Genomic DNA, 71434 nt, shown 5'->3' with positions numbered 1-71434 from the left:
GTTGCCAAAGGGAAGTTCATGTTTAAAACTTGAAATTATTAGTTTGAATCTAATAATATTATATATTAATTACTTATTGTGACTTTCATTCACTAAGAGACTAATTACCACTCGTATTCACATGAATATGTATTTCAACATCAATTTATTGTTATTTTAAAACATTCATAGATTTGGATCGTTCGTGAATAAATTAAAGGATTCTTCCTAAGTGTCTGAATAAATGGAACAATTTTTTCGGTGAAGGAAATAATTGCTCTGACGTTTTAATTGAAAATTTTCTTTTGAGTATTTCGTCAAATTTCGAAGTAAGATGTTTATGAATTGTAAAATCAGTTAACCTAATTTACTTGATTTACAATTAGCTGGATTAGCTTTATACGCTATAAGATAGCTCGGTTCCTATCGGCCGTGGTCAACGAGAGCTTTCATTGAGAGAGCGGAAAGATGAAAAAGAGCAAAACATATTCGATGTTAACCAGAGAGATTACCAAAATTAACTAGAGGGGATTGGTGAGAGTTTGCAGTTCATTGTGCATTAGAGACTGAGGTAGTCTTCCTCTATAGAAGGAAAATGGAAAGCAAACAAGCAAAAAGGATGTCATTTAAGCAAGAGGAAGCATGCCTGAGCTAACACAAGGCAAGAGCAAATGAAGTTGACGTCTAAAAGGCAAATTTAAAGCAGGCAACTACTTACAAAGACCCAGAGGATTGAGGATGAACTCAGACATCTTGATGTATATCAAAAGTACAAAAATTTAATTCTTTGAGTCAAATTTTGTTTACCAACTTTAACAGTGTTAGTACGGTATTAACTTAAATATGACACGTGTCATGATTTTTAACATATTTCATGCACATCTGAGTTCGTAAGCTAATTTTGTATTTTTATTTTATTTTTTGAAATTTATTTTTGAGGGTATTGCAATATCATTCAATTGAGAATTTAAACCATAGTATAAATTTATGGTTTTATATATAAATAAATTTTAGTAAAATAACAAAAAAAAATCTGGACAAAGGCATTAAATAGTGTTCGTATAGATGAGATTGGCACATGGCAAAAGGTAAATGGTCCCAAGAACTCCCCGGTCAATGGTCATCGGCGGTGGGTCCCCGGAAAAGATGCTTGGTGATGCAGGGTCAAAGAAATTGACCGTGATAATGTGTGACCTGCCGCACACGCCATCACAGAAAACAATAAACAAAACTGTGTCGGTCGTTGTCATTAATTTTGTCCTGAACGGCAACGTCTCCTTCAACTTTCTTAATCCAGTCGACCATTACTGTCGCTATCGACGCTGTACCTGCTGCCACGCACTCTATAGTATAAACTTGACCGTTGATTTCTTCGGCCGCTGTAGCCCTCGGTGGTCGACACGAGAGTTTCCACGAGAATCACGCAGTCCCATTGTCTATTTATTGCATTATAATATTATTTTAATATTTTTTAAAGCTTAATATATAAAATATTTAATCGAAATAAAACGTTTACTTTTATAATATGTTAATTAAATGTATAATCGTATGAGTCTTTCTTTAATTGAAAGTTGCTTTACCGACAAGTGTATATTAATTTGAGGTTGATTGAAAAAGAGGTCTTGATAAATTGCCAAAGATGTTAGGAACATAGGACCAGTAAATATTTAATGCTGCTGTTTTGAATTGCACAGTGCATCTCTTAAGATATTTCAAAGAGGGTATGGTCCTCTAAAATCCTATTAGAGGGTTTCTTTTTTCTATTAAAAAAAAATTCTGATGAAATATTAGAGTGAAAATAATTTTAGTTTTTTATTTATTTTTTATTTTTTAGTATTTGTTAATATTTTTTATTTTAAGGAAAAATAAAAATTTATCAAACGAAGCCTACATCTTCCGACAATTGGAGCATAACTTATGGGAACTTTGCTGGTGTAAGGAAAATAAGAAATGCAAGAATTTCTTCTGACATTCTTTTAGGATCCATCTATGCTGATATCACACTTTGTTTTTAATAATAATAATAAAAAAAACCTACAACTTGATTTATTTCTTCTATTTTTATTAAAAAAAAAAAAAACAGGATGTCATGTCAGCATAGAATAACTCAAAAAAAAAAAAAAAAACACTAAAAAAGGTTCTAACATTTTTCATGAAAAATATCAAAGTGTTTATTTAAGCCAAGTTCCCTCACAAATTTTATGGTGTAGCTTATGAAATAAAAAGCCAAAAGTAGAGAAGAAATCAATGTCCTAAAATTATATTTTGAGTTCAATTCTTTTTCACTTGAATGAAAAACAATTGTTCCTTAATTCCTTTCATATAATCCTTCTTCCTAGTTATGAGCAGACCTCATATATGTTAAACTATGAATAAAATGATTAAATTTATAATTTTTTATCTGCTTAAAGATTTTATGATAACTTGTGATTTAATATGTTATTAGAGTAGAAATTTTCAATTCGAAACCTGGCTCCAACATTTATCTTCAATTTCAATTAAATATTTCACTTCTTTCCGATTACGAGTGACATCATATGTTAAAGTATAAATTAAATGAATTAGTTTACTATTTTTTATTAACTTAAGTTTTTTAGATAATTAGTGATTTAGTATAGTATCATAGCAGAGATCATGAATTTGAAACCCGACACTACAATTTATCCTCAATTTCTATTAAATATTTCAAGTGATCAATTTTATTTATTAAAAACAAAAATATGTTAAAATATTAATTAAATAAATGAATTTAACGTCATACCACTTCAAAACCTCAAAACCTAGTGAATCAACCTTAATAATTGAACATAAATTTATTACTAACCGGTTTGTAAGAAATTTTATACAAATCAACTTTAATAGTGACATGTGTCATTGCATGTGAGAATTACATGTTTTTTAAATTGCCTGTGTTTTTCGAATGCTTTTATAATAGCTTATAAAACACATGCCGCTTTTAATGGCCGGTTCGTATAAGTTTCATACAAATCATTTTGTAACAAATTTTTGTCATTAATAATTATGATTAGGTCATCTATAACAAATAAAAAAAAAAAATTATGATTAAGCCTTGAAACAATATTTTTTTTGGATTAATTAGCTAAAAGATTCTTTTCCAAACTGCTCAGGTAACTTCTATGTATATACAATATTATTGTAGTAGACTAGTAGTACTTCTCCCGTGAGACAAAGAAAGCCATATAAAACTTAGTTAAATGCATGATTCTGAAAGTAAAGAACCATATTTTAGCATTGAATGATGAGAATAAAGCATTAAGAAGCGTTCCTCAGCCGCAAGTGTACAAGAGTTCATCAAGATATACAATTTCTAGTAGTTAAAATATATAATATTTTTCTAGAAGGAGAATAAAACAATTAAATAATAGCTCATTAAGGTACTGTAACTTTTATTATAAGCCTGTTATAAACTAACCTGACAGTTCATTTATTATGCTAGTAACAAAAATGTCGACTACCACATGTAGGACTGGCAATTTTTGAAACAGTGCACACAATTAACAGGTTATAGACATACATCGACATGACCCGAAACCCGACACAAAATATAAGAGCTGACAATTTTTTTTATACGATCAGCGAATCGACATGAACCCAACACGAAATTAGAGAATTAAATGAATCAAATTTGAATTGGCCTGTATTGTCATAAAATTATATTTCGATATGATCTAAACCTAACATTCGAACAGAAATTCCTGCTCTTTAAGTGCATGGCACTTATCACATTTATGTAACCCTTATTGGTGAATAACCAATTGTTGGGCCCAATTTCTATACGTGTTGAACATAGTGAAAAGGACATGTAGACGTGACGGTGCTTATAAAAATTGTACCCAAGATTCCCAATCTTATATTAAACTATTGAAAATTTTGAGTTTATTTAAAAAGAGAAAAATAGCTATAGGTTGATGGACCGCCGTTCTTGTGTTTGGAATTGGATTGTGACGAACGCAAAGAAACCATTTGATCTAGAAGGTTATCGCCGAAAAAGAAAGAGATAATATTAATCATTTAAATCTAAGGATACACGTGGACATATCGTGGCCCTTAAAAGGTGGTGACCCTCCAAGGTATCTATAGTTCTAGAGTGTATCTTAGGCTTCCCAATGCACTCTACAATGACAATAAGATCCTTAATTTTTTTATTTTTTTATTTTTTATTTTTAAAAAAAAAACAACAACAAAAGTACCATACATTACCAAAGCCTATCCTTAATTGAGTAATAAATATTCTTTAGAAAAAGCTGTTAAGAATGGAAAGGGTTGTGCCATGTGACTATCCAACTACTGAATAATCAACTTATTTTTTTCAAATTATTAATTGTGGCATTTTGAGATATTCTCTTCAAATTATTATAAAATTGTCAATATTTTTTTAAAATTATTAATTGTGGTGATATTTTTTCTAAACTATCAAAAAAAAATGTCAATGTATTTCAAGACAAAAAAAATAAAGACAAAAATTATCCGCAAACCAAATATTTTTAACACTGAATAATCAACTTTTTCAGTAAAACTAAAATGCACTTATAAATTCAAAAAAGAAAAAACTAAAATAAAAAATAATTAAAAATTAGAAAACGAAAATATAAAATATAAAAAGAAAAAAAAACTAAAAATTATATATAAAAAAAAAAAGAAGAAAAATAATATTTTTTTTTTTAAAAAACCCGGTTTTTAATTTTTTTTTTTTGTATAATAATTTTTAGTTTTATTTTATAATCTTATGAAGGTTATTTATGTCATGGCGGGACATTGATACAATAGGCAATTTAGAAGGACATTGACAATAAAATGACATTTTGAAAAGGATATATATATATGTTATCCTAAATTTTTTTAATTTAGTATGTTAAATTATTATATAATCTTAAAACATGCAATTTTGAAAAATATTTTTAAAAATATAAGTGAGAATCAGTCAGAGGAACTCATACATATTCCTTCCAATTATCCCGTTCATGGAATAAAGTAGTATGATCGAGAAACATCCAAAAGACATCAATCAGCCTCTGCGCTGGTCTTCCATCAAAGTCGGAATAAGAATGAGAAGAACATGTCGCATTTGCTTGTGATTAACTTTAGATTCCAACCTCCCTAGCAAATTTTATACTATCATCAATGGTCCCCAAAATTTCATGACTCCGGTGATCGCCGGAGTTCTTGAAGCGTGTCTTAGATTATTATTATTTTTTTTTATTTTTTTAACATATATAAGTTAAATAGACTGGATTAGAATAAATTCTGACAATCCAATTTTAAGGAAAATTACTAGTTTTCATTTTGATTAAATGAGATTTAGTTTGTCATATCTTCTCAAGAGTCAAGAGACGTAACTATACATGGGGAACAATCGTCATTTCATATGTATATGTACATGAAAAAGAGTAGATGCATTAGGGCATGTTTGGAATTGTTTAAAAAAGTTTAAATGTAATTTTAGTACATAGAAAGCAAAGCTGTGCAAAGTAAAAATTTATCTGTCTAGTAAAAACTTCAAAAAAGTACTTTTTTTTTTTTGTTCAGAAAAATGTCAAAACCCACTTTTGGAAAAAGCTTAAAAATAATTTTTTTTTTTTCTCAAAAGCTCTTTTTGACTATAAAGCTTTATTTCCAAACATGTCCTTGGTAGACTTATCAAAATAGCTTTTTGGTAAACTAATTTGTTGAAATGATCCAAAATGAATACCCAACGGCCTCATCAATCTGGTAAAAAAAAATAAAATTGATGAGTGAACAGTACTCACCGACAATAGTGAGCATAGTTCACTCACCAAAACAATAAAAAAAAATTAAAATTTTCTCTCTCTCTTCCCTTTTTTTTTAAATAAAAATTATCTCTTATGCATCACAGACAACCTCTTTTTTTCTTTTTTTTTTTAAAAAATTATTTAAATTGAATAGTGATAGTGCTTTAAAAAAAAAGTAAATGATTAAAATAGAGAAAAATGATTTTTGGCTATTTTACCCGGTAAAATTTGGTAGACTATTAACAATGTTCTTAGTAGATCCAAAAATAAAAAATTTTAAAAAAAAAAAAAAAAAAAAAAGAAGAAGAAAAAGCAATAGCAATACCAAAAGGGTGTGTCCAAAACCGGGTGCTTTTGTTATGTATAAAGGGAAACAAAGTATTTGTTGCAAGAACAAAGTGGAGCATGCCACCCTATGTGTGATTACCATAAATTTATATTAAAAGGATGTGATGAATGTTGATAATATTTTTAATTAAGATAAAAGTTTGGAGGAATTAATTTTTAAGGGGAAAGAGTGGGGGCAGGGGAAGAGCCAAGTAATTTAAAACAAGGCAACGTGAAACACCTTAACTGGAAAAAGGAGGCAACAAAGAGATTCTCTCCCAGAAAACTCTCTTTTTTGAGTTAAATTACTCATATCACTAAATATTTTTATTTCAGTAAATAAGTTCAAAGAGAAATGATATAAATAAATCTCTTACATATTTTATTATTAAATTTATTATTAGATTTATATTATCTACATTAGGTCCCACAAATTCAATGATAAATTTAAATTCTAATTTAGTTGATTTTAAGAAGATGGATAAAAGATATATGCGTATCATTTTGTCTATATATATATATTATTAGACATTTTAATTTAGGTCATTTTCTCCCTCTAAATTCTCTCTCACAATTTTGTTTTATTTTTATATATTTTTTGTATGATGGGTGAATTGTGTTATATATATATATATATATAAAAGGGGTTTGTGGTATATGAGAAGCGACCAATGAGAGAGTTACAGCGGGGGACTGTAGACATTCCTGCTTTCTTGCAATCTTTATGTGATGGTGACCACGACGACGACGACTTGAGTGATGCAGAATGGGACCCACATCACATGCCTCTACCAATACCCGCAAAAAAAAAAAGTAACTAGGGGACCCACAACGAAAATGTAGGGGACCATCCTTTATATAGCTATATAGTCCATAGTCCATAGGACGGGAGAATTGGCAGCAAAAGCACAACAGGAGCTGTTGGAATCTGTCCCTGTTTTTCCACACCCTACTCTTCTTGCTTACGTCACTTTTGGTAATTAATTGTGTAATGAATATTTATTTAAGGGAAAATTATTGGCCACCCCTTCAGCTTTTTTTTTTATTATTATTTTTTTTAAGAAAAATAAGTATTTTTATTTATTTTTTTAATAATTTTTTTTATTATTATTATGATGTCTTATTGGCGACACGTGTCGTTGACGTGGCATTTGACGAAATTTGTTAAAAATTTTAACAGAATTTGACGCCAGAGATCGATTTGTAATTATCGCATACTACGAGGACCTCCCATGAACTTTTTAAACCATAGAGAGTAAAAAATAATTATGGCATACCACAGGGACCAACAGTGCAATTTTTCTTTCATTTAAATAGTAGTAAGAAGTGATTAATGCGATATAAAATTTGAAAATGTTTTTTAGAAATATAATGAATTTTTTTTATTTGAATAATAATATAAAAAATTATTGATGTAATGTAAAAAGTGTAAAAAAGAAGAATGTTTTTTATTTGATTTTTTTTGGGTGAAAGTGAAAAATGTGTTGAAAATTTTAGGATTGCTTGCCAAACAGCTTATCTACATTCACCGTTCCACAAAAATTATTCTAATTCCATATATTAAATTAAATGATTTAAGAATAAATCTTTTATATATATATATATTTTGTAAATTCTATTAAAAATATATGTGAAAATTATGTATTTTTAGGATGAATATCAATTTGATAGGCTAAATTAATTATGTATTTTTGTGGGACAACTTCAGTTAACCAATTGAACTTTCATCATATTTATAATTATTGCATAAATTAAAAAAACTTTCAATTTAGTATATATATCTTTCATTTTTTTTTTAATTTCACTACTTAATTAAGATTTTTCAATAAATCCTAACGGAGGGATGCTAAAATCTTCAAAATATCTATTTTTTTTTTAAAGAAAAAATTTGCAAGGATATATGCGTTTGTCACTATTTAACGAAATTTGTAAATATACTCACACCTGAATCTTTGAAATTTAATATATATTTTTTGAAAAAAAATATGGGTATTTTGAAAATTTTGACAATATTTAACGGAAAATCGTAATAAATGAGTAAAATTGAAAAACAAAAATTGAAGGATTGATACATTAAATTAAAAAAATTTAAAGTTTAAAAGAGTAATTATAAAAACAGCAACAATTCATTCATAAGGGTTAAGTAAATTTTTTTCAAATGTTTTACTCCAACCCTATTTGAAATAAAACTTTGTTTAAAATGTGCTCGAGTCCAGTAGTATGTTGAATGGATTTTGCTTTTCTTTTTTGCTTTTTTCTTATATTTGATTAGTTAAAAAAGAAGTATTAAGAGCTTAAACAATGAAGGTTGGCATGTACTTCCTAGAACTAAGTCGGTGGCTCGTACTTCCTGTCTTGAGCGATTGCCGGCTTGTAAGGGCTGAATTTTTCAAAGGCTGCTATTTCTTTTATCAAAAGTCGCAGCTACTTTTCAAAAAATTCAAAGCGTTTCATGAAATCGAAAAATAAAAAATAAAAAAAAAAAGAAAAAAGAAAAAGGAGGGGGGCTAATTCCAGGTTGTAAGCAAAATTTTTAAAATAGTGCCTTTTTTTTTTTTGAAAAAAAAATAATATAAAAAACCTCATTGCTTATTATTTGAAAATATAGGTAAGAATCGAGTACTATAATTATAAGAGAAATAATATTCATACATATTTCATTTTTAAATTTATCATTGAATTTATGGAACCTAAATTCAATAGTGAATTTTATAACATGATTGTATTAAGATGCGTAAAAAACGTACGGGTACATATTTTGTACATTTATTTTTTAAATTAACTATTTAAATTATATGCTCCCATGTAAATTTTACGTATTTAATGATTGGTTTAAAAAATAAATGTGCATAAGATGTAAAAAGATCATGTCTCTAAAATAAATGCTTATTTTTTGGACCGAATTAAAAGACTTTTTCTCCAATTCAATTTATCTCAAAAGGAGAAAAAAAAAAACATAAAAATTGTTTCTTTGTTTGTTTGTTTTTAGCATTTCTCTTTTCTTAATCTCAATTAAGAAACCTTCTTGTGGTGTCATCAGAACGGCTCTCACATTCATGGTACCCATCAAGTGGGGCAACAACTTTCCTCTTTACGCAACTTTACGTGTCCCATCACCGTACACGTGTACAAAAACAAGTCCAGGGAACAGGTACGCACAATCAATAAAGTAACAGCAGAATATCAGACGACGTGAGTGGGGGTCGCCATGTGCAACCAAAAAATATCAGATGAGCGAAGCGGGTTTTCCGCTCGTTACCAAAAAAAAAAAACCCGTACACAAAAATCTGAGGGCAAAAAAAGAAAAAGACCGTTTGCTTTATCGAGGAAGGGATTGGGATACCACGTGGCAGCCGCTCATGGTATTGGGTTTTCTTTTTCTATTTCTTTTTTTTTTTTTTTGTTTTATGTTTAGCATTTAATAAAGAATTTAGAAAAAATTAAAAAAACAAATTTTTTTTTAATTTAAGGTGCGAACAAAAAAGTTAAGGATGTTACGGAGAACCAAAAGCTGCGGCTCCCTGCTCCCAATAGACACGTATGTTTCGGATCCCAATCATGTGGCACATCTTTTTAGGCCCTCTTTAATCATCTTTTGTCTTTTCTTTTTTGGCATTTTGATTTCCCTAATAAAGTAGCGTGTAAGTACCATCAATTTCATTTTGCTTTTAGAAAAGAAAGAAATTACTATTGGGAAACAATTTCCACGTCACTATATTTTTCTTAATGCTTACAGATTACTTTTAAAAAGCGGTATCAAACCGGCCCATTTACAGGAGACTACAATCTTATTAAAATATTAATTATTTTTTATTGAAATTTTTCGAGTCCGAACATGGATTTGGACCGACACGCATAATCCAATTGGTATCAAACAATATAGCACTAATTTGATGAAGATTGGGTGGACAATGGATCTTTAATGTTAGATATTTACTTTATAGAATGCCTTTTTGAGAATGGTGGTGGTACATGTTAGACATGAACACAAAAAGGGGGGAAATGACTTATTTGATATGCATAAGATTTGTGAGGAAGGGTGTGTATAGGAGGAGGAGGGAAGATAAGTGGTATGTTTTACATGCCAGTCTTTTCACCAATTTCCGTGTCTGAAGTTGCTTGGTACTTTGCTCAACTTATCAATAATAGAGGCACCTACCAAGGAGAAGAACACTCTTTCTAGAACAAAATCACCTTCTTCTTCTTTTCCTCTTTTTTTTTTTTTTTTTTTTTTTTTTTTTTTTTTAAAATAATTAATTAATTAATTAGTTTAATTGGTTTAACTTTTGTAGAATCCAATTTAAAAGAAACAAAAATGTTTTATTAATGCTTTTAAGAGGTTTTTTTTTTTTTTAAAAAAAAAAAAATAAACAACTTTTAGAAAAATATTCTACTAATATGACATAAAAATGAAAAGGTGTTATGATATGATCTCCATTTACCACCATACACAAAAAGCCTCCCCAAACCCAAAACCCAGCTCCACCAACCAAGACCGAGCCAGAAGCTCTTATAGGTAGGAGCAAAAAAAAAATTATTAGTAGAGATCAGCAGACTAAATTTTTATTTATTTATTTTTTTTCTTTTTGGAATTTGAGTTAGGGGGGCAATGTCCTATACGGGCCCCTTTTAAATTTGTCCCTACCACCAATGTAAGCACCCTTGTGATCGATTTCGTTTTGATATGTTAAATCATTATTTATTCAACTATAAATCGTGCTCAATATACAAAATATTTTATTGAAATAGAAAATAAATTATAAAGTCAAGGTTTTAAATCTTTACTTTAATACTATATTAAAATATTATTTATTTTAAAAACTTAAATTAATAAAAATACATAAATTTAATAATTTAATTAATATTTAAACATAATTATTATCATTAAAGGAAGTATTGGCTGCCTATACAAGTTCAACAAAGTAATGCATGAAAATATTGCGGTTCCTATGCCCTTGTGTCCCTACCGTCATCATTACATATTTGGGACGCACTACCGGGACCAGAAATGTCCAAGGAGTCCCGGCCACTTCTCTATTTACACATCATTCACATGGCACCTTGAGCCCTTTTTTTTTTTTTTTTTTTTTTTTTTTTTTTCAGATGCATGAAGGAATTACACTAGGAGAGAAAAACAAAACACCGAGCAAAGCCTTGGCAGCCAAAAATTAAATTAGGAATGAATATACGCAGAAACAATACTTTCGAAGATGCAGGCCTAAAGATTCGCAATACGGATATCAAAATCTAGACCACCAATTAAGGTGGTTTGGTGTTAGTACAAAGTCCTGAGGCTCCAAACACAGTGACATGGATGAACAAGGGGAATGAACAAATAAGCCCAGGGAAAAAGTAGATATTACAAAAACATTAACATAAACAGTAGAGGTCCAGACGAAGGAGTGGGAGCCTGGATTCGCTGGTGTTGCCCAGATCCATCGGTGGCCAAAGCGGAGGAAGGCGGAGGAGCGGACGTGGCCTACACATGCCGGTGAGAGCAGAGAACTCTCTGCCGCGTGTGGGCCACGCGCTAGCGAGAAAATGGCGGTGGAGCGAATGACGACTGTCAGTGGAAGCCGGAGACGCCAGAGAACTCGTTGGTGAGGGGCGTGTCTTGTAAATGTTGATGGAGGAGCGTAGATCTAAATTCAAAAATTTCAATCTTTAATCTCTTGCTGAAAATTACAAAAAACTTGGTAGAGGATGGAGGGAATGATTAGAAACATCTGCTGTGTGAAGACAATAAACATAAAAACACTAAAAAGATGAGAAAAGTGGATAGGTATCTAGAGTTTATGGCTTATCTCCAATGGCCATAGAAACTAAAAAGAACATGGATGAATGGAAAGGAAGCTAAAGGCAAAGGAAAATGGGGGTGGGGAGGGAGGCTTCCCTCCCATGTCGGTGATGATTATAGGGGAGATTTCAGAAATGAGGAGAGAGAATGGAGCGTATATCGTATTCTTCAAAATAATATCTATTTATTTATTGTTTGTTTAACTACTTGCTTTCTTGCTCTCAAACTTTTGGTCTCTACAATTAGAGAATTAAATTTTGTTATTGAAAACCACTTTGTAAGGAGATATATACATGTTTGTAGGATTGTAACATAATAACACGTTTCGTGGCCCGACATTTTTGACGGTTTACTTTATTGATACTGACTCGATTCTTGATCGTTTTTAAGTAGGATTTTTTATTTTATTTTATTTTTTGCAATTTCAGAAATGTAAAACTGCTTTTGTGTTTTATGTTTGAATTATTTATTAGAGTATTATTATATTAACATCCAGCTCATAAATTCACTTAATATTTTAACTATAAAAAATTATTTAAAAAAAATAAAATTATTTTAGCTATCCAGTACGTAGATCTAACTTTCTATTGTAGTTATACCATTTCACTATTTAATTTAAATGTTTTTTTGCTCTTTATTAAGGAAAGAGAGTATTAAAAATTAAAAAATACTTTATTTTGACACTTGGTAAGTGAATAGTTGCTCGCTAAATTTGGTGAGTAATGTAACAAGCTCACCAAATAATTGATTTTTCCAAATTGTTGAGCAGATAGTGATCCTTTTGCTCTCATAGGGCTCGTTTTGCTCCCGTTTTAGTATTTGGCTAGAAAAAAAATGAGAAATGCTAAAGGTATTAAATCTTTTACTAAAAGATGAATATTAAGATAATGTGGAGTTTATTCATTGGAGATAATCAAAATAATTAATAAAATAAAATGATACATGCTTCAATGAATAAACTCTACATTATCTTAGTACTCTTCTATTAATAAAAGATTTAGTACCTCTACATTTATCGAAAAGAAATAATGCGTGGCTAACTGAACGAAGATCGGGATGAGAATGCTCTTAATATTTTTATTTTTTTAAAAAAAATAAAAATTAAAGACAAAGCAAAAATTTTAGTAAATAGAGCCGTACTATTATTTGCTCATAAATAGTTTGCAAGGAGAAAAAGAAAAAACATGTAGGAGATCGAAAGAAAGAAAAGCGAGGAATGATTATTATTTCTCCATTACAGGAAAATTCTCCCCAAGGATTTCAAGGTTCATTTTTTACAGCAGACTTTTTTTTTTTTTTTTTTTTGGCAGCAGCAAAGACGACTTCAATTACGACTTAATCATATTCCTTCCCGCACGGCTTAGCTATTGGCGTCAAACTTTCACCAACCAAACCCCACGTGAAAGCCTCTGTGTTTCTCTCTGTTTCTACTGCTGCTCGAATTTCTTTTACCATTTTTCTTGGCTAAATCATCCACCGCTTTGGTTGTCTCGTCTTCTTCAACCAACCCCATCTCTCCAACTTTCACTTTGCACAATGGAGAACGAGAGAGAGAGCAAAGCTAAAAATTACACAACCCACTTTTTTACTCTTTACAATATTCTTGGAGCTCACTTTTGGCTTTTTCTTATTATTTTTCCAATAATATCGAACATGGGTTTGCTTCCTTTTAGGTCCACTGGTCAGGACAGTACCATTGAAGGCTCGGAGCTTGCTCATCCGAGAAGATATTGCACGTCTCCTCTGCGCTGAAGAAATTGTGCTCCTCCATTTTCACAAACTGTGCTGGGAACGTTTTCTGAAACTGGAAGCAGCTAATCGGCGGCGGAGGCGGAGGCGGCGACGAGGACGAGCAATTGAACTTGAGGGAAGACGAGCCCGGGGACATCAAGAGCTGCTGATTTTGAAGCACCCCAGATGAAGAAATCGCAGCGTTCGGGCTGTTATCCTCGTTCAAGATCGCGCTCGAGTCGCTGTCCGATGAGCCATCTTTGAAGTGATCCACCGTGAAGAGTGAGGCTCCGAGTGATTGGTTGAAGCAAAAGTTCAAGTCCTTGGGTTCAGATGCAGTTAGAGGAGGAGTGTCTGGAGCTGCTTTGCTCTGTTCGATCAGTTTGTTATCTGATTCCGGCCCGACTATCTCTTCCTTCACTGAAAGGTTGCTCACAGTGTTTTCTTCTTGGAGCTTTGCTTTCAATTCCGCTATCTGCAGCATAAGAAGCTTAAACCATTGAAAACTCTGAAAGTTCAAATAAAGTAATTCTAATATTAAAAGTTGGCTCGAGCAGTAAGTCACTTAGCCCGATGCCTCGTATCGCATCGGGCCTAAGATTCTTTTCTTTGAGTATAAACAATTCTTTGGCGCCATACCTGCTGAAAAGTCCGAACTTTAATCTATCCGTATAAAAAAATGCTTTGCACGATATTTCGAGATCTAGTTAAACGACCCGATATCTCGAGATCTAGTCGGGCGAAGCTCCGGATACCCGATTTTTAGGAGAAAAAAAAGAAAAAAAGAAAAAGAAAAAAGAAAAAGTAATTCTAATATTCTACTTCACGGGGAGCATAAAGGACTTAACTCATTTACTAAGAACTAGAAATCAATCAATTGTGGATTTCTATGGTACCTCTTTGACAAGAGCATCATTGTCGTGTTGGAGGGCATCGTGGTTGAGCTTGAGAGCTTCGTAACTGGATTTGAGAACGCCGTAGTCTCTCTCCAATTGCTTGGTTTTCCACCGGGCACGGCGGTTTTGGAACCAAACAGCTACTTGTCTTGGTTGCAAACCAAGTTCTTGGGCCAGCTTCACTTTTCTCTCCGGTTCGAGCTTGTTTTCGACCTCGAAGTTCTTCTCCAAGGCCTTGACTTGGTCGACGCTTAATCGACGCTTTTTCTCGGCTATGTGGCCGGATTCTTCGACACAACCTTCTTCATCTAAGCCGTCCAACAAGGAGTGGAAATCCCGGCTGTAGACATGGTTGTTTCTCGGACTGTGTTCCTCTGCATCAATGAAAAAACAAAGAGACAATTAAGGAGAAGCAGAAATAAAAGCATGAAAGGTTCCAAAACAGGAAAAATTAAGCGTTAAAAGTGTTTGTATATTTTCAGGTGATTGACCATTAAAAACAAAAGTTAAAGAGACAGGAAAACAGACACACGGGTGTGTCTGATCCAAAGAACACAACATTGAAAGAAGGAAGTAAATGGATTGTTTATTAAAAACCTGTAGTAGGGCAGATGGACATCAAAGCACCCAAGGAGTCCGAGCTGCCAAGTCTCTTCATGACTGAAAAGAAAACAGCTCTTTAAACAGATCTCTGGGCCCTTTTCTTCTTCTTCTTCTTCTTCTGTAGTCTTTGTTTATGTTTTCAGTTGGATCTTTTAAGAGGTCAAGGTTTCAGTACTTAAGAGAGAAGGTTATGAATAAGAATCCCCATGTTTAGCACCACACCAAATTGTAGGAAGCTGTATACAACTACACAGCCACTTCTCTCTGTTTCCTCCCCCTTCTTTCTCTAATTTCAATATTTCTACTTCTGCACCCATCAAGAAAAGAAAGAAAAAAAAGCCAGCAGAAACACCAACCCAAGAAACTAACCCAACCCACAAGGAGAAGTAAAAGTAATCAAACACTACACTACACTCCCCTAACTCCACTCTTTCTCTCTCCACATCATTACTCAATCAGCTTGAAAGCTAAATTGTTTTTCCAGGCAATTGTTCAAGTCTATGACTGTTCATCTGCAATGGAAAAGAGAAACAGAGAGAGAGAGAGAGAGAGAGAGAGAGAGAGAGAGAGAGAGAGGGGGTGGAGTGAGGATAGGAAGGTCAGTGAACCAGTTCACAACCCAGTTGGCCTTCACACTTTCTCTCTCTTTAAATAAACCCACTTGGGTCAGATGTGGGGTTAGAATCTGACTGGGGTTAGGTGCACTGCAGTTGGTTTCAAATGAAATGAACCCAAAATTCAAGCCAAATGCAACTCTTGGTCCACCGGCTACCGGACCTTCCGGTTTTCGACCGTTTTGTGTGAAAATGATTTTTTTCCGGGTCTATAAGGAGAGAGAAACGGTGATAAGTGCACAAAAAACGGTGTGTACGGCTCGGCTTCCAACGGCTTGGCTCCATAGCGGCTCAAGAAGATTTGGGTGGCGTCAGCGTATCGTGGGCCGGATCAGGATCCTCAAATTTTTCTTAAATTTGAGATTCTCAAATTTTTTAATCTTGGCCGTCCATTAGATCAAGGAAGAAAACTTGCCACAATTATAAAATTTAAAATTTGATATCCATCCGACCAAATTTAAATAAAAAAAGATAAAAGAAAAAATTTTGAGAAAGAGAATGAGCGTCTGGGCTTCCCCCGCCGGAGAAGATGATTTCCGCCGGAGAAGATGCCCTCGCCATCGCAATCACCGTTGACGTCGCTAGGCGTCCGCACAGACCCACTCGTCCTGGCTGAGAAGCGCCTGGCGGCCACGCACTCCGGGGCAGCCCAGGTGGAAGCCGCTCTCAAACCTGCAGCAGACCACCCCGGGGCCGACCCCGACCCCGACCCCACCGGCCTGCCCGCAGGCCCCCGAGCATTGTCCTCTGCTGGGACCCCTGCTGGCCTCCCTGCGGGCACTGCGGGTTCTCATTGAGATCGATTCTGAGCGCCACGGGCTTGGGTTTCGGGCCGATTCTCCATTGAGATATCTCTATCCTTCGCTCAACTATTTTAGAATCTCCACTCGTTTCTGTGTCTTTCTCTCTGTGAATCTGTTCGTTTTTATTTTTTTATGCACATTGTGATGTTCTTTTTGTTCTGATTTTGTCCGGACGGCCGGAGAGATCTACTGGAGCTCGGGAGAGATGGAAGGACGGCGAGATCTACTGGAGAGAGAGGAGGGATACCGGAGATGGTGAAGGGGCTGCCATCTCCGGTTGAACACCAACCGGAGATGAAAATTTGAGATTCTCTATTTTCCTCCGGTCGGAGCATTAAATTTTAAGGGTTAAGTAATCCTCTAGTCTCTAAATTTTGAAAACTTTATTTTTAAGTCTTTGAATCTTAATTTACATCACAGATAATACATCAGTTTTGAGAAATAACCGAATAAGTACCTCGGTTAACTTTTTCGTTCAAAAATTAATGGACCGTATGAGATTGACACGCGGCACTATATAAAAAAATTAAAAAATAAAAATCTTTAAAAATGAATTAAAAAAATAATAATATTAAAAAAAAAAAAAAAACGAGGGGTGGCTGGCTCAGTCATCCCCTTGGCCGGTCTTAGGTGGCCGAATACAGATAATACCTCAATTTTGAGAAGGGGAGTGATAGTTGTACACCAAATGTACAATAAATGCACAACACCCCTTCATAAGGGGTGGGCCCCACAGTGTGTGGGGCCACCCCTTGTGAAGGGGTGTTGTACATTTGTTGTACACTTGGTGTACAACTATCATTATTCTTTTGAGAAATGACCGAATAAGTACTTTGGTTAACTTCTCCGTCAAAAAACTAACAGACTGCCTGAGGTTAACATTCGGCACTATATAAAAAAATTAAAAATTAAAAATCTTTAAAAATGAATTAAAAAAATAATAATCTTAAAAAAAATAAAATAAAAAATTGAAAAAACAAAAAAAAACAAGGGGTGGCTGCCCCCTTGGCCAGTCTTGGGTGGCCAAATCACCCCCAATGGGGGGTGATTGTGGGTGATTTGGCCACCTCCAATGGCTAAAACCGATCTTGATTTTTTTTTTTTTTTCAATTTTTTTTTCAATTTTTTTTAATTCATTTTTAAAGATTTTATATATATATATATATATATATATATATATATATATATATATATATATATATATAGTGCCACGTGTCAACCATAGAGGTTGACACGTGGCGGTCTGTTAGTTTTTGGACGGAGAAGTTAATCGAGGTACTTATTCGGTCATTTCTCAAAACTGAGGTATCATCTGTGATTCAAATTGAAACTCAGGGACTAAAAAATAAAGTTTCCAAAACTCAGGAACTAAAAAAGTGTTTAACCCAAATTTTTATTACTTTAGCTAATATTTTTACGTGAACAGCTGGCACATTATCAACGGTTAGATATAATATATGACTAGGATTTAAAATTTTGAAAATATCAAATATTTAAGAAAGGGAAATGATCAAAATACTCGCAATGTATAACAATGGTACAACAACAAGACATATTGGGGTAAGTCTCACCCCAATGTATCTTGTTGTTGGCCAATCCACCTCTAAATATGGAGTGTGTAATATGGGAATTTGTAGAGAGAATGTATAACTATAGAGTGATAATTGAGAAGTGTGACTAATCCATGGAAATAAGGCAATCTTTAGAAGCATCTTCAATGGAAAATGATCATTTGTTTTCATGTAAGTATGATGAATTGATACATCAAAAAGAAGTCAATGAATTCTTGATTTCTAATGGTGGTACCAGTGATAGGTGACCACCTCAGGTTAGTGGCCATGACCGATCATCAGAAGGGTCGGTCAAAGTGTAACAGGTTTTGTTCAGGACCATTTACAGGTGATGGATGATGGCTAGGGATGGACCATGGTTGGAGACAATGGTAATTCAAGGCTTGAGTTTATTGAACAAACTTAACCTATGGAAATGAAAATGGTTAGAAATCACATTTTTATTCAATTTTTTTGATGTGTGTTATCGTCGATTAGTTTTTGAATCGACTATTATTAAAAAATAAAAAATCAAAAACTTATTTCAAATGCCATATCAATCAATAAGATAAAAGTAGAATATATAACATTAATCTATGAAAAAAAACGGATATAAGTCATTATTTATTGTTAAACTAATGAAGCCTAAGCAGACTCTAGAGTACTCTACCTTAAGAACTAGTAGTCTTTTTATACTCATTTTTTTTTAAAAAAATAAAAATAAAAATTACCTCTTATATTATAAATGTGAAGAGAAATGGATATCATGGAAGTAACATATATTTTGGAAAATCCAAATGAGGATTTAGGAATACTAACTAGTTGTTGTGCCTAAAAATCGTAAGAGAAGTATATATAAATAATGAGTAATGCAGCCCATGTTATTGCGGAGATTAACTCAAATCCTTTCTACCTTTCGAGATCAGGCCATATTTTGGAAAGCATTCATGTTGAGCGGCAAAGTTTACATACATGTAGTTTCAATTTCGTTTATCGTGAAGCCAATCGTGCAGCTCATTGTCTTGCTAAAAAAGCTGCTAGTTCAATGAATGATTTGTGTTTGTTGGAGGATACTCCCATTAGTATTTCCAGTATTGTTGTTAGGGAAGCTGTATGTCCCTAGATCCTTGCTTTTGAGGGTCAAGTGTATTTTGTTATGAATGAAGGGTATGAGTATTTCTGTTCAAAAAAATAATAATAATAATAATGAGTGATGCTAACTGTATGACCCATGTCTTCTTAGTGTCTTCCCAAAATTGATGTAGTTTTTAAAATCACAATTAAATTTGTGATAGATCACTATTAGATTTTGATCAGATGGTGATTTTTAAAATAACATCAGTTTTGGGAAGACACAAGAAGTCGGGACATGGATGTGACATCTAGCATTACTCCTAAACAATAGATAAATGATTTTTTCTTTTTTCCGTCTGGTGTACTTATGGTGTACATATTCGTAAAAGAGATGATCAACATATCTACGAGGGATAGACATGTATGAGGTCTCTTTCTCTCTCTTACTACTTATGGATGGAGATAAGATTCGAACTCAAAATATTTGCTTTAATATCAAGTTAAATAAATATTTATTCCAAAATCTTAATTTAATTATTTAAAGAATTTTCTAACCCTCCAGTGTCTCTAACCGAGTCCCTTCTCATCTTTCCTCTCCATCTCTCGATCTCTAGCTCTCTTCTACAAACCTAACCACAAAGGCACAATGGCTGCATATAAAATTTTAAAAAATGAATATAAAATTATAAAAATACTATTTTATTTGAGTAGAAAAGGATTTAAAGAGTAAAATGTTCGATTTTTTGAGAAATAGGTAGCTAAAATTAATTATAAATAAATACATAATTTTTTGGACAAAATTTGGCTAAACTTTCGTTGAGGCCAATGCTCTCAGCATCGTATTCGCTTTGGTTTATGATGACTACAATTATACAGTCCATCAAGGCAACTATAATTTATCTAGCAATGGGACAAGAGAGCCATCGACAAGTTTCTCTAAAATATATATATATGGAAAAAAAAAATAAAAAAAAAATCTCGTACTTGGTTCAGTCTTCTTAATTTAAAAAGTCTGTGGAAAAAATAAAATTAAAAACGAACCTGAAAATTAAATGAAAGGTCTTTTTCACCTGATCGTATTAAATATTGACCAATCGATCATTGAATACAAAAATAATCTAATGTGGATTACAAAACAATGTTTGTAACGTTTGACATTAAGAATATAGCTATAAATTAGTAAGCATTTGCTTCTTTTAATATTTTGAGGTTTAACAACATATTTAATTGTTCAATTTTTTATTTTTTATTTTTTATTTTTTATTTTTTATTTTTTATTTTGATATGTCCACACAAGAGGGGGACATGAGATTCGAACTAGTGACCTTCGCTTCATGAGGCGTGGTCCTTAACCGATTAAACTACCCCTCGGGAATATTAAGACTAGCTTAATGGATTTTTATAATTAAGTCGTTCGAAATAGACCAAAGCTAGGTTCTGGAGAATTTTGTCTATACCAATTTCTAAGCAAGCACCTTCCGTGGCGAAACTAGGACTTCATGGTTCAATTCGGTCCCATCAAGTATAAATTCTTGGCGATCTTTGAGGGGAGATAAAATTTTGGGTTTAAATTTTACCACAGAAAAATAAATGAATAAACCAACCCCCAGTCTAAAAAAATCAATTGGATGTTGTTTTTATATATTTATAATTTCTCTTATGGCCCGGGTAAATGGAGGGTGGAAAAAGAGAAGAAAAGAAGGGTGGAGAGTTCCCATCCCTTGATTGGATGGAGAGAAAATGCAAAGAAGGATTCGAGAGGACATAATTTTCTTTAATTTATGATTAAGATTTTGTTTTATTGCATCTAATTATGTATATGTTACCGTGTGTCAACATGTTATACACCTCCATTACTAGGAACTGTACTTCTTAGGCCCATTTTTATAATCTTCCCAATAGTGAGCGGATATATAGGGGGATTAGTATTGGCTAATGATTTTTCTTGTATTGACAATTTTGCCTTTGATGATCAGCTCTAAAAAGAAAGAGAAAGTAAGATAAGATAATCAATTCCATTTCCCCTCTTTTCTCTTGTAAACTCCCAATCAGCATGGTATCAAATATCTTTACAAAGCATATGAGTTGATTTGGATAAGAATTTATGAATTTTCCTAGATCTTTTATGAGAGTACGATGTTTTCTTTCATTGGTGTAACTTCTAAGACTATTCATACTGACTTATTTTTTGCCCCTAAAAACCCATGTGCGTCTCACGTGGGTTATTTTTGTCAGAGAATACAGACTTTGGCTAACGGATGGCCGGTTATATTGACAATTTAAAAAATTTATTTTGAAAAATTTTAGACATTTGAGAAAAACGTGAAAAAGTTGTGAAACTTTGGGAGGTAAAATATATTTTTTTCCTTGATCTTTGATGTTCTCTATCTTCTTTCCCTTTTAGATATGTAATTGATGCCCTTCCGAAGGAACATATATCCATGTTACGATTGTAAGTTTTTTTACATCAGTCAAGTACAATATTAACTATGTTTATACAATTTCTTAGACACTTTCTCGTTGGTTTCCAAGATGAGTTCTACTTAAAGATTTTGTTAGAACAAGTGGCTCATATTCTCTCTCAAGCATAGAGAGTAATACGAGATGCTAGTATAGAAGCCAGTTGTCGAAACGGAGCAGAGTATTTTGAGGTTTTTCAAAATGCATCCATATCATTAAGGTTTTCATATAAATATGTTATGCTGCATGTAATCCTAAATCATATATTGAAATATAGCCACACTCTTGTGGATGTAGGCACATTGCCGAACCACGTAAATTTGTCTTTAATTTCTCTTGTTCTCTCTTTTTGATTCCTTATTGTTCATCATTATTGTGTACGGTAACAAGAAGTTTATACCGGTACCATGCACCCACTTATAATATATCGACATGTCTGGAATCTAGCTAGATGAATCAAGCTAGTTGAGCTAAGCAGATAAGTATGAATACAATGAAAGATGACCCAATTGATCAATTGTAGTCACTTTTGAAGGAATTGGGCCATGTTTTCGTCTACGTGGCAAAGAAACACCCACAACGTTATCACACGACAATAAAAGTAGATCAGACCGACCCATTATTTGTCCAAAGCTTGTGGTGTACAAGAATGTAATAGTTTTTGTCACGCATAGCTAGCTCTTGTATGGTCAATTTACACCAATCGTCTGTCAATGCTTCCTACACGTATACATGCAACCCCTTCTAAGCAATTCCCAACCTGGCCAGGGTTTGCATGCACAAGTGGGTTTTTAGCTGTAGTATTCTCATCATCATATAGATCAGAGATGCAGACAACATAGATCACCTTCCTGCTATACGAGATGAATTAAGGACCCACAGGTTTTAACAACAACAGCAGAGGCACGTACGTGTGAGTTGGGTTCTCAAGTTTCCACATAACCCCGGTCCCTACCCATTCGGAAAATGCTGAGTTATGAGCACGAGGGAACTTGTCAGTAACATGTCACAGATTCGAGTTACGGAATCAACAACCTATAAACATGATTAAAAATGCATGTCTTAGTATTATGTGTACACCTATTGACACAGCGCGTTTTAAAGATACGATAGTTTATCAAATAAACGTATTTATACGAGAGTAGTACCAGCCAAAAGTGAATAGTATTGTGTCGTTTGGGTGGGTCGATACAAATAGTATCAAAGTCATTGTCCAAGTTAAGAGGAGAAGCATCTAGAAGCCAAGAGGGAACCGAATCGGACTTTTGGATCGATTAATGATTAGGTTGAGTGACTTTTCGTTGTTCATTGGCTTGAAAATTAAGGCTGAGTGGTAGATAGCCAGTGTGAACGAAATGAAATGGGTATATGGGAAAGGCTTGTACAGGCTGCATGGTGATTGAGTATGGGCAAATAATAATTGGGGTCGCTGACTTGCTTGCACAAAAGCTTCTTCTAGACGACGTTTTGGGTTTTTTTCTATTCATCTTTTTTTGTTTGCGTGTATATATATATATATATGATAAGCACGAGCTGAAAAGCACGAAAACTTGTTGATTTGGGTAATGATAACTCTTTGAAGAAAGCCACAAAGAAAAAAGATTGACTTATCAATGTCTGTCTGTGCAAGAGCATTGCACTTATCAGTGACCAAAAAACTGCTGGTTTCTGGTGTTGTAAATTTGTAAAGACCCAAAAAGTGAAGACTGTAAACCGATATGAAAACAATGATCCATGAAAATCACTTCAATGCTTTGGTACGGCTTAGATTTCAGGTTATTTTTGAGTGGTTGGAGGACAAGAAACTTCTGTAAGAGAAGATTAACTCTGTCAAACCCAGAAGATCAGATCTATATATAATTGACATGATAATTATGTTTTTCAATGTGGAACACGTGATCTTGCTTAATTAATTGATTTGTCTAAAGACTGGCAAAAGGCAAGCTTGACCAGAAGACAAACGCACACCCATTTATCAAGAGAATTTTCTTTTAATACAACAAGCTAGAAGTCGATCTCAACAAGCCTTCCAAATCTAAGGCTGCAAAAAAATTCAACTTTTTCCTCACGGTACCAGCTAGAGTAGGGCCCATAACCTTCAGATCGCAACAAATCCATCTTTTTAACTGGCAGCTGATCGATCTCCCAGTATCACTCTGCTTTTGTTAATCCTCTAATCAAACCCATTATTAGCTTGTAATAATTTCTCCAACAGCAAACTTTTTCTCTTGTAAATTGGATTGCAGTAAAGACATTTGTAGCTAGTTAGAACACGTTCTTGCATGAAGGCTAGGTAGTTGGTATGGTAATTAATCCAGTTATGGAAATATAGAGGAGAGGAAAACAGTCACCCATCAATTAATTTGAACTTTTTAGGGGCAAAAGCAAAAGAAAGTAACTTGCTAAAATCTGAATCCCATCAAATTGATCAATCAATTAGATGGGAATCACATTGCTTTTTATGGAGAGGCCTATTATAATATTTGTAGAGGGAAGAAAATGGAGTGTCAAGTTTGAGTTAGATGTTTCAAAAGTGAAAGAAAACAAACAAAAATTCTCTACATGAGTTCCTTCCCATGCTTTAGAGTGGAGAAAAGAGAGGGGTCTTTTGGGTTTGTGGGTTAGCTCCAGCTCCTGGGGCCTAGTGTCAGAGAATCCCACCATGGGCACAAACCTTAATAAAAGAAAGAGAAACCAAATAAAAAGTGACAAATGAAGGAAATTTGTGATTTGGTGGATGAGCTTTCTAGTGTGTAGACAGTAGACACCATAATGGTGGGCAGCTTTTCTTTTCTTTTCTTTTTTGACATCTTTTTCTAATTTGTGAGTGCTGTCTAAAGGCAATTTTCAAAAGTTTGGGACTCAAAAGACTTTCTGTTTCACTTTTTTTTTTAACTAAATAAAATAACCCCACCCTCCTAGAAAATAAAAACAAAGAACCAATAAAATATTGGGGATAGGGTTGGGTTGGCCTTGTATTGCTAGGGTCTAATTTATGGTTAAATTGCATGTAGTTAAACGTTTAGTAAAATAACGATTTAATCTTTAAATTCACGAGTTTTTAAATAACAAGGACATCCCTTGCATGTACTTTTAAAAACGTTAATATTTCTACGTTTTCAAACTATAATTTTTTTAAAAACGCATTATCAAACGATACACTTTTCGTAATTTTATTGAAATTAAACTTTGATAATCAACTGGCTTTGAATATTAAAATTATATTAAAAATAATAATAATAAAAATTGAAGGATTGAAATCTGCTCTCTTTAAGGAGATCAAATCCTTTGCAGTTCACAAAGCTCGGTTTTTGGATTATTTGTCATGTGGCTCATATAAATTCTGCCCAAATAGTTGAGCCCAAAACTTCATTCTTGGGCTTCTCAAAGTTGCTGCTTGTGAATCGATATTTTTTATGGGCTTTTCAAAGTTATGACCCAATTTATCTAATGATGAGTCAATTACTCTGTTAATTGTGATCCATTTCTGCCCTATTTGGAGGAAAATTTTGTCCAATAATGTAGGAGTTAATAACTTATTATTCACAAATTCTCACATTTTCTTATTCAATTAACCTATATATATATATATATTTGTTATTAATTAAATCTTTTTTAAAATAATAGAATGATTGTGCATATTGTGGTTGACTCTTCTAAATACTTTTTATGCAGTTCAAAGCTTGAAGCAGAGATGGAAGCTCAATGTTCTATTAATTGATAGTTTATGAATTAATTTCTTTGATAGCCATTCCAACTATTCTGACAGTATTGTTATAGTGTTCATCACATTTAGAGCATGTTTGAAACTGCGTTTGTATTAATTATGTATCTTCTACACATATCAATAGGTCTTGTTTTGTATAGCACTTTTGTATTTTCTTTTTTTTTTTTTTTTTTTTTGCAGCATTGAACAATATACATAGTGCCACATTTTTTATAAATTTTAAATGACATGCTAGCGCATATATATTATTAAATTTGTAAAATTTTATTTGGATTACGAAATAGTTTTTATCCATTTCACTTTGAGATGACCAAATTAAATTTAATTAGATCTGTAAAATGCAAAAAGGGTGCCGAAACCATATATTTAATCATGTATGATTATGAGTCTATGACTATGATTTTATTAAATATGAATCATAATATATAGATGAACATAATATTTGCATTCAAATCAAAACAAAAATGAGAAAACGGATATATTTACCAATTCAACGGCCATTCGAACCGTGTTAAACGAACTTTTTTCAATCCCCTCTTCCCCATTTGATTGGTGGTGGTGGCGTCTGCCACCCACTAGAAGTCTTCAAGTCTAGAATATACGAAGATCTATCTCTTTCTCTCTCTCTCTCTCTAACAGTATTTTGCTTGCTTTTGCTAATAAAATACAGTATCTGGCACAAACATTCCCTCAAAGCTCGCCTCGATGGCTTCGACCAACCTCTACCTCTGCTCTCCGATGGCTCCGTCCCGTTTACAGTGAGCTTTCTTCACAATTCCCACCTCAAAATCCCTTTTTAATTTTGGTTTACTCTTTACCCAAGCTTCTCTCTTTGGTGGCTAATAACGAAATTAATACAGGGAAAGAATCAAACAACAGAAGAAAAATAACTTCAATTTTGAACTATAACAAAATAACCATGTAAAAAAATTTGCTTTGGCTAATTTTTATTATCTTTTTCAACTCGTCAGGGCCCAGAATGGTGTATATTATGGTGCAAGACAGTTTACTGCAAATGGGTATCCTTGTGATTTTGTTTTGGCAAATGTGACAAAGAGATTGCCTTTAAGCTTCAATGGTAATGGTAGAGTGATGAGAGCTGCTGTAATATCTGAAGGGCACGGCAATTTTGTGAATAGGCAGGTGGGTCAACCAAATGGGATTGAAACACGGCCTGATGAGATACAGCTAGCAGCAGAGATAACTCCTAGTAATAGGGGTTTCTTTCCCACTGATGACTATAATCTGGACCGTCCTACAGATGGGTTTGCTTCTATTCCTGAGGCGGTTGAGGATATTAGGAAAGGCAAGGTTGGTGGGGGTGAAAATGAAATGGCTCTTTTTGTTGTTGGGGATGATAAAAGATAAGATGGTTACTAATGTGGGTTGATTGTTGCAGATGGTAATTGTTGTAGACGATGAAGACAGAGAAAATGAGGGAGATCTTATAATGGCCGCGTCGAAGGTGACGCCGGAGGCTATGGCATTTATCGTCAAGCATGGAACTGGGATTGTGTGTGTGAGCATGAAAGGGGAGGACTTGGAAAGGTTGCAACTCCCCTTGATGGTGACCCAGAAGGAGAATGAAGAGAAGCTTTGTACAGCATTTACAGTGTCAGTGGTATGTGGTGGATTTTCCTTTCTTTTTTCTTGTCTTTTTTTTGGGTGAAGTTCAAAAGCTACTGTAATTTTTTTTCTTGGAGAAGTATGAATGTTGGTATGAAAATATGAGTTGCTCTCTGCATCATTTGATATAGGGTTGATGTTTTCAGAAGGCAATAATTTTATAAGCAGTTTTCAAACTTGGTAGTAGAGTGCATCAACTACGTGATTAAAATATGTGAGCAGATATAACGGTGGTGTTTGATAACGTTTTTTAGGAGGTGTTTTTCGTGTTTTGGTTGAAAAAGTGTTTTGATGTGATATAAAGCTGGAAGTAGCATTGAGTATTTTTGTGAGGAAAGATGTTTGTTAATGTTTCGACTTTTTTGGATAAAAAGGAAAAATGAAAGATAGAAGGGGTTAGCAAACAAGCTCAACAACTTTCACCTTTTTTTTCTTTTTCTTTGTTGTACGATATATAGTTTGAATATGTGACCACTTCATCTCTATATTTATCGTAGTAGTGGTGCATAATTTAACTGTAAGGTGACCTTTGAAACTATACCAGTTAGAACATGTGGACTTGTGAATTTTGATGTTCATTTTGGTGGCCAGTAAAGGTGACCCAATCTTGTTCCTTGAGCTTCTGGTTCATATAATATATGTGCTGATTCATGCACACTGCCTAAATGTTTATATATATGTTTGCTATCCAACCAAGTTTAGTGTCTGTAAAAGGAATATGGAAGAATGAGAGCAATGCTAGATACCTGAATTGATTCTTATACCTATATTTGACTGGATATTTGTTTTAAGGGAGACTGGAGTCGTAAAAAGAGCTGTCTGTGCTGATCCTAATCTTTGATGGGTATTGATGGTAATGATATAATGTTTTAGTTTAGTTCAAGTAATTTTTTTGCTATTACTATTCAGAATTGGTTTTAATGTGCTGGTTGCTAATTGTTCTTTAAGTAGTTTAAATTGCTTGCTATCTATAACTTCAACTCTCTTTGATTTCAATAGGATGCAAAACGTGGTACAACAACTGGCGTCTCAGCTCGTGATAGGGCAGCCACAATATTGGCTCTTGCATCAAGACATTCTAAACCCGACGATTTCAACCGCCCCGGCCATATTTTCCCCCTCAAGTACAGGGAGGGAGGGGTCTTGAAAAGAGCTGGACACACAGAAGCTTCTGTTGATCTTGCTGTTTTGGCTGGGTTAGAACCTGTTGCAGTTTTATGTGAGATTTTGGATGATGATGGTTCTATGGCTAGATTGCCAAAGCTTCGCCAGTTTGCAGAGGCGGAAAACTTGAAAATGATTTCCACTGCCGATTTAATCAGGTATTTCAGTGAATATTCATGTTTTTCCACAAAAGAGTACTAATTGTAGTTGCCAAAGAAATCCTTACTTCTTCACATGCTTGAGGACACGTGTCAAACTTTTCTATCACTTGATAGAGCTTGACTTCTCAGAAATTTCAAAAAGTCAAAAAAAAAAAAAGAAAAAGAAAAAGAAAAAGAAAAGTGGCTTGTCATAGTTTTTCTCGTTAGGATCTTTCATTAACAAATTGTTTAATTTTTCATGCTATTTAAATTAATCAAAGGAATATCTCCTACAAGCTCTTGGTTGCAATTGGCAGATATAGGAGGAAAAGAGATAAGTTGGTGGAGCGCTCTGCTGCTGCACCAATACCCACAATGTGGGGGCCATTCAAAGCCTATTGTTATAGGTCATTGCTGGATGGGATTGAGCATATTGCCATGGTTAAAGTAAGCAAATCGTTAGAATTTGATATATACATGTTAAAACTGTCATACCTAAGTTATGGAACACAAATATTGAATAACTTGATTATGATAATTGTCAATTGAAGGGTATTACTGCTGTTACCATAGTGGTTTGAGTTATGGATAATACTTTTTCTGTATATCCTTAATGCTAATGTTCACTCCTATGGTTGACTTTCTAAAACGTTGGTGCTTTCTACTGTATTTTTTTTTTTTTTCATTAATTGTTTTGCTCTGTATTCTATTACAAGTTTCACTTCTTAGAGGTGGCCTTTTGATGCACCTTGTACCACGAACCATTAATGCTTCTTTGTAGCATATTTTGCTTGCTTAGGCCACCTTAAGTAGTTTAGTTGGTTGTTTCCCATGAACACTGTGCACCTCTCTGCCAAGTGCTTGAATTTTGTGAAAACTATGTGGAGCCACCATAGCCCAAATTGTGAAGTGTTTGTTTCACAAAGGACTGAAAGTGGCATTTTGTTGATTTTCAGAGATAAAATTGGAGCTTAAAAGGTTATTTTGTTTGGTGGGATGAGGTTTAGTAAGGATTGTGTTTATATTCTTGGGTTTTACAAAGCCTTCAACTAGGCTTGTCTAGGTAAATAATGGATGACAAATACAGAGGTGAGAAGTTATTAGGATGATATTTTGAAGGTCTATTCAGGTTTTCTTAGGCTTTCAGTAGGCTTGTTTATGGAAATTTCAGGTCATAGACCCAATGATGAATTTTTAATGGAATCATAATTTGAAGATTCTCTCTCTCTCTTTCTCTCCCCACCCTCACACACACAATTGTGGTTTTGAACCCTGTAGGAAAGCTTTGGATTTTTTTTATTTTTTATTTTTTGCCTTATGTATACTGCATTTTTCATTCATTGACCACAAATCCTTCTTATTCTTCTTTTTTAGGAATTCTTTTTCATATTTTGAGCCTTAGCCAGACTATATACAAACCAGCACTTGAAAGTTTGACATTTTCTTAAACTGTGACACTCACATTGCAGTTATATTTAGTTTTGGTTCATTAGTCGAGCCGCCTTGTATCCACCTGGAATGTCCTTTTTCTTTTTCTTTTTTTTCCTTTGTTTTCTCTTTAATCATTTTCATCAAATTCATAGTGAACAATCTCTTGTTACTAAGGAATGAGAAGTCATTATTTCAATTATTTGGATTTTGGTTGAGTTGGTAATTGAGTGACTTTTATTGCTTTGTTTTGTACATGCGTGGTGTTTGGCCTAGGTTCAGCTACTCACCTATCATGTCCATCAAAGAACATTTATTTTATGAATTTCATAATGTAGACAAAACTCCTTACCAGATACTCCGTTTATCCCATTATGGTTGTCACTCTTTCCTTTTTGCGATGCCCAATAAAAGAAGTCCACTTTCTAACATCAATGATGACAATTATATCACTACTCCCCTTATCAAATCAAAGAGAATTGTCTCAAAAAGTAATGGATTTTCATTTGAATGTGAAAGCAATACTGGTATTTCTTTTAAAGGCATGATCTATGAAGATGGAGCAAAAAAGGAAGAAAAAGAAAAAAAAGAAAAAAAGAAAAAGAAAGGACTGAGTGAAAACTGAAGACTTTCATTTTGTCAGTTGGAATGTATTAGAGAAGCAGATGCAATAATTAGCGAAATAGAAAGAGATCTATACTTTTGCAGATTTTTTTGGTAGATGAAAATGTTTGGTAAATAGTGGGTGGCAAAGCATGTTTCTTTTCAGCCTCTTTGTTGATCTTCGATAACAGCACATGAAATAGCTTTCTGGAAATTGCAGTGTTTTGATAATTGGATCTTCTTTAGCTGTTCTTCATCAACATTGTGATCCACATATATTGCGACATACTTACCAAGCTAAGATGTAAATGATGAATTATGAGCTTTACATATACGGTTGTAGAAATTATAAGGTGCTTTTTGGAGTCATGGTTGAATGGTTTCATTAGCTGATACTTTGAGGCCTATAACAAAATATGAGCGGAAGGAATGGGATCAGGTGATTGAGTTTTTGCTAGTAGTTGTTGATACTGTTCATGAGTAATTAACAGTTGAGGAATTTCATGCAGTTCGGATGCTTGATTAGCAGAATAAGAATTGGATTTCCCTTTATTAAACTTTTAACCAGGTGGATATTGATGCAACTTGTAGCACTTCTCAATGGTATGCCGAATGATACTGCAATGGCTGCATGTGGGATGGTCCTTGCAAGAAGCAGTTTTTTTGACAGATCGGTTTTGAGGAATTGATGTAGACTTGCTCATCAGTGTAGCAGTATCGTGACTTAGTGATCCAATTGAATAAGAAATTTCTCTTTGACGTTCTTCTTGAAGAATTTTAGAAAACACCTTGCTTATTGTTGGTAAAGGTTTAAGAAGTATTTGTCGTCTAATGTGAGAAAAAGTCTCATGCAATCCCATAAGGAATTGAAAAACATACTCTTGATGATTATAATCAAGAAGAGTTTTTAATGCTCCACAAGAACATGTAGGAAGAGGACGGTAGTTGTTTAACTATCCCACAATCCTTTAAGGGTAAAGTAGGTACTCAGTTTCTTGATATAGAGACGAAATGGCTTTCTGCAATTGAAAAATTAGTGGATCATTTTGTTGACAAAAACGCTCCTTAAGATCAATCCACATCTCCTCTGCAGTGTTAATGTATATAACACTTGCTTCAATTTCTTTCGCAACCGAATTCAAAATCAATGATAAAACCATGTTGTTGTATCGAATCCACGCATGATTTAGTGGATTTGAAGAATCTGATGGCTTTGTTAAGGTGCTATCAATAAAACCAATCTTGTTTTTGGTTGTCAACGCCATCTTCATGTAACGATTCCAGGTTTGGCAATTCTCACCAATGAGAGGTTGAGAAACCAGCAACAAATTGGTACTATCACCATGATGAAGATAGAATTGATTGGAAGGATCTTCAATGGAAGCTATAAAAGATGAAAACGCCATGAGCTTGTTTAAGTATGCTCTGATACCGTATTCAAGTTATGAAGTAGCGGAATATTGAGAAAGGAAAACCAGAGAAATAGAAGAGAGAAAATGATTGAACTATATTCGTTATATTCTGATACAGAGTACTCTCCATATATGTTACAAGAATGGAAGACAAAAATGAACAAAGTTTACAACTAATTCTAAGCAGCTCATTTACGCCAGCTCATATTATGTTATAGCACCTTTAACTAATCTTCAACTTGCTGACAGTTTAACTTCAAATTGGTTTTATTGATGACACTTTAACAAAGCTATCAGTTGGGATATTGTTGAGGTCAAGTATTAGATGGTATATCAAGTCCTATGTCACCATGGAATTGTGAGCAATTCCTCGAGCGTATTGCAGAAATGTTCATGCATATATACATATAAGATACATAGTTTTTAAGTGGAGGCTTCAAGGTTGTGGTGTGGTAGGTTTGTAAGTCGTCATTGGGCTTGAATGCAGTTCTCTCACCTATTCAGAATTGATGAAGACCAATTGCATATAAGGTAGTATTTGAATTGGACAGCCCTTGTCGAGCATGATTTTCTCCTAGGATTTTGTCATCCGCCAAATTGCACATTAAGCAGGTTTATTCATTTTGGGAGACGAGTAGATTGGCCATCACCTGTTGGCCAGAGAGGGTGAAAACTTCTTGTAGATTAGTTGGATTTGCTGGATATCTTGATATAATTTGGGATTCAAGACTGGTTACAAAAACTTCTTTAAAAACTATGATCACAACACTCATGTCTTTTTGTTCAATCTTTCCGTTCCGTACTTTGAATCTTCTTTGGTTTCAGAATCAGTATTTTGTCTTCATTTCAGAATTGTGGGCAAAAACTGTTTCTGGTTTCTGCTCTAGCTAGCCTGTGTCCCTTCTAAATTTGTTCTCAAGTTCTACTTGATGATGGGGTTTTGATATGAACAGGGTGATATCGGGCATGGAGAAGATATTCTTGTGAGGGTACATTCTGAGTGTCTCACTGGCGACATATTTGGATCAGCCAGATGTGATTGCGGAAACCAGTTGGCACTTGCAATGAAGCAAATTGAGGCAGCAGGTAGGGGTGTGTTGGTCTATCTCCGTGGACATGAAGGTCGGGGAATTGGTCTTGGCCACAAGCTTCGTGCTTACAGCCTTCAGAACGATGGGCGCGACACAGTTGAAGCAAACGAGGAGTTGGGTTTGCCTGTTGATTCCCGGGAATATGGCATTGGTGCACAGGTATTGTCTCTTCAAAAGTAGATTAGATTTCATCCATGACCCTCTTGTGCCCCATTGTGCTGCTTATCTGAATGGATCTCATTCACAAACTGTCTCATTGGAGAATTGTGGCCACTCTGTAGTTTACTTTACTGAACAACTGCCATCATTTCATTATTGTGTTGGTGATTGGATATTGGGATATTAGAATATTGGATTAGATCATATTTTAATAAAAAGGTTAAATGTCTTTATGTATGTTTACATCTTTTGTCTTTTCATTATTATAAAATCAGAGTTCCTTTCCTTTCTGATAAGGATTTCCACACAGTTAAGCGATTTCTCTTCAAGCTCATTAGGGTATTCATGAGTCATCCAATACATTATCTAATGTATGTTTATGTTAGGCTCACCATATCTAGAATTCTCTCCTGCCCCTCTCTCTTTTTTTTTTTTTTTTAGCGGCATTAATGCATCTTTGAGTAGCTGAATATTCAATCCAATTTATTGCAGATTCTTCAAGATGTAGGCGTCCGGACAATGAGGTTAATGACGAACAATCCTGCCAAGTACGTTGGTCTTAAAGGTTATGGTTTGGCAGTTGTAGACAAGGTGCCATTGTTGACACCAATAACCATGGAGAACCAAAGATAGTTGGAGACTAAACGTGAGAAAATGGGGCATATCTATGGTTCCGAAGATGATGATCATGTAAATGGCAATTCCAGCATTCACAGACCATCAGGTGGTTTATCTGAGACATAACCTGGTAGCCTCAGTTTCAAGTTCCAATTTTTATTTCTTGCTTAATTTTTCATTTTTTCATTTTTGGTTATGTAACTAGAAACATGTATCCCTTTTAATTTTTATTGTGAAAGTGTAAATAGATCTAAAATAAGAGAAATTCTTGCTGCATTGAGTAGGCTTTCCCTTTATTGAAGACTTGAAGATCTTGCTTAAGACAAAAGCAGGATTACACCTTGTTTTAACGTCATTTGGTTGACTTGATGACTTCAATGCTGCGATTTGTTTCTTGCAACTTACTTGCAAGCTAAGTTTCTTGTCATGGAAGTTGGACCATGATGGACTTGGACCCACCTTCTCAACAATCTCAAAGGCCAAAACAACCCTCTTTTATATATATATATATATATATAAAAGAAGAAAAAAAAGAATGCTACACATATTCTTACTTTCACATTCTTTGACGTGACTTTTAAAATTACCATTAAATCCAAAATTCGATAATGACTAATGGTGATTTTCAAACGTCAGAAAATATGAGAAAATATGAGAGAATGAGAATATGTGTAGTATTTCTCTATGTATATAATATGAGTAGATAATGTGAGAGGAGGGTTAGCCTCTTTGGTCTTGTATTTGTTCCAATAGGTGTTCGGGAATAGGTGCAAGCATTAACAGATGGAGTCTTACATGTTCTCTCATAATAATTGTGAGATGCATGAACAAGTGTAAGTTCATCTGCCGTCTCATATTAGTTGTCTGTATTGTATAGAATACGAGCAACTACTTAGAGCATCTATATCGGATTTTTTTAAATTCTGAAGAATAACTTTTCGCCGGTATATTTTATTATTATTTTTATTATTTTTTATTTAAGAACTACTTTTAAAAAAACAACTTATATCTCATTCTTTATTTTGGAGAACGATTATTTTTTAGGCATTCATCAAAGAGAGAAATAGAGTTTGGATTTACGAGGATCATTGTAACATTATTTTTAAATATTAAAAAATGAAGAAAAATCGAATGTAGGGTAATTTTTAAAATTTGATTCTTCATGATGGAATTTGTCTTTAGCACCGGTAATAAATAAAGTGAAACTCGTGTGGCCCGGAATATAATGATTGTATGGAATCCATTGGTCAGTAGAATAATACGATGCACAGATGACAGAAGGTCCATTAATTTGTCTTTGTTTTTTTTTCCTAGGATGTGGTCCCTGGTCCTCCAACCGACATCTTTTTTTTTTCTTTTTTTCTTTTTTCACCTGAAACAATAAAATATAAAGGAAAATGACACTTGCATAACTGTTGTGCAAGGTCTTAAAGACATGATGTGAGTTTTATGTGGTGGGTTCCACCATATGTGTCCCACGTGAGACCCATCTTATGTCTCTAGAGTGGTGCACAACTAATCACTCCTCAAATATAAAACCGCAAAGCAGTTTATATGTTAATAATTAAGTTTTTTTTTTAATAAATATTAATGATTAAGTTGGTCTTTCAAATCTGTATTATTCTCTGAGACGTGGTTGAGAGATTATTTTTTTAAATTTTTTTTATTTCTAACGTACGAGATCATGTATCTTAGGTAGGGGTGTGCAAAACCCGCAGCACCCGCCCCACCCCGCAACACCCGCCCCACCCCGCCCCGCAGAAGACCGGATTTTCGAGATTTTTTGCGGGTTAGGATCCTAATTTGAGAAATTTATGCGGGGCGGGGCGGGTTGCGGGTTTATACTTTTAAAAAACGCGGGTCCCCGCCCCGCCCCGCCCCGCCCCGCACAAAGGAGGAGAAAAAAATAATAATAATAAAAAAGGGGAAAGAAAGAAAACTAGAAGGCTAGAAGAGGGAATCTCTCTCTTTCTCTTCATCTTCTTCATTTTTTCCTTTTGTTTTAAATTGTTTTGGTTCACTATTATATTTTTGCATGTTTACTAACCAATGGACTGTTATATTTTTGCATGTTTAGTTGTTTACTAACTAGTGGACTCATTTCATTGTGTGAGAAATACAATTTTTATGGTTCAATTTCATGGGATGTTAAAGTGTATATATTTTTATTGTATTGTTATTTGAAATAATCTTTTCATTACTTTTGGAAAAGACAAGAAAATTGATGACATAGAATAGTGAAATATTATAGCTTTTTATTCTTGTCATTTATTCATTATGCTTTGTTGATGGGAGAAAATAGAAATCATGTTTCTTAGAATTTTATCTTATAATTAATAGGACTTTTAGTTTAAAAGGCTAATCCATGAAAAATGTTCTTGAATGGAAATATGAATTTAATTTTTTATTTAAAAAACCAGTATTTTTTTTGAATTTTTTATTTTTTACAAAATAAAATCAAAATTACGTAAATGCCACTCAAAATACCCGCCCCGCCCCGCAATCCCCGCCCCGCGCGAACCCTCCCCGCAGTGAACCGCCCCGCACGGTTACTCTTTAATAAGTGTGGTTTGCGGGTTGGAAATTTCCAACCCGCAAAGGTGCGGGGCGGGGCCAAAAAATGCGGAAACCCGCCCCACCCCGCCCCATGCCCACCCCTAATCTTAGGGGATCAAAGTGGATCTCTAATTAATAAGGAATCCTACAATGTATAGGAGTCAAATACAATATGATTCCTAGGTCAAATACAATTTTAATTGATGACTCGAGCACAAATGTTATATGGGATTTGATTCTTGTACAACATCAATATAACAACTGTACAACAACCCCTCACATGAGGGTAAGCCCCAGTATGTGGGACCCACCCTTATGTGAGAGATTGTTGTACAGTTGTTGTATTGGTGTTGTAAATATAACATTTTCCATGTTATATATGGGAACTCCAACCAAGTATGAGGATTCTTCTTTTGTATAATAAATATATGCTTTACATTTCATACGATTTATCTTCTTTGAAATATATCACAGATTTGTTCTCAATGGGTAGTTCAATCGGCTGGAAACCACGTTTCATGAAGCGGAGATCACTAGTTCGAATCTCTCATCCTCCTTCTTGTGTAGACATGTCAAAAAAATAAAAAAATGAAAAAATGAAAAAGAAAATATATCACTGATTTAAGCATTGAAGTTATCCTTTGCCGACTCACACGACAAGCTAGCTCTTATGCTTACATCCTCTCATTTTGCATGTCATCACATCTCGGTACTCACCAATCGGAAAACTGTATCAACAGAATCCAAATGATTTCTTTCCCATTCTTGTCTTGTATCATAATAAATATATATTCTCTCTATTAGGTATTATCTTATCTTTGTGTTCCAAAACATATTTATGCTCTTTTCATATTTTATATAGAATAATGATTCAATGCCACCTAAATATACAACTTTTCACTACCTTGCTTATGTGGTAAGGTGGTCCCCCACTACTTTTTGAGTTTTTTTTTTTTTTAAAAATAAATTAAGGTGAGGGACCACCTTGCTACATAGACAAGATGGTGAAAAGTTGTATATTTAAGTGGTAGTGAATCATTACTCTTTTATATATATATATATATATATATAACATGATTAAAGAAAAGAAAGTACCGGAAAGTAATTAAAAACTCTCCTCCATGCCTATAGAAGGCTTTTTCTTTTGTTCAAAAGATGGAACTTTATATAGAACTGGATTACAAGTTGTCTTCTTGTAAAGCTAGTCTCACCAATGAATGGAAGGCATGAATGAATTTTTTTTTTCTTTTTATTCTTTTAAGAAACTGAAAAGTGAGAAGAAAAAAAAATTTGTTGAAAAGCAGTGTGGATGAGTAGGGGACTGATTGGACTGAAAGTTCCACCCCCCCCCCCCCCCCCCACCCAACTTCCAACTATGCCACCATTCCAAGAATAAGACTCATATAATTATGGATATAAATTTCCTATAATTTATTTTATTTAGTTTTTTAAAAGTGTTATGTATTATTTGAATACGTGAAAAGCATATGATTTTTTTTTTATTATTATTAATACTAATAAAAGAGCATGTGAGAACACCAAGAAAGTAATGTTATTTAATAAGCTGCTAAAGATTGTCATACAACTGGATGACGTGATAATGAAATCAATTATTATTATTATTATTTTTTTAGTGTCAAATAGTTGATTTTTATTGCCATATCATCAAGATTCAAGTTGTATGACAATCGTATAACAATCTACTAAATAACATTATTATTAAAAAAAAAGAAGAGTAATTCTACATGTCATATAAATATCTATTAAGTTTCTATCAAATAATGATGTGGCTTTTAAAATCACCATTAGACATGCGATTGATCACATGATAATTTTTAAAAGCCACCTTATTATTTGATGGACATTTATATAAAATATAGAATTACTCTTAAAAAAAAGCACGTAAAAATCACGTATTAAGAAATACATGACACTTTAAAAGGAAAATTTGTTTAACAACTTGTATAAAAATATTTATGCCCTATACTTATGAATAATGATTCAATGCCACCCAAATATACAACTTTTCACCACCTTACCTATGTGGCAAGGTGGTCCCTCACTACTTTTTGAGTTTTTTTATTTTTTAAAAATAAATTAAGGTGGGGGACCACCTTGCCACATAGACAAGGTGGTAAAAAGTTGTATATTTAGGTGGTAGTGAATCATTACTCTATACTTATTATGCATAATAAAGATACGTGTACAATGACAATGATTATTAATTGCGATATTGTTTTTGCTGAGCAAATTATTTTTTCCTTATTTATTTATTAATGAGAAATCTCAAGTTTTTTTTTTTTTTGAAAAATATATATGTATCATTAATTGTGGTAATTGTGTTTTGACGCCGTTAGGTTAACCTGACGACTTCGATGCTATTTGTTTCTTGCAAGCGAAGTTTGTTGTCATGGAAAGTTGGACCCCCCTTCTCAAGAATCTAAAGGGCCAAGGCTTCAACAACAATTTTTATTTTATTTTTTAATGAGGCTGCAAAAATTTTTATTTTGTAATAAAACAACGTGATACTCGTGTGGCACGGAATATCATTTTGTAATTTTTTTTTTTTGTTTAAAATAAGTGTTTTAATATGACAGAAATTAATGTGAAAACTGTTTTTGCATTATTATTTTTTTTTTTATGAGGGTTTTTTTTTTATTTTGGACAACAGTTGTAACTTTTATTAAAAAAATTTATCAAATCAACTAGGGATAGAAAAATCCCTACCTACAATACCACAGATACAATTTGGAGTTTTTTCAACCCAAATCTTATCTATGGCATACAAAAATAGCCTCTCGAGATATGGTATGAGCAGCCAAATTTGCAGTCCTCTTAACATGTGCAACGCTTCATGATCTCAATTGGTGCAGTCCCATTTTGATTTCATCAACTATATGTCTAATATTGCTCCAATTGTTTCACTCCACCCTAATCGCCGTTACAATCTGTAGGGCATCTCCCTCCAAAATAATATAATTAAAGCCCATCTCTCTACTAAACTCTACGGCGTGTAAAGCCTATTTATGAGTGTTTTGTGTTTGGATTGTTTGTCAATATTTTTGTTTTGATGAGAAAATAAAATAAAAAAATTAACAACCACAAGTAGAATGGAAATAAAATAAAATGTTTGGATTGTTTGTCAATATTTTTGTCTTGATTTTTTATTTATTTTTTTAACTTCTCACGGCATAATAAAATATACAACCGCGGTTGTATATTTTCAAGATTGAGATCGCATGCAATACTTTATAATCTGTTTATTCATTTTTAATTTGGATTGTTTATTTTAAATGAACGATCCAATTAAATTATATTGCTTGTTACGAACTTAAAATTCTCTAGTTTTATCAATCGTTAATCCCTCCCTTCATCATCCTCTTTCTTTCTTTTTCTTTTTTTTTTTTTCTTTTTTTTTTTCTTTTTTTTTTTTTCTCTAAAAAAGAAGTTCATAAATGAAATTATTGCTTGAATGTTCATTTGTTTTACAGTGGTAAATGATATACCTCAATTAGTTGCCCAAGCCCACACTTTTGAGCAAATGAACGTTCAAATGTAGCCTTAAGTTTCTCCAAACCCCTCAGCTCCACAATCCCCATAGCTTCTCTGAACCAATCCATTGAAGATGGCTCGGTGGATGATCAGTTTTTGCCCAACAATTCCATAGCAGATCTCATGAGGTTGAAGAGCTTTTTTTTTTTAAAAAAAAAAAAAAAAAAAAAATTCCCTACAATTTCAAAGAAATTTCTTTAAATTTGTAAATTCTCAAATTACAGAATTTAGGCTATTTGTTTACCTCGAAACGATTTAAAAATTTCACATATTAAAGGTGTAATATGTTACAGTTGAGAATTGAGTATAATTTTATCATGTTCTTGCTTTGTATGTTGTAAAAAAGCTTTTGAATGGAAATTGTCTTTTGATTTTCTGAAGAACAAACATTTTTGCAAGAGTGAAGAAGAACTCTTTTGTGAGGAAAATTATTTATTTCTTGATAACATGCCACAATTTTAATAGGTGTAATTTTTTCAAAAGCGTCTCGATGTAAAAAAAAGTCATAAATTCTGTAATTTGAGAATCTATAATTTATTTGTAATTGTTGAGGATCCTAACCCATTTTTTCTGTGGCCTTAGTAACATGCCACTTTTTTCATAAATAATTTTTTTTAGGGTTAAATACACTTTTGGTCCTGAGTTTTAGAAACTTTATTTTTTAGTACCTTAGTTTCAATTCGCATCATAGATGGTACCTCAATTTTGAAAAAAGACCGAATTAGTACTTCAATTAAGTTTTTCGTTCAAAATTTAACGGCCCGTTTGAGGGTTGACACGTGTTGTAGTATAAAAAAAAATTTAAAAATTTGGAAGAAAAAAAGAAAAGAAGAGGAGCCACCCTCTTGTCCAGCATGGTGGTTTGGCCACCCCATGGGAAAAAAAAATAAAACAAAAATTCAAGGGTTTTGGCCCTTGGGGGTGGGGGTGGTTCGGCCACCCCTAAGGGCTAAAATGCTTCAATTTTAATTTTTTTTTTTGTCATGGGAGTAGCTCAGCCACCCTCCTCTTCTTCTTCTTTTTTTTTTTTTTGGTTTATTATTATTTTTTTAAAGATTTTTATTTTTTTAATTTTTTATATTGTGACATGTGTCAACCCTCAGGTGGCGGACCGTTAGTTTTTTGACAGAAAACTTAACTGAAGTATTAATTTGGTCTTTTTTCAAAATTGAGGTATCATCTGTGATGTGAATTAAAACTCAAGGATTAAAAAATAAAGTTTTCAAAACTCGTAAACCAGAAGTATATTTAACCATATTTTTTAAGCCGTTCAATGAAAAAAACAACTTTAATTTAGATAATTTGAAAATCTCCAATTATTCATCCAAGGAAGTGGAAAGGCTTTTGTGGATCCTCATCATCCATTCAAAAAGAAGTGGAATAACTATTTATCCAAGGAGGCACATCAAATTATCAATGACTCATCTTTCATAAAAAGCACAATGGCCTTTTAGTTCCCGGAGGGCTATTCAATGAGCATACCAAACCCCTCTCCTTTTAGGATCAGGATCCTCTGTAATTGTGAGGTATTAGAGAGGAGTTGATCTCTTATATATAAGAGCAATTTTGTAATTTCATATCACATGAAATTATAAAAATACCTTTATATATAAGAAACCGACTCCACTCCAGTTGAAAATCAACCGGAGAGGATGCTCCCATTACTACTAATGCTAGAAGTTAATTCTTTCTATCTTTTTTTCTTCTTTTTTTTTAAATTTTTTTTTAAAAAATGATGTAATTTTTAAAATTAATATTTAATTTGTGATAAATTATTATTAAATTTTAATCAAATTACGATTTTAAAAAATATATAATTATGATATTTAGCATTACTCAAATGATTCATTCCATCAAATCTTAATGTCAGTATTAATTATTATAATTAACTCCTAATAAGTAATAACTCAACCAAAATATAAAAAATAATAATTTTAAAATATAATTAATGAAAACATAATTTCCAAATACGCAATTAAGCCTCGAATGAAATAAAAATTCGATCTCTAAAATCCTTTGTTTGGAAAACGCCTTCTCTGAATCTCTACTTTAGATTTAAAAACCTAATTTCATCCAAACGCAATCTTAAACGAAAAATTCACCAAACCCTAAAGGCGACCCTCTAGAGTCTGGTGTCCGTCCTTCCGTCCGTCCACCTTCGAATCCAATTAACTCCACATATTTTCCGTACAGAAGCGATTGACGAAAGCAAAACAAAAGCCGAAATTCCTCCCTTGTCCCCACTCGGCACTCCCCACCCCCACAAACAATTGCATTGATATGAACGCAAGCCTCGTTTGTCACCATCCAACTTCTCTCTCACACGTCCGTTTCTCAGACTCTCACTCGCTCTGTTTTCGCACACTACTTTCTATGCCATGAAGAAAAGCTACCCTCCCAATCCCGCCTTCCGGCGACCCCCACTGCCTCACTTATCGCGTGATCCCCACGCGCATCACAATTGCCGGCCCGGGCAGTCCGCGTACCACAACCGCAGTTCCAATTTTCCAGCGAACCATGGACTCCACCGGCATCCCGGCCCCGCCGGGCGTCCCCGAGGCCAGAAATTCGTCGTGCAGCTCCGCTGCAACCGTAGGGGACACGGAAGCACCAACGTAGACTCCGTGATCGTCCAATGCATGCCTTCGCCGGAGGATAGCAAAGTCCTCGACTCGGGTCCCATCGCCGGAGCCGTGTATTTCTCTGGGTGGACCGACGCTATGGAAGCGGCGGTCAATCTCTGGGGCTTGCGCTTCGACGGCGCTCACGCTTTCGAGCCGAGGGCCGTAGTCCCGTCCGGTGACCGCGAGCTCGAGGACCGGCTCCGAGCCCTGTTTGCGGACCGCGTGCGTCGCCTGATCGACGGCGAGGAAGTGCAGATGTGGCAAAAGAAGCTCCAGCATGTCTCGACTGATATTAGCAAGGTCTCGGGCGTGCTCGGTCGGCGGCCGAACCGGCTCGTCGCGTGGAGCCATCTCTGCGACAGGAAGGAAGGGCTGATTGCCGAGAGGGACTCGATTGCGAAGCGCTTGGGCGAGTTCATGTCGGCCATGAACTGTGTACTGGCTCACTTGGAAGGAAAGAATGGTGAGGAGGAGAGTAGTGAAGAGGGCGTGCAAGTTTTTAGGTTCGGTGAGGGTTTCGATTGGAATCGGATTTACAGCTTGGTTTCGAGGGAGCGTCGACGGCTCGAGGATGGGTTGCCTATTTATGCTTACAGGAAGGAGATTCTTCGGCAAATTCATTGCCAGCAGGTTTGCTTGTAAATTTGTTTGTGATTTCCTTGTGGGTTTTGAATTTAAGTTAAGGAAATTTTGTCGTTGTTTTTTAAGTTTTATGAATTTGTTTTTTGTATTTTTGGGAATCACTTTTTTGTTTTCATTTTTTATTTTTAATGAGTTTGGAGGGATATTGGTAGGAAAGATTATTAGATGATAACACACGAGTAATCTTAGAAGGCCTAGGAGGACACTTGTCCGCCTCCCAAATCTCATGTGACTTTTAAAATCACAATTGGATCAAAATCCAATAACGATCATCTCAAATTTAATGGTGATTTTAAAAGCCATCCTACATTTAGGAGGACAAGAGTTCTCCTTCTAGCATTACTTTTAAAAGAAAGGGAGAGGAAAGAGTAGTGAAGGAAGAAGCAAATTTACCTTTAGAGTGTCTGCCTTGCTCGTAGCAGTGATTGTTGTTCATAACAGACTAATCTTTAGTTATATATTACTTTAAGAAGTCGAGGCAGCTTTGAGAGGAGTCAGGGAACTTAGATGTGTGCTGCTAAATACAATTCTAGTTAATGACAATTTTTGAATGTTATTGCTCTAATACACAATATTTTTTATACCATTCAATGGGAAGTAGTAGGATTGTGGATATGTGTTGCTGGAAATGATTCCATCTATAAGGTGCATGCCATGGGAATAACAGGGAGAGAACATATCGTTAACCAGGATCTTTTTAAAACAAAAAAACATTGATGCATTTGTACGGTTGTACTTCTATGTTTTCAGGCATTAAAGTTTCATTAAAAATAGATGATGAAGCATGCAATGGAAGGCTGAATCATTTGGATGAATGCTTCTTTAATATGGAATCATTTGATGTTGATGCTTTTTTTTTTCTTTCTTCTTTTTTTTTTTTTGGGGGGGGGGGGGGGGTGGGTTAAAAAAGGTCTGTTCATGATTTAAGCTAAAATACAGTCTTAACTGTCTGTAGATATGTGAATTAAGTTTCCCTTGATATCTTCTTTTGGCCTTTATTCTGACTGCCATTTGCACAGATAATGGTATTGATTGGAGAGACTGGTTCTGGAAAGAGTACGCAGTTGGTTCAATTTCTTGCTGATTCAGGAGTTGCTGCTAATGAGTCCATTGTATGTACTCAGCCCCGCAAGATAGCTGCCGTCTCATTGGCAGATAGGGTCAAAGAAGAAAGTATCGGTTGTTATCAAAACAAATCAATCAGCTGCTGTCGGACATCTTCATCCCTTTCACAACTTGATTCTGAGGTACTATTTATGACTGACCACTGTTTACTGCAGCTCTACATGAATGATGACAATCTATCTGGGATATCGTGCATCATAGTTGATGAGGCCCATGAGAGGAGCTTGAACACTGATCTCCTTCTGGCATTGATCAAGAGTTTATTGGGTCGGAGGCTTGATTTACGGCTTATTATAATGTCTGCCACTGCTGATGCAAACCAGCTCTCAGAGTATTTTTTTGATTGTGGAATTTTTCATGTGGTGGGAAGAAGCTTTCCAGTTGCTGTCAGATACGTCCCTTGCATGACGGGAGGAACTTCTGGTTCTGGTTTTTTTGCTTCATATGTTCCTGAGGTGGTGAGGATGGCAACCGAGGTTCATGAAACAGAGAAAGAGGGGACAATTCTTGCCTTTTTGACTTCTCAGATGGAAGTAGAATGGGCTTGTGAAAATTTCAATGCGCACTCTGCAGTTGCATTAGCTTTACATGGAAAACTTTCTTGTGAAGAGCAATTTTGTGTTTTCCAGAGCTTCCCTGGAAAAAGAAAAGTAATATTCGCAACAAATATTGCGGAGACATCACTGACAATTCCCGGGGTCAAGTACGTAATTGATTCTGGTATGGTTAAAGAAGGCAAATTTGAACCTGGTAGTGGCATGAACGTCCTCAAGGTTTGCAAGATCAGCAAGAGTTCCGCTAAGCAACGAACTGGGCGTGCTGGGAGGACAGAACCAGGAAAGTGTTATAGACTCTACTCAGTATCTGATTATGAATCTATGCCTCCTAACCAGGAACCTGAGATTCGTAGAGTTCATCTTGGCATTGCGGTTCTTAGAATCCTTGCTTTAGGCATCAAGAATGTACAGGACTTTGATTTTGTTGATGCACCAAGTGCTAAAGCTATTGAAATGGCCATCAGAAATCTAGTTCAGTTAGGAGCTGTTACATGGAATAAGGATGTTCTTCAATTAACTGGTGAAGGTAGGTATTTGGTTAAATTGGGCATTGAGCCTCGGCTTGGTAAGCTGATTCTAGGCTGCAAAGAGCATCTTTTGTTTCGAGAGGGAATTGTTCTTGCTGCTGTAATGGCAAATGCCAGTAGCATATTTTGTAGAGTTGGTAATGATGAAAATAAACAAAAATCTGATTGCCTTAAGGTGCAATTTTGTCATCCCGGTGGCGACCTCTTTACTCTTCTCTCTGTTTACAAGGAATGGGAGACTGTGCCTCCAGATAGGCAAGGCAAGTGGTGTTGGGAAAACAGTATCAATGCCAAATCCATGCGGAGATGTCAAGACACAGTCAGGGAATTAGAATTTTGCCTCACACATGAACTTAATGCTATCATTCCAAGTTACTGGCATTGGGATCCTCTTAAGTCTACCGTGTATGATAAATATATGAAACAGGTTATACTCTCTTCCCTTCAAGAAAATGTAGCCATGTACTCTGGATATGATAAACTTGGTTATGAAGTGGCACTAACTGGACATCATGTCCAGCTGCATCCTTCAAGTTCATTGCTGATGTTCAGTCAGAAGCCTGGGTGGGTAGTTTTTGGCGAACTCTTGTCAATTTCTAACGAATATCTGGTCTGTGTATCTGCTGTTGATATAGAATCTTTGTCTACCCTCCATCCTCCCCCTCTGTTTGATGTATCTAAGATGAACAGCTGGAAGTTGGAGGTGAGGGTGTTGACTGGTTTGGGTGGTACTCTCCTTAAAAGATTTTGTGGGAAGTTCTGCAGTAATCTGCTTTGTCTTGAATCACGCTTACGGACTGACTGCATGGATGAACGTATTGGCATTGAAGTCAATATTAACCTGAATGAGATTCGGTTATTTTCCACTTCACAGTGCATGGGAAAGGTTTTTAATTTAGTAAATGGTGTGTTGGAGTATGAACGGAAGTTATTGCTTAATGAATGCATGGAGAAGTGCTTACATGGGCCTGGTGTTTCGCCTTCTATAGCACTGTTTGGAGCTGGTGCTGAGATCAAGCATTTGGAGCTTGAAAAGAGATATTTGACTGTTGATGTGTATCATTCAAATGTGGATGCCATTTCTGATAAGGAGCTTATAATGTTTCTTGAGAAGTTTGCTTCTGGTAGTATCTGTGCTATCCATAAGTTTACAGGCATTGGACAGGACAGTGCTGAGAAAGGGAAGTGGGGCAGGATAACATTTCTTACTCCTGATGCCGCTAAAAAGGCTGCTGAACTAAATGAAGTTGAATTCAATGGCTCATTAGTAAAGGTAGTTCCTTCACAGACATCATTTGGAGGGGACTCATTTCCTGCTGTTAAAGCTAAAGTTTGCTGGCCACGTAGGCCCAGTAATGGGTTTGCAATTGTAAAATGTGAGGCACATGATGTTGGGTTCTTGCTTAGTGATTTCTATAATCTGGTGATAGGAGGAAAGTATGTTCGCTGTAAAGCTAGCAACAAGTCTACTGATGGTGTTGTGATAAGCGGAATTGATAAAGAAATTTCCGAAGCTGAAATTTTTGAAATATTGAGGTCTGCTACAAATAGGAGAATCCTGGATCTTTTCCTGGTGAGAGGAGAAGCTGTAGAAAATCCACCATGCAGTTCTTGTGAAGAAGCACTCCTAAAAGAAATCTCTCCCTTTATGCCTAAAAGGAACCCCCACACTAATTGTTGCCGAGTCCAGGTCCTTCCACCAGAACAAAAGGATACTTTCATTAGAGCTTTTATCACTTTTGATGGAAGATTGCACTTGGAGGCGGCAAAAGCTTTAGAGCAACTGGAAGGGAAAGTATTGCCTGGTTGTCTTTCATGGCAGAAGATAAAGTGCCAGCAGTTATTTCATAGCTCCTTGTCATGTCCTGCACCTGTCTTTTCTGTGATCAAGAAACAACTGGATCCTTTACTTGAAAGCTTCAGGCATTTAACGGGTACTGCTAGGGGCACATTATCCTTTTATATACAGATGTTTATCCATTACTTTTTCTTGTTTATTTTCTGTTTTTTCCTCCTCCTTTTTTGGGGTTGCTGCAAGTCTTTGGATTATCTGCCAATTGTGTTTCTTTCTCATTTAACTCTCTTCTCGGTTCTATTTGGTTCTTTGAATTTTCTCTGATCAAATTTTTGATTACTTCTCTTTCTACATATAGCCTCATGTAGTCTTATTATAGAAACTGTTGTGATGTAGGTTCCTTTTACTAGCTAGTTCATATTGTTATTATTGAGATGGAAGACAATCATTTATGCAGCAAGATGCACTCTGTCAGAATCCTTTCTGTACTGTTCTTTTAGATGAGAAAAAAAGAAGAATCCTTTGTTTGTCAAAATTCGTAACTGTGTTCCTCCTGAACTTCTCAATAAAGTAGCACTCTGTGGCTTATATTGAGCATCGTGTGTAAATAATTTTGTGATTTACTTATTCAATTGATCCGTTCTATATAATAGTACTTTATTGGGTTTTTTTTTTTTTTTTTTTTGTCTGAGCAATTGGGGTTTGTCTTTCTCTTTCGATATACTGAATATGTTTATGGAATTTGTATTTACTTGTTGAAATTGGATTACGGATTTGATGGTGAAAAAGAGACTGCTAAGATAAAAAGTGCAAAACTAAATGATTGGTTTGGATTAGGGATGTCAATTTTTGACACGACACACAAATCCGACATGAACACGACACGAAGTTATAGGGTTTGGGTTTAGGTTAATTGGGTTCGGGTTTATGACCCGTTTATAGTTGTGTCAAACGGTTCAACCTGTTTTTTTTTTTTAACCACAAAAACCTCCTAAGTCCTAACCCTAACATCATTTTTCACACCTCCTAAGTCCTAACCCTCCAGGCACCATCCAAGACTCAGACTTCAAGTCCAACTCGTCTCCTTAGAACCTCATGACACTCCTTTCGAATTGAAGAACCAGCTTCATCTGAGTATAAAGCATCTATAGTTGGAAGAAGATCTGGAAGCACCTCAAACGTGTCAAGAATGCGAGACAACTCCTCTGGTTCTGTCAAACCAAGAGGGCTCCTCTCCTTGCACTTCCGTTGATAATTTAAAATTTTTAAAAAGTAGGTTTTTTTTTTCTTTCTTTCCTCACAGCTTTCATGTGAGTCTCCACGAGAATCTTCATTTATATTATATAGTTCTTTTTTGTTTGGATGAATTATATTATATAGTTCTCCTTTATGATATATCTTAGTTGACTTTTAGAAGTGTTCATTTTCAATTCTTGAAAGATGCACAATTTGCACCTGAGATGTAAAATCTTTGCTTAGGTGAGATTTGTTGGACATACTTTTTGACTTGCTAGACGTTTTGCAGGATTCATCACAGTGTTATTAATCCAAGGGCTAAACGGGTCTGTCAGGTCGTGTCAAGCCAACACAACCCGTTAGCTAAACGGGTTTGTCGGGTCGGGTTACCCGTCAAATTAACGTTTCGTGTTCGGGTTTAGGGTGCCAACCTGTTTAACTAATCGTGTCAGGTTGGGGTTGGCCTTAACGGGTTGGCGGGTCAATCCGAACCTGACACACCATCCCATTTTGCCTACCCTAATTTTGCATGATTATGAATTTGTGTTATATACTTGAATGCACCATTTGTTTTTCAAGTGCATACACATTTTTGTTCCTGTATAATATTTTGAGTTCCCAGTTTATGCATCCTGATAATTTACTATGATGAAATGGAACCTTTTAGCTTTGAAATGAGATGACTTTGGTGCTATCTAGTCAGTAATTTGATTTCTAATGCTATCTACATTAGAATAAGATGGGCCAAAAGTATTTAACTGTAGTTTGAAATTGTCATTAGATTTCTATACAACTCCAGTACTTGTATTTTTTGCTTAACTATATGTTACCAAATTTATTCCTGCATTCTTGTTGGTGAATATGCAGTGAAAATAGGTGACCAAGAGATAAATAACACTTCCTGGAACTTTTAGTTTTTATTTGGTTGGTTATCCATGAGGAAACAGATGTTCAGGAGAAGTTCCTGTAAAATTTATGGGTATGGTGGAAAAGTGCATCTGGAGCATGGGGTAATCATGGAAAACTAATCAAAGTTATGTTTCATGGTTTATAATGTTATGCAATTAAAGCTTTAAGAAGCAGGATTTCAAAAAATGAACTTGGTTAAATGAGAATGTTGAATTGGATGACTGGGTAATACTGGGAATAAAAAAACTTAGACACAAATGCATTCATGGGAAGTCTGGTGGCACCAATGATAGAGAAGATGAGGGAAATCATCTAAGATGGTTTAGTTTGTGCAATATAGTCACAAGAATGTGTTGATATGGATAGTAATATGGTTCAAGTTGATGGTGACAAAAGGAGAAGAGGAAGCCAAACAGGGGATGTGGTGAGAAATGAAATGATTGCCTAGGATTTTCTGGACGAAATGTTGCTAGATAGTGCTGAATGGTGAAAAAGGATTCATATAGAAAGCTTTAAGCAGTTGAAGCTTTCTTGAGTTGTTTCCTGTTCCCATCTCTTGCTAGTCATGCTGATTTCCTTTTGGCATAATCTGTAATATGTGAGAAGTTAAGCAGAGACGTTGCATCTGAGTAGGGACTGGCAGACAGCTCTGGTATTTACATGTTACATTATGCTTAAATGGGACAAAGGTTTGTTGCGAATCTCAAGTTGTTAACAGTGGATCATCGCCATGATCCATTGACCGTTACATTTGTGTGAACGTAGACATGATTGCTTGGGGTGTGTTTGGCAACACATTTCTCTAAAAAAAGTTCTCTTTTTTTCCTATTACCAAACAACTTTCTTCACTTTCTGGTTATGTATATCTGCTAAGCTGGAGGTGATGTTGACCAATGATCTCTCTATGTTAGCATTGCGCTAATTTCCTAGACTTTATGAATAAAATTTTCCAGTATTTTTATTTTCGTAATGCTGAGGACCAAAATTGGAAGGATTCATAATTTTCTTAAGATAGATCTAATACATAAATTTTCTGCGAACGGTTTCTGAATTTGGTCAGGGTACCACTGGAATTTCTAGAGATAGAAAAACATAAATGTACGTCTTCATATTTGTCTCAATGTTGAGGAGCAAATCAGGAAGGACTAGTATTTTTCTTTTAGTGAGAATCTATAAAGTAAGTTTGCTTCATGGAGCTTCTAAATTTGGTTGGTGAGAGCTTTTGAATGACTGTGAAATGAATAGAGGGGCTGTTGTCTTAATTTTTTCCCTTGTGTGAATATGTATCACAGTACTAAATTTTGATAATTAGGATGTTCCAAAATTTTCAGGATTTGATGAGTATGCTAGCAGCATAATCATATAAAGTCAGCACAATCTTGTTCTGCGATTTCTGTGCTAACAGTTGTGAGTGGTCTTTTTCACAGGTGCAGAGTGCACTCTAGACAGGACAGCTAACGGTTCCTATCGAGTGAAGATGTCTGCAAATGCTACAAAAACTGTTGCAGAGATGAGAAGGCCTGTGGAAGAGCTTATGAGAGGGAAGACTATGGATCATGCTGGCCTCACCCCAATCATTATACAGTATCTATTTTCCAGAGATGGCATCAATCTTAAGAAGTCGGTGCAACAAGAGACGGGAACCTTCATTATCTTCGACAGACATAGCCTTAATGTACGGGTATTTGGTTCTCTAGAGAAGGTTGAGTTGGCACAGAAGAAATTGGTCGAGCGCCTTTTGACCCTTCACGAAAGCAAGCAACTTGAAATCCATCTCCGAGGTGGTGTTCTGCCTCCTAACCTAATGAAGGAAGTGGTGCATAAGTTTGGGCCAGACCTCCGTGGGCTGAAAGCAAAGGTACCTGGGGCTGACTTTACTCTCGTTACTCGTCGGCATGTGATCTCTGTTCATGGTAATGAAGAGTTAAAGCAAAAAGCAGAAGGGATTATTTATGAGATTGCACATATGATGTCTGGTTCGGCTGAAAGGTTTGACAATGAAACTGCTTGCCCCATTTGCTTGTGTGAGGTTGAGGATGGTTACCGGCTTGAGCGCTGTGGGCATTTGTGCTGTCAGTTGTGTCTGGTGGAGCAGTTTGAGTTTGCAATCAAGAACCAGGATGGTTTTCCTATACGCTGTGCCCGTGAGAGCTGCCAGGCTCCTATTTTGGTTACGGATTTGAGGTCTCTCTTGTCGAGTGAGAAGTTGGAGGAACTCTTCAGGGCTTCTGTGGGAGCATTTGTTGCATTGAGTGGGGGGGTTTACAGGTTTTGCCCATCTCCTGACTGTTCTTCGGTTTATCGAGTAGCAGGTCCTGGGACTGCTGGTGAGCCATTTTTCTGTGGGGCATGTTATGCAGAGACTTGTACTAGGTGCCATTTAGAGTGCCATCCTTACATGTCATGCGAGAGGTACAAGGAGTTCAAGGAAGATCCGGATTCGTCTCTAAAGGAGTGGTGCAAGGGCAAAGAAAATGTGAAGAACTGCCCTGTATGTGGGTATACGATTGAGAAAGTTGATGGGTGCAACCACGTTGAGTGTAGGTGTGGGAGGCACATATGCTGGGCATGTTTGGAGTTCTTTCAAAGCAGTAATGACTGCTATGACCACTTGAGGATTGTACACCCGCCCATCATGTGAAGTTCTGCTGTGTTAATATATAATATTACCTTATACCTAATCTATAGCCTTAAGTTATCCTTGTATATATATCCCGCAAGTAAATACGTCAAATATACTAATGTGTAGCCCATAAAGTTTGCCGCGGATGCTTGCTTCTGTGCATGTGTTCGGGGGATGCCTTTTATCCCCCATCAGTAGTATTTTTCATTCAAGTATGACCCGCATGGGATCCTGCAGATGCTTCTTCTGTAAATGTCTTTAGATGATTGTCTTCGTTTTCATCTGTTTTCAGGATTCTTATGGGAGTGTGTGCTTCTTCTTCTTCTTCTTCTTCTTCTTCTTCTTCTTCTTCTTCTTGTTACAATGAAATTTCTCTACAATAACAAAATGTCATCGCGCATACAAAACCTGAATATAAAAGCCATTTTCTCCTTGCTGATGTCTATGACAATTGAGAAACAAATGAAAAAAGAAAAAGTAAAAGAAAATTCAAAACAAGTGTCTGCAACCAAATACAAAGCCTACACCAACAAATCCCAGACAAAATGCCAAAGCCATGAACCATGTTACACCACTCCCATCCTCACCCCCATCCCCATCCCCTTCTTTCAACAATCCTTCCGCTCCATTTGATCCGCCATAGCCACAACCCTTCTGCTTCTGTGATTGCAATTTTGTAACTTGAAGCTCAAGCAATCTCACCCACTGCCGATAAGCAAACAACTGCGTTGCCTCCTGTAGGAAAGCATTGGAAACACAATCCCTCTCTTTAACCAGAGTTGCCGCTTTCTTTTCTGCCTCTCTTGCCCGCGTCTGTGACAACCTCAAGGCCTTCAAAAGCTCCAACTTCTCATTCTCGCTGCTGCTAATATACACGTGAAACTCTTCGTTATCGTCTTCTTTCCCCGTCACACTAAGTATCCTATTCATGGACGATACGACCGTCGTATCTGACCCCGTAAAAACCTTCGTGGGCGGAGGCAGATCACAGTTCTGCATGAGGTCAACACCAGGCTTTTGAGAAACCTCAAGACCCATCACCATCTCGTTCCCATCCAAAGCTTTAGAGTTCAACTTCTGGTTGTTCGATGCCCACCCTGCCATAGCTGACGCCTTCATCTTTCATGCATATAATATTTAGCTGATTCTGGTTGATTAGCCTTATGGGGCTTTGATCAGAATTTCCGAAAGAAAGGCCTGAGTGTTTGAAACGTGCAAGAAAGTGGGGGTTGGTGGTTGAAATGGTGATTGCGTTAAGAGTGGAGGAATGGGGATAACAGGTGGCTACCGTTTAGGCTTTAATATTACAAGTTGCTTTAAATATGGGAGAAATACGTTGCTTGTGTGCTCGGACAAACACATATATATATGTTACAAGTTTTTTGTTACTTTGCCAAGATTCCATCTAATACAATAATGGCTCAACCCTTTCCTCAAGAGTCAAGGGAAAGTTAAATATACAGCTTTCCAAAGGAGAATTAAGAATAAGTTCAATTAGGCTACTGTAGTTAAGAACAATCTCAAGATATGCCTTTTTAAAAAGGAAAAATATAAATTTATTTCCAGAGTTATTGCAATCAAGCCCAAAGCTTGAGGCCCAATTTGTATGAAGGCCTACTCACACAAGCTAAAAAGCCCGCTGCATGACATATAATCAAGCACTTTACTAGAGACCACCTTTAGGTAACCACACATTAAAAAGGTCGCGGCCACCCCATAAAACACGTATTCTACTCTTCCCTAAAACTTTCTCCATTACATTTTTTTTTTTCTCTCTCGTAACCATTTACTGACTTGAGCATCGGAGGCTTCCTAATCCTTGAAAGGCTGGCGGCTTTTCAATGACTTTCTGTATTGTTTTGCAGGAGCTTGTCGTCCGGTCTGGCTATGCAAAAATCTACTTCAATAATTAGTGTCGTCTGTTGAAACAATGTCCCTCATCTCTTTAAACGGTGGGACTGAGTTGATGAGTTCTCCCTCTTCTTCTTCATATTTCTGTTCACCTGTAGCAAATATGTGTTCGTTTGTGTTTATTGTAATGCCCATAAATTATTTAAATGTAAAACAACTTGGAGTGTTAACACTACTGCCTTGACAACAAAATGCACAACATAGAGATCATAAAGACTGTTAGAATATATTCAACTTATATAAATCAATAATATTATATTCAAAATATATTTAGAATATATTCTAACAAAGACATATCTCTAGGGCTCACAACATAGAGATCATAAAGACATTTCAGGTTCGCAAGAAAATGCTCATTTATCATTTATCAAAAATAGACATGCTTGCAAAATTTATTATTTTACAGTTTCAAGTGCGTTTAGTTATTTTGTACCTAAATTTCCCGTCAAAATCTCTACCTTAACTCGTCCAAACCGCATTCAAATGGTTGTTCGAACAGGTTTCCTCATTAGTACGGGTTCGCACGAGTCCACGTGCCTTATTTGAACATTTGTATCCCACGTTCGAACAACACACCATAGATTGTCTTCTTTGAGTCTTCCTCCCACCAAGCTCCCATGTTTCACATTTCTTGTCATAGAAAAGAAGTATGGACAACAAACAATGCATATGAATACATTAAATGATTAAATTCATCTTTATTTCCTTCTTATCAGCTTAAATTTTCATATAAATGGCGATTTAACAGCCTAAGCTTGATAAATATTTGATGAATGATTAGAAAACAAGGTAATAGTACAATGGTGAAAGAGTTGGGAGGTATTCTGAAAGTTGCAGGAGTGTTATCATGACCTTGCGGTGCTTTGAAGGGGAAGAATATGCAATGTAACCGATGAATTAGGGATTTCATTGCTAGAATTCTGGTAGTGGGGCATGGAAAAAGTTGGGGGGTTTGAAATTAGGGGTTTCATTTTTTTTTATTTTTTTTATTTTTTTATTTTTAATTCAGATTAGGGATTTCATTGTTCGGGTTTGGTAGTTGATGCATAGAAGGGAGGCAACACTACTCCCGAATCATTAAAGTAGAAGCTACTTTAAACTTTGAGTATGGACAAGTACAACTTGATCATTGAAGGAGATTTATTGGTAGTCATCCTCCCTCCTCTTGTGTAGACATGTCAAAAAAAAAAAAAAAAAAATAGAGTGAAAACTACATGCCCAACTCCCATCCACCGTATTAACATGACTGGAAAATACCATCATTCTCCTAATTAATTAATTGATTCATTCCTTTTCAACTCTTTTTTTGTATATATATATATATATATATATATATATATATATATATATATATATATATATATATATATATATATATAGAAAAAGCTTTTATTTATATTAATTAGGAGCCCTATTCTATTGGGCCTAAATTACCTAAGACTTGAGAAGGACCTGCCTCTACCTCCATTATAGATGCTTCAACGCTTGCCCTTTAACAAGGTAAACTTGACAAAATAATTCTCTACCATCAATTTTCTCAAGGCTATTTTATCAGGGGACGTTGACCACAGTCGTGAATTCTCTACCACAACCCCTTCATGGGCCTTTGGGTTAAATTTACTCGTCACACTTGTATTTTTGAGCTCTAGGTTTAACTCTTTGTCCATTATCTATGATGATGTAATCTTTTGTAAGGGCTCATTTCTTCTATATATATATATATATATATATATTTTCCGAAAAATATTTGGGGTACTATAACACTAATGTTTTTACAAGTTCACTTGGTAGTTCATATGACATTTATCACTTCGGTCACTAATTTAAATTGATAAGTCAATTTCTTTGCTTAATCATTTAATTCTAATCTAATGAAAATTTATAACAACACTCATCACTACCTCTCTGCCCCATATTGAACCACATAATCCTAATTCTCTCTTCCATTTTGAGACCTCACCACCTTCAACTACCTCCGAAACCCACCGCCGCTTGGTCATGCTACCATTGGCTTGCATCACCATCGAAACGTGACAGCCGCACCAACGTCGAAGTCTTCCGTGCCACTCCTAAGGGCTTTTGGGCGTGGTTCAGCCACCTCTTTTGGCCGATTATGATAGTGGCCAAAGTACCCCTATAATGAATTATCACCTAAATTTGTAAGCGTCATGTGAATTTAATTATTTAGTGATTGACATGGTAAGTATTATATGAACTACACATCAATTTATAATAATAGATTTATAGTAAAAATTATAGTACTCCTAAAACACTCATCGGTCAAATTTTCACTTGCTAGTATGTACCCCATATTGGTATAAAATTCAGTAAATCTAGTAATATAAAATATCCTAATTAAGCTCTGTGCATCCCCCCACCCGTCGTGTGTTTAGTAGAGAGAAGATTCCGACATCCTGTCCTAAGCAATCATTCTTTGTTTAATGCATTATAATCTTGTATAATATCTTAATCATGTGGATTAGCTAGCTTCTGATGCGCAGGTGGTTCTTTTATCACCAAGATGAAGGGTCTTTGTCTACAAGCCACTTTACCACTTATTACGGATGGAGCTTGCTACATTTCCCATAACAACTCCAGTCTACCCATTTGGTCATCGCCCTGGAATTCCCACCATCCCATCATTTATGCCTTAACCTAGGTTGCTTTCCAATCCTTCTAACCACTCCCTGGCCATAGCTGATCTCATACGCACTCTCCCTCTATGTCCTATGCTTTCTTTTTGACCCACCCACCGTTTCTTGAATCTTTAAAATTGTAATCCGTCAACACTACGAGAGAAAATACTTTTCCACAACATAATTGCATAATATTTGTATAACACAAGATATGTGAGTGGGACCTATATGAATACGACTAACCACATGGGTCCTTTTTTTTTATCGGCTAAGAGTTTCAAATGATTCCGCAGCTTCTTCAAGCTTAATTTGCATGATCTAGGGAGCTTGTTTGCAACCTCATCAGCCATCTTCTCTACTTAATTCCTTGGCTATCTCTTCCACAATTTGGATCACAAATTCCATTGTTGCCTAATACCCAATTCCAAGCAAATAGGCTTAAGAATAAAGAAATTAATCATATTCAGCTTGATCATTAGCAAGGATAAAACATAAACTACGTACATAGAATAATAATAGACAATACCATTAATCCCAAAAAAAATCGGAGCTTTAATATAACAAGTTATGACATTGCTTAACTTACAAGTCAAGTTTATATAAGTTTGGCCAAGCAACGTACTCTCCTTCATAATATATGATTATTACCCACTATCAAACTTGATATTTTATAGACTTGTCCATGCCATGCACCACATCCCTACTCTAATTGCAAAAAGAAGCATCCTATATATTCTACCATATCACACACTACTATTAGCTATAGTATTATTTATTCGAGAAATAAATACCTCGGAGATTTTTATTTTTTATTTTTTTTAGAGGTCTTAATATATGCATGTTGAAACATCACTTAGTTAAGCAAATTATATTGTATGCCACCAAAATTTTTTGGACCTATAGGAGCATAAAAATTGTCAATCTAATATAGGGCTTTTTATAATGCCCATGATGGTGGGATAATGGATGCATTTAGGTGGAAAATAAGATGGGTTCGCTACTAGTTGTCTACCAACATTGAATCCCCCTACCGATCTACATCGTTGCCGCTAATGCTGAGGTCTTTTTGTGATATGGCTAATGTTAAAAATTATATTTTTATTTTATAACTATTCTATAATGTTGATGTGTCAGTTCCAACAGACTCTTGATTTTTTTTTTTTTTTTTTTTTTTGTAAGTAAGGACTAATCTAAAAATTGTTTAAAACTGTCACGTTGGTATTGTGAGATATTTGTGAAATAAAAATATAGTTTTATTATATAAATAGTTGGACACTATATGAATGATCGCCCAACAAGCATATAATTTTTCTGGAATCAATGACTGTTCATAATTTATTTATCCACTCGAAATTAGATTTGTTAAAATTAAGTCACGACATATACATGACCTAATCTTAACAAGTCCAGTTTCGATTGAACTAGACCCAATACAAATCCATAGTTTTTTTATTTTTTATTTTTTTTTTTTATTTTTTATTTTTTATTTTTTTTATGTACGAATCTGGTCTGGGGAAAAAAGGAAGAAGATGATAAATTAAGAAGTTAATTGGAAGCAAGTATTTTTACTATTTAGTTGCTTTTCATATTCATGCATAGTTTTTTTGTTTTTTTGAACAAATGCATGGTACTTTGAATGATAACGATGTTGATAAATTAAGAAGTTGCGTAATTGTCACGTTTTTCATTTTTTTTTTCAAAAATAAAAAAATAAAATATATTTTGTTCACCACCGTCTTTTGCCCATCGATGATTGGTTCAGCAAAAAATACCAGCCTCCTTTTCCACCAATACCTGCATTTTCGGCAAAGTTAATGATTGACCTTTTTTTATTTTCTTATTTTTTATAGGCATTAATATTACAAAAATTGGAAAAAGAAAATAACAAAATAACAATGAGAGAATTTGCAAAGATGGTTTTTTTTTTTTTTTTAAAAAAAAATGTCTTCAAAGATAAAAAAAGAAAAATTTACTCCATTATAATTATTTTTGTATCAACTACAAGTCTACAACCATTTTTTTTGTGGTACTTTTTTCGATTGTATCTTTTAGACTCACATTTTTAATTTCGCCAAATTAAAACCCGATTTTATGAAGATTTTAAATCTAAGACTTTTGCTCATTTGTTCTTCAAATAAATAATCAGAAATGATGCGAAAATAATATTAGATTATTCTTATTAAAAAAATCAACCATCTTCTTGATTATCACTGCGTGCATACAATTTACTTCAAAGACAATCTGAATGGTCAGCACTTCAGACAAAAAATTGTAAGAAAGCTCTTATCAGATTCATTTGTCGTAATATGTGGGTGTGGGTTGTCCAAAACTTGTTGAGACAAGTGGGCTAAATAAGAGTTTTCTCAACAAATACATGTCTTAACAAGTGGGTGTGAGCTGCTCGAATCTTGTTGAGACAAGTGGACTACACAAGAGCTCTCTCAACAAATACCCGTCCTAACAAGTAGGTGTGGGATGCCTAAAACATGTTAAGATAAATGGGCTCCATAAAAACTCTCTCAACAGATACGTGTCTTAACGGGTGGATTTGGACTCCTTGAAACTTGTTGAGACAAGTAAATTCACAAGAGTTCCATCATATTTTGATCTAAATTATTAACAATCTAAATAGTAAAAAATTGTTAGAGTCTTGAAGATCTCAATTACTTAACAAATACTTGTCCCAACATGTGGGGTGTGAGCTACCATAAACTTGTTGAGATAGGTGGACTACATAAGAGGTCTTTCAACAAATACCCGTCCTAACAGGAGGGTGTGGGCTGCCTAAAACTTGTTGAGACAGACGCACTCCATAAGAGCTCTCTCAACAAATGCATGTCTCAATAGGTGGGTTCGGACTGCCTAAAACTTGTTGAGACAAGTAAATTTCATAAGAATTCTTTCATATTTATTATCTAAATTATTAACGTACAATCTAAATAGTAAAATTGTTGAAGTCTTGGAAATCTCAATTACTTAAAAAATACTTGTCCCAATAGGTAAGTGTGAGCTGCTCGAAACTTATTGAGACATGTGAATTACATAAGAGCTCTCTCAACAAATACCTGTCTCAACAGTTGAGTTTGAACCGCCTGAAACTTGTTGAGACAAGTAATTTTTTTATTATTATTCAATCAAAAAAACCCACTACAAAACAAAATTTTTTCACTTTTCTATAAAACATTCTCAAATTTTATATCACATCAATCATTTCTTACTACTATTCAAATAAATATTCCAATTCACAATCACTTACCAAACAAGCTCGAAATTGTTGGACTCTTTTGGTGATATCAATTACTTCAAACAAGCGTAGAACATGGGGGTTTGATGGAGTATCAGTCAACTCAACCTTTCATGCCTAAGATCCCACCAATTAAAGTTGGCTTGACCCGGCTTTATCATTGACCGTTGGTTCAGCACTCATACAATGACACAAATTCAAATCGGTGATTAATGACTTGTTTGGCAAAAGAATATATAAAGCTATAATACCTTTATTATTGCTTCAATTTTTTCAAATATCTATTTTCTGTCCAAACCCATTACTATTTACTTACATGTGGCCAACATTGCACGGTGAATTTTAAAATAATTTATATATATATATATATAAAAACCACTGAGGGTCGTCCTCAACTTGACGGATGGTCCGAGTACGACCACTTTATTAATTTTTGGTTATAAATTCAAATATCTATTTTCTGTCCAAACCCATTACTATTTACTTACATGTGGCTACAATTGCACGGTGAATTTTAAAATAATTTATATATATATATATAAAAACCACTGAGGGTCGTCCTCAACTTGACGGATGGTCCGAGTCCGATCACTTTATTAATTTTTGGATATAATTTATAATTATTTTTTTTTAAAAAAATAATAATTAAGATTTTAAAAAAATGATTCTTCCGGAGAACTCCACGAAATACGTTAACGCGGAAATGACTTGTTTGACTTCCAGTGAAGCGAGGAAAAACGAAGCTACCAAGTAAATGCAGTGGTTCTTCATTGAAAGCGACATGTCTCAAGAAATCAACAAGAGCATTAAAGCATTGTGGAAAAATATATTAAAAAACAAAAAAAAGAAGGGGAGAAAGAATCCCAAATTCTTTACTACCATCAACTCAATCCACCATGTTGTGGTGAAACATAGGACGCTGAGCAGTTTCAATGTCTTCTCTCCTTCTCTCTGTCTTTTTCTCCACACGCAAAGGTTTGAGCTTCTATCCCCTGTTTTGATCCTCCTCTGTTTCTTGCCCTGTTTTCGCTATGGCGTTTGATCCTAGAAAACGGCCATGTCCGACTACAGGAGATACCGCCTTTCCTCCTCCATCACATAATGAACTCCCGGAAAGCCAACATCAATTAGTGAAAATCAGTTTGATTATCACGGTTGGCATGATTGGTGGGGTTATTTTGGCTGGAATTGTATTTACAATTTTCAGGAAGTACTACTCGAGGAGGAATAGATCAAGGAGAAGAAATCCACCAATACTGTTTGCGACCGAAGAAGACTATCATGATGAAGATCATGGACCTGTGATTGAGCACCACATATGGTATATCAATACCGTGGGTGTCCAGCAATCTGTTATTGATTCTATCACGGTTTGCAAGTACAAAAAAGACGAGGGGTTAATAGATGGAACAGAGTGCTCTGTTTGCTTGAGTGAGTTTGAGGAAGATGAGAGTCTTAGACTCTTGCCAAAGTGTAGCCACGCCTTTCACCTCCCCTGTATAGATACCTGGTTGAGATCACACAAGAATTGCCCCTTGTGTCGTGCTCCTATAGTCAGCAGCAACGCTACCGGTTCTCAGGCAACTGCATCTGAGCCTAGTACGAGTTCTTCCGGTTCAAGCCAAGAAACCCATTTAGAGAATCTTGAGAATTATAATGGGGCGGAAAGCAGCCAAGTTGGAGAAGGCGGGACTAGTGAAGCTGCCGTTCGAGATCAAAGTTTTCACTCTTTGGCAATTGAGGATGGTGGGTGTGCTGAAATATCAAGTAAAAGTCTGCAGAATTCCGCCTCTGGGAAGTGCCATTCTCGAGTGCAAAGTAATCCGGCTGACAATCAAAGAGTCTTGGAAGAAGAAATACAACCGATGAGGAGGTCGGTTTCACTGGATTCGCCTTCTGCCGCAAGGATTTATCATGCTGTGGCTAATATTGTCACTGATCAAAGAAGTTCAGAATCCCATTCAGTACACCTGAAAAGTTTGAGTACAGACACTGTTGCTAAGCCGGATAGTGGTACTTCAAGCACATGCAAACTGAAGAAAAGTTCTTCAATTGGGCTTTCTCTGCAGAAGGGACCGATTTCCATGAAAAGGTCTTTTTCTTATAGCAGAAGGTTCTTGTCATCCAGAAATTGGAGAAGCGGGAGCACAATCCTTCCCTTGTGAAGATGAAGCTTTCAGAATCTTCGCATCCATAGTTTCAGGCTGGTGGCCAAACCGACAAACCAAGTGGTATTCTCAAGGAGCCTGGATATTAGCTACTCTTGTTTCTGCACCAAATATATGTTCCCTCATAAAACCATATTTTATAAACGAATGACTGTAATTTGGGTATTGTTATTGTAGTTAATATCTTGAACGGCTGATACTATATATATTTCAAGAGAAATATAATGATATTTCAGAAATTAGACTAATTCCATTTTTCGTTTCTTTAAACTTTTTCTTTTCATATAAATGTTTCTCTAACTAATATATATATATATATATATATTAGCTAATCTTTAGCAGCCATTTAGATTTTCATTTACATAATCAGCCGGGTGAATTAGAAGGGATCATTTACAAAAGATCAGCCTTTCCTAAGCAAATATGCCTCTTGATTGTCAAGGAAGAACAAGGCTAGGCTTCAGTGGCCAGAGGATCATGATTCCTGAAATGTTTTAACTTGAGGATTGGATGGAAGAGAATGAAAACAACCCTCTACAGATTTACACTAACAAATGCTTTTCCACCTCATATTACATATTTCTGCTTTGATTCCAATGCCCCAACCAGAAAATACAAGCTAACGAGTCTAGATTTTTACAGTGATGTGAAAGCCTAAAACAAGACATAACATACACTAGAAATGAAGAACTGACATATTTGATGGAGTCTTTCTGCTTCCAGCCATAGTTTCGCCTTCCACCCTCGAATTCTAATGGTAACACTCTTGGTTGACTTAAAAGCGTCACCTTTTTTTCTTGAGAAAATCTCTGATGATTTACTTTCCAGATCTTATTCAGCGGAATAAACACAACTAAAGTAGCTACCAACCGAATCTCCCTCTCCCTAAAAGCTTTCTCCCTCACAAAAAAACTCTCTCGACCTCCTCCCCCTAGATCTCTGTTCTTCCCTCCTCTCCAACCTCCTACCCATGTCCTCCTCCCCATTTCTCCTTTGTTTCTCTCTCATTTTCCTAGTCTATAGTTTTTTCTAGTTTTCTGTTTGGATTTTTAGAGGTTAGAAACCCACAACCTCCACCACTCAAATGCACCCCCTCCTCCATTGCCGGCCTCCGTTCAACCTTCATGCATCGCCCACTCCCACGCGTGGGCTACGTGCGCCGCCACTCCTTTTGGTCTCCTATAACAGATTTCCATATCCGGATCTGAACCTCAAAAATATCCGATCTTGGTAGTTCTATACCTCGCTGCCCCAGATGGTATGTCTTTCGCTACTGTACGTCTATGATCTATCTCCTAGTCTCCCTAACTCTCCCATAAGATAGACATGAGCTAAGTTTAAAAGGATTTCCTTTGTTGATGCCGGTGTGTCCACCACGGGCCACTACAAGTAACTTTGCTAACAGCTTTTTCAATGTCTCTTCCGCCACTGTACATCTATGATCTATTTCTTAGTCTCCCTAACTCTCTCATAAGATAGACATGAGCTAAGTTTAAAATGATTTCCCTTGTTGATGCCAGTGCGTCCACCACGGGTCACTACAACTAACTTTGCTAACAGCTTTCTCGATTCCCTTCTTCGCCTTCTAGGATTCCCTCCGAAGCTGTGCTTGGATTGCTGTCAAGAATGATTTTTTTTTTTTTTTTTTTTTGTCTTTTGTATTTTGGATTCTATAACTTTGTGTTTTGCATCTGCACCGTTTGTTTGTATTTGTTCTTACTCATCTAACATAATAATAATAATTAAAAAAAAAACCATTGAAGTATCAAAAGCAAAAAATAACCCCTAATGTCCTAAATGAAAAGGACTACTTTGATGTTCCCCAGAATCTCAACGAACACGTCTAGAAGTTATTAAGCACATGTCATTCATCACTTATTCGATTTCATGGATCCAAAAATGAAAAGGAAAATGCATTTGTAATGACAAATGCAATATCTCACTAAAGAAGACTATAAACACTTAGAATACCACATGGTCCACGTCCGGTACATGACTACAAGAAGCAGAGGAATTTGTACCCTCTGCAAAGGCTCAGAAGGCCAGCATTCTTCCTCAAGATCAAACATACATATGAAACTCCCTAAGTTATGCTCGTCCTCTCCAATTCTGTTTTTGTCAGAGAACCCGGGTTTTAAATGTAACACCAAACAGTATCCTCATATATTGGAAGGAGTAATTTTGGATTTTTGTGCAGCAGCCACGAGGAAATCCTTTCGATTTTCCAGACTTCATCTTCCGCTCCTTCCACTTTACTCTCTCAAACCAGAACGAAAACTCGAGTTCTGGTAAAATTAACTATAGCCAGCGAAGTAACCCTCCATTTTTCTGGTAAAATTATAGGTGACAACATAACGTATATTCTTTGAAACTGGGATCAAGGGAAACAAAATTAAGAATTCAAAAGGATTAATTATTGCCACTGTTAGAGGCACATCACTCTAGCTTGATGTCAAGCACGCAGGAAGATAAGGGATAAAAAGATCCTTGTCCTTTTCTGTGACACTCCTATCAGAGTGAAGCCTTCCGATCAATAATAAAAAGAAGGCTTTTCGTTTTTGACAGAAGCTCTTTGAACTCGGCCGATGCATATAATAGGTAAATGGGAAATTGGTGAAGCGGTTGATAGATATCAAAACACAAATTTTACATGCAGCTGAATATGGATATGTTGGATCTGAGCATTTTGAAGCCATTCTTTATTGGTTATCCAGCTGCATGCAATTGAGATATTGGATAGCTCGTCTCTTCCAATGCCTCATTAGGATATTCGGAACATGCTCTCCATCAGAGATGCCGGTTCTATCTTGATATCTCAACACCTCAGCTGTGACAAATCCAACAAAGAGAGCAAATCTATCCCTCATGCTTTACCAGTAGTCACCACATGAGCAGATTCCATTCCTGAAGTGATGAAAGCGCTTTACATCCCTCACAACAATCTCTGTGTTCACAATTTTGGTAATGAATTTAGTTGCTTCATGGCAATCCTCTCACACTCTTAAGGTTCTTTGTGATCAGTAATCTGGTTCCTGGCCCAGTGTTTAAGAGACCAAAAGCAATAGCAAGCCTCTCACTGTGATTACACAAACATTTTTTCTTTGACTTCCTCTTCAAAATCATGCAACACAAAACTCAGTCTTTGGAAGGTATCCAATAACTCTCATCTCATGATCCAACTTATCCAAAAGTTGCATAATATCTTCGTATTGATGGTGACTCTTATCTTCCATAAGAAAAGCATGGAGCTTCCCTTTCACTTCCACTACACTACACCCTGGTACTTTCTTCATCCCTGTCTTTTTCATGATTTTTCTGACACCAGCTACTTCCTCCCACTTCCTCACCTTGCCGTAGTAGTTAGAGACCAAAGCATAAACTCCCAAGTCATCCAGATTTAACTCAAGCACCTTTTTTGCAGCAATCTCTCCAATCAACAGCTTGCCATTTTTGCAGCAACCTGCCAGGAGGGCAACCCAAACAGCAAGCCCTGGTTCAGTATTCATGGAATCTATTAGCTCACGAGCCTCTTCAACACGTCCTGCACGAGCCAAAAGATCAACCATACAAGCATAATGCTTTTCAGCTGGAGGGATCTTATATTTGCTAACCATGAGATTAAACCAGTATTGACCTTCTTGCACAAGACCTGAGTGACTAAAGGCCGAGAGTAGAGAAGCAAAAGTAGCATGATCTGGTTTTAGATTAGTTTTTGTCATCTCTAAGAAGAGCGACAGAGCTTCTTTTCCATGCCCATGAATTCCATAGCTGGTAATCATTGCATTCCAACAGATTAAGTCTTTGGATTTTATCTTATCAAAGAGAGTACGTGCCCAGGAAAGGGCTCCACATTTTGAATACAAATCAATCACTGCAGTACCTAAAACTTGATCAAAATCAAGTCTTCTCACAATATATCCATGTACAGATTTGCCCAATTTCAAAAATCCAACTTGGGAACATGCTAGAAGTGCACCCAAAAGAGACACTAAATCCGGTCTGTATCCACAACTCTGCATCTCTATCAAGAATTCCAGTGCATTCCCTGCAAAACCATTTTGAGCAAAGCCAGAAATTAATGCACCCCAAGATACGACATTCTTACAAGGCATCTTCTTGAATACCCTACAAGCAAGCCCCAAATGTCCATTCTTTGCGTACATATCCAAAAGGCTGGTTTGAACTACAACATCCATAGGAAAATCTCTCCGAATCAAATACCCGTGAATACCAGGACCCAAGTTTGAGTCCCCAAGATTCGCACAAGCCTGTATCAACCCCACCATCACAACCCCATCTCCTTCCATTCCCTCCTTCTGCATTCGCCTATACATATCAACTGCTTCTATTGGCCGTCCACTTTGTGCAAACCCACTTATCATAGTTGTCCAACAAACAAGATCCCTTCGCGGCATCTTATCAAACACTGCAATCGCTTCATCCATCTTCCCACACTTTGCATACAAATTCAAAACAGAAGACCCAACAAACACATCAAACTCATACCCACAATCAACTGCTCTACACCAAATTTCCTTCCCCGTTTTCAAATCCGACAAGCTCGTGCATGCCTTGAGGGCCACCGTGAAAGTTGAGCTATCTGGTCTAACACCTTCCAAGATCATCCGATGATATAGATTTAGAACTTCAACTGGGTACTCTTTATGCGAATATGCAATGACCATGGCATTCCACGCATCTATGCCTCGTTGAGGCAATACTTCAAACACTTTCCGGGCAGACATAATATCGCCTGTGCGTGCATACGATGCAATTACTCGGCCACTGGAGTTTCCATGGTCGAAGAGACCAGTCAAGACCATGAGAGCATGGACTTTAGCTATGGACGCTTTGTCTTTAAAGCCTAAGAGGAGCGGTTTGAGGCGCTTCGGCCACGGAAGTAAGTTAAGTAACTGCATCTATGTATGAGAAGCTGAAACTTCAACTCTACGCTGTTCCTACAGAGTTAGTTTATAGCCGTTGAAAACAGAAACACAAACGGAGGGAATGAAAACAGGTTCTGACTTTAATATTATTTTTTATTTTTTTATTTTTATAAATGTGACTTCAATATTTGACTCTGATAAAATGTTGATATATTTTCAATCCATTTTTGAAATATTTTTTTTAATACAATTTATTTATTTAATTTTTTTTTTTTTGTAAGAAATACAATTTATTAAATTCACATAGGTTTAAAATAAATAATCTATTAAATTAGCGGACAGTCCAAAACTTATTTGCTAAATCACAAGCAATTTGTGCGGCTGACATCCCAGTCCTTTTTTTTGACCTTTTAATCGCAACCGTTGGATCTGCTTATTAACTTTATCTGCCGTGTTCCAACGAGTGCCAACTGTGGAGTGAATTATGGGCGGGAAGACTCGTCTGGAAAAACAGGAAACCCCTAAACATGGCCTTACGGCTTACAGCATCCTTTTGAGCCATCGTGATTAACGTCGGCAACTCGCTGCTGAGATTGCTTCGTTTGCATCGGGAGGAGAGAGGTTTCCCACAACGGTCACCTTCTTTCAGGCTACGGTGGCAGGCATAATCCCACAACGGTCACCTTCTTTCAAGCTACTCTCCCTCACCAGCTTCTGCCATATTCAAAGATCTCCAAACCCATTTTGAACTCCGTGTGACAAGAGGCTTCTGATGGACTTGACTCTTGAGGTGATGTGCGATCTGATACAAACCCTCTTCTACAGTACAATCCTTGAGTTTATTTTTCCATTCAGTCGCCCCTGTTTGATGCTCATCGTGCTACCCACACCCACCAAAAACCTGAAGAGTGAAGACCACACCCTAAAATGAGACCTTTTGGGGGAAGCACCTCCACACCATGGGCCCAAAAACACGGCCTTAGAGGGTGGGTATTGCGTATAATCCTACTACTTTCTTCTTTACAGCCCTTCTGTGCTTGGTTTTTTGAATGTTTTCGCTTCTTACCCTTTGTGCTTGGTTTTCTGAAGTTATGCTCGTTAGTTTTCTGAATGTTTTCGTGCAAGAATCACAAATGCTGGTGTTTGGGCATGCACCGTGACTCCAACCCTGTTAGAGAATTATTAAACGATTAAATCAAGAAATAGGATAGAGAAAGATACTGAATTCGATTTCCGTCGTTCATCCTAGTTTTTCAGTAAAAACATTTCGCGTGGTGGCTCTAGTTGTTAGAAAATATATTTCCTATTTCGAAAGGAAATATATTAAAATTATATTATGTTATAAGATTATTGTAATCAAGTTTAATCAGATTCGATTATCATATTTATCTATCTCAATTCTCCTCTAAATATGAGTTTTGTATTGTAAAATTATTAAGAAATAAAGCAAAATGTAGCGATTTGGGTTTTATCTTGTAAAGGTGGATCATAGACAATTCATTGGGTTTATTTTTCTTTATTCCGCTTTGTCTTTAATTTTTATTTGATTTTCTTTTCTTTCACTAGTTGTTATTCAACATGCATGATCTCTGTTTCTTTTCCATGAAAATCTGTTATGGGTGGTTTTTTCTCTCTCTGTTGCCTTCCTCTGGTCGTTGCATAGACAAAAAAAGTATCACTAAATTTGAATGTTTACAACGGTTGCACAGTTTATTGATCTGCTAATTTCCTTTCTGAACATGCTCATGCAGCTAGCTCGAGCTGTGATTCTTTACCCAACCGAATGGATTGTCACTCTTGCTTTTTGATTTAGTGGGGTTCGCATTCTGATCAAGATTCTTATGCTCACACATGACAAACTATTAAGACTAGGCTTACGTTGATCTCTCTAAACATAAACAACCATTTGGATTGAAAGAATAATTCTTCAAACTAGTGTAGAGCAAACCAAAGGGGCTTCAGTTACTATCAATCTGTTTCGTTGCTCTGCTGATGTAGCAAATTAGGAGACACAAGTTGAATTTTTCTGCAAAAGCTGAGCAATGACAAACTATAAATTATGCCAGTTATGTTTGTGCCTTAATTAGTTCTTCATCTCAGATGTTCCAGCTTCTAAAACTGCTTAGAAACATTTTTGGTCTTAGCCCTACTTGAGTTGTATAAAATTTCAATCACTTGGGGGAAAAGATCCTGCTAAAAGCCATATGAATGGAAACTGAAAGTTTAGCATTAGCCATTAGGTACAAAAATTGAAATCATCATATCCAAAGGTAACTCAACTATCCTGTAACTGTAAGCCTCACTCTTGATGATGAACGAGTAGGAGATGGATCCATTAGATTTAATAAACCTCCCTATTTATGTTGTTCTAAACATGGCTCAATATGGGACGCTTGACATGAGTACTATGATACAAAATCCCCCTTTTGTTACATTCTCATTTGATTTGTAAGTGAAAAACCACGGAGTTTTGAAATTTGAGACTATATGGTTGCAAGTAACTCTCTATACTATTGCCTGAAATAGCATTGTTCGAAAGCTTCAGTACGAATATCCAAACACACCCTTTGCCTTCTTGTTTTGTATTGCCTCTCTTGGAATTTGGTATCATAAATGTGTGGCAAAAGTTAATGGCAGCTAATATGTCCATTTATTTGGGATTTAGATGGAACACAAACCTCACTGCGGCACATGTGGGGAATATATGAAACTATTTAGGACCAAATATGGCCGTTGGTTCTATTGGTGTCCACTTGGCAAGGTGAATATCACTGACCTTATTCATTATACAAGTAGGTTCATGCAAAAGTAATATTATTCTAATGCCTGGTTTGTGTTTTGCAGTACCATGGTAGGTGTTGTATTTGGGTTGATGAATATTACCTGGGAAATGTTTCGCAGGACCATCATAGGAGTTTGTATTTGGGCTGATGGGGTTGATCAATATGACTCGGAAGAAGTTTTGCAGGACAATCATAGGAGTTGTATTTGTGCTGAAGAAGGGGTTGATGAATATAATAAACCAGAGGAGCTCCGGCAAAGAGCACAAATTGGATGGCAAGTGAAGGTGACGGCGACGGATATTATTTGTGGCATTGTCATGGGGCAGTTGCTGTTTGTTATACTGATGTTGTTATTATTGTTGGTTAGTAGTTCTCATGAATGTTTGGAGTTCGTTTTCATGTGACTGATGAACTGTGCTGGCAGAAACTGTTAACAGATTGCATGGGGCCTTTTTAATTAATTGCATTACTTCTCAGTTATGAATGTACATATTTTGTTCTTGCCAGATCTTTTCATTTTACTCTTGCTAGATTAAAGTTATAAAGTTTGTTCTAGAGAAGATTTCCGTGTACCCAGTGAATATCATAAACAGTTGGACCAAACTCACTCTGAAAGGAAAATAATATAAAGATCACTTTTTTTTTTTCCATTTTATGCTCCAACATAGACAGTTTCTGGACTATATTTTGTGATTGGCCTTGAATTGCTTTTTGTTGCTAATTGGAGATTTACAAAGAAGCATATCTTGGCCCATTTTAAAATGGCCTTGAATTATGTGTACAATCATAAATTAAACAGGCAATGGTATTATGGATATTACAGAAAGCTTGTAAGTTGTAATGGAATGGGATTCCCTACAATCCTCCCTGTCTGGATGGTAAGAAATTCCTTGTAATTGTTCTGTTCAGACAAGTGAGTCTCATCAATATTCTGTTACAATTACCTGTTTGATTATAGGGAGCCTTCAGACAAGTGAGTCTCATCAATATTCTATTACAATTACCTGTTTGATTGTAGGGAGTCTGAGCACCTGCTCGGATAGATGAATCCTATCGGAAGCGTCTCACAATTGAAGGAAGCTTCTGACACTTTAAAAATGAATTTGTTCCAAAGCATGCGGATAAATGCATGAAAAAGGAAGAAAAGAAAAGGCCAAGCTACGTTGGATTCCCAACCCTGCATAAGAATCCAAGCTTTTTTTTTAGATGTCTTTCCAGCGCAACTAGCTATAGCTTCCACCTCCAAATCAAACCCCCCAAATTCTTTGCCACAATATATCATTTTGGTCTAGATTTAATTATCATTAATTATTCTGTGTTCAACAATAGCATAAATTCAAGTTGTATTGGCCAAGCCTCACCCCAAAAGTTGCATTAAGGCAATAGGAACTCTCATATTTTTACATGGTATTAAAGTATAGATTTGAGTTCGAATCTTGACTCTTTAATTTATCTTTATTTTTAATTAAAAATAATCCACGTGTTAAGTCTCAATTGTTGATAGAGAATTTCAACGCACACTTGAGGGGACTGTTAGCATATAGTTAAATAATTAAATATAACATCCTTTTTTATTAAGAGAAACTTCACTTATCATCTCTAATCTTCATCACTTTTACAATCATACCCTTGTACTTTAAAAAATGTCAATTTAGTGTATCCATCTTTCAATTTCAACATTCGTTAGGATTTTCCTTTAAATTTTGTCAAAATTTTCAAAATACTAATTTTTTTAATATATATATATATATATATATATATATATATATATGCAACATCTAAATCTTTGCAATTTTTTTTTTCCTTAAAAAAAAGGGACGATTTGAGAATTTAGACACCCCTCCATTAGGATTTTCCGTTAAATCCTAACAAATGGTTGAAATAGAAAAAAATAGAAAAATTAATACACTAAATTGACACTTTTTAAAGTTTTAAGGGTATAATTGTAAAAATGATGAAAGATCGGGGTAGTAAGTGGGGTTTTTTATTTTATTAACTTAAACTTTTAAGATAAATAATGTTTTAACATGTTTGTTTTTAGAAATGGACATATCTTGTGATTCCAACATAATATGGAGGCAAAATTG

General features: G+C 35.3%; 7 protein-coding genes across 7 annotated transcripts; 4 read left to right on the top strand and 3 right to left on the bottom strand.

Annotated features, from left to right (window-relative positions):
• Positions 1–13074: 13074 nt before the first annotated feature.
• LOC133856613 (homeobox-leucine zipper protein ATHB-6-like) lies at positions 13075–15697 on the bottom strand. Its single transcript, XM_062291670.1, has 3 exons — positions 15099–15697; positions 14502–14875; positions 13075–14080 (listed from the first exon to the last, which is right to left on the bottom strand). The coding sequence occupies exons 1-3, from the start codon at positions 15157–15159 to the stop codon at positions 13544–13546; spliced, it is 972 nt and encodes a 323-aa protein (XP_062147654.1). The 5' UTR covers positions 15160–15697; the 3' UTR covers positions 13075–13543.
• A 10166-nt stretch (positions 15698–25863) lies between these two features.
• LOC133858065 (bifunctional riboflavin biosynthesis protein RIBA 1, chloroplastic-like) lies at positions 25864–33923 on the top strand. The gene is made up of 7 exons (XM_062293490.1): positions 25864–26090; positions 26304–26643; positions 26732–26953; positions 27958–28280; positions 28580–28709; positions 32659–32955; positions 33448–33923. The coding sequence occupies exons 1-7, from the start codon at positions 26038–26040 to the stop codon at positions 33586–33588; spliced, it is 1506 nt and encodes a 501-aa protein (XP_062149474.1). The 5' UTR covers positions 25864–26037; the 3' UTR covers positions 33589–33923.
• Positions 33924–41840: 7917 nt separating this feature from the next.
• LOC133857247 (ATP-dependent RNA helicase DEAH11, chloroplastic-like) lies at positions 41841–52040 on the top strand. The gene is made up of 3 exons (XM_062292442.1): positions 41841–42935; positions 43967–47090; positions 50524–52040. The coding sequence occupies exons 1-3, from the start codon at positions 42060–42062 to the stop codon at positions 51735–51737; spliced, it is 5214 nt and encodes a 1737-aa protein (XP_062148426.1). The 5' UTR covers positions 41841–42059; the 3' UTR covers positions 51738–52040.
• Positions 52041–52208: 168 nt separating this feature from the next.
• On the bottom strand, positions 52209–52823 carry LOC133856813 (uncharacterized). Its single transcript, XM_062291856.1, has one exon. It carries the CDS (start codon positions 52821–52823, stop codon positions 52209–52211), a length of 615 nt encoding a protein of 204 aa, XP_062147840.1.
• Positions 52824–60341: 7518 nt separating this feature from the next.
• Positions 60342–61926, top strand: LOC133857183 (E3 ubiquitin-protein ligase RING1-like). The gene has a single exon (XM_062292335.1). The coding sequence runs from the start codon at positions 60542–60544 to the stop codon at positions 61673–61675; it is 1134 nt and encodes a 377-aa protein (XP_062148319.1). The 5' UTR covers positions 60342–60541; the 3' UTR covers positions 61676–61926.
• Positions 61927–63624: 1698 nt separating this feature from the next.
• On the bottom strand, positions 63625–66659 carry LOC133857181 (putative pentatricopeptide repeat-containing protein At3g25060, mitochondrial). Its single transcript, XM_062292334.1, has one exon. It carries the CDS (start codon positions 66595–66597, stop codon positions 64798–64800), a length of 1800 nt encoding a protein of 599 aa, XP_062148318.1. The 5' UTR covers positions 66598–66659; the 3' UTR covers positions 63625–64797.
• Positions 66660–67319: 660 nt separating this feature from the next.
• LOC133856917 (uncharacterized) lies at positions 67320–69783 on the top strand. The gene is made up of 3 exons (XM_062291966.1): positions 67320–67550; positions 69230–69325; positions 69409–69783. Exons 2-3 carry the CDS (start codon positions 69291–69293, stop codon positions 69749–69751), a joined length of 378 nt encoding a protein of 125 aa, XP_062147950.1. The 5' UTR covers positions 67320–67550; positions 69230–69290; the 3' UTR covers positions 69752–69783.
• Positions 69784–71434: the final 1651 nt, after the last annotated feature.

This window comes from Alnus glutinosa, chromosome 14 (genome assembly GCF_958979055.1).
Source record: "Alnus glutinosa chromosome 14, dhAlnGlut1.1, whole genome shotgun sequence".
NCBI classification, from domain to species: Eukaryota; Viridiplantae; Streptophyta; class Magnoliopsida; order Fagales; family Betulaceae; genus Alnus; species Alnus glutinosa.
Note: the sequence above shows the minus strand (reverse complement) of the source record. Positions and strands in the feature narration are given on the sequence as shown.

Excerpts from the sequence above, each read along its gene's own strand:
- LOC133857183 (XM_062292335.1), top strand. The coding sequence starts at position 60,542 with ATGGCGTTTGATCCTAGAAAACGGCCATGTCCGACTACAGGAGATACC.
- LOC133858065 (XM_062293490.1), top strand. The coding sequence starts at position 26,038 with ATGGCTTCGACCAACCTCTACCTCTGCTCTCCGATGGCTCCGTCCCGT. Across the intron at positions 26,644-26,731 it reads AGGATATTAGGAAAGGCAAG|ATGGTAATTGTTGTAGACGA; the intron begins GTTGGTGGGGGT and ends TGATTGTTGCAG. Across the intron at positions 28,710-32,658 it reads AGCATATTGCCATGGTTAAA|GGTGATATCGGGCATGGAGA; the intron begins GTAAGCAAATCG and ends TGATATGAACAG.
- LOC133856613 (XM_062291670.1), bottom strand. The coding sequence starts at position 15,159 with ATGAAGAGACTTGGCAGCTCGGACTCCTTGGGTGCTTTGATGTCCATC. Across the intron at positions 14,876-15,098 it reads GTCCATCTGCCCTACTACAG|AGGAACACAGTCCGAGAAAC; the intron begins GTTTTTAATAAA and ends TCATTGATGCAG. Across the intron at positions 14,081-14,501 it reads ATGATGCTCTTGTCAAAGAG|ATAGCGGAATTGAAAGCAAA; the intron begins GTACCATAGAAA and ends CTTATGCTGCAG.
- LOC133856813 (XM_062291856.1), bottom strand. The coding sequence starts at position 52,823 with ATGGCAGGGTGGGCATCGAACAACCAGAAGTTGAACTCTAAAGCTTTG.
- LOC133857247 (XM_062292442.1), top strand. The coding sequence starts at position 42,060 with ATGAAGAAAAGCTACCCTCCCAATCCCGCCTTCCGGCGACCCCCACTG. Across the intron at positions 42,936-43,966 it reads GGCAAATTCATTGCCAGCAG|ATAATGGTATTGATTGGAGA; the intron begins GTTTGCTTGTAA and ends CCATTTGCACAG. Across the intron at positions 47,091-50,523 it reads AAGCTTCAGGCATTTAACGG|GTGCAGAGTGCACTCTAGAC; the intron begins GTACTGCTAGGG and ends TCTTTTTCACAG.
- LOC133857181 (XM_062292334.1), bottom strand. The coding sequence starts at position 66,597 with ATGCAGTTACTTAACTTACTTCCGTGGCCGAAGCGCCTCAAACCGCTC.
- LOC133856917 (XM_062291966.1), top strand. The coding sequence starts at position 69,291 with ATGGCCGTTGGTTCTATTGGTGTCCACTTGGCAAG. Across the intron at positions 69,326-69,408 it reads ATTGGTGTCCACTTGGCAAG|TACCATGGTAGGTGTTGTAT; the intron begins GTGAATATCACT and ends TGTGTTTTGCAG.